We start from the raw sequence: 72,089 nt of genomic DNA on the forward strand, positions 1-72,089 counted from the left end.
CAACAATGTGGTTGGTCCATCATTCAGTCTGGGTGTAATTATGAATGGACAATAAATGACAGCAGAAATATTCTGTAAACAAATAAAAACAACCTGAATTTTGCAGTCATAAACTTGTGCAGCATGCAAACACTCTCTTCAGTCTAAATTGAGCATTCATTTGCAACAGTTTCATTTTATTCTTTCCACTTTCCTATTGACTGCTCTCCAGATCTGTGCTCACTTATGCACTGGGGACAACTTGCTCTGGGTAATTAACCTGCACGTTTGTGAGATGTGGAAGGAAACTGGATCACCTTGGGGAAACCAATGATGGACAGAAGGGGCAAACTGTATACAGACAGCATCAGGGGTCAGTATTGAACCGGGGTCTCCAGAACTGTGAGAAAACAATTCAACTAGATGCACTGCTGCAAGACCTCCACTGTCTGCAACAAATGATGTCATTAGCTGCTTATCGCAGGTGAACTTTCCAGTGGATGTTCCGCAGCCCTGTGTAATAATTGGAAAGCCAAAACAGTGCCGAATTCTTGAATGTAGGTGACCCCATGTTAGGACCTCTCATGTCATGGCAATTCTCCCTTACAGAATTGAAAAATTATTACCCAAAAAACTTGAGATGCAGAATAAAATTCACTTTCACAGAATTTATATGAAACAAGTAAACACTATATATTTTTTCTTTGTCCGGCTCGCACGTTTCTTGATGCATGTGTAGAAGGTACAACTTTGCATTATAGAAAATGGCAATATCTGGGAACGCAACCCCAATCACCTCACTGTAACATGGGGGCAAACTGCCCCAGGATAAACAACAACCAATGTTGTTTAACAATGCAAAGTGAGGTGCTCAGAATCAAGAAGTTGTAGAAGTATGGAGCCCTTATTTAAAAACTCTTGATATTAAAATTTAATCTCCCAATCGATTCCGGTGGATGTTTTGGTTTCCGCAGCTGTTCTTAGTGTTGATCTCCTTCTTTCTTTTTCTGCAGGAGGGTAAGGGAGGCGGGTGGGTGTTAGTGGGGTGGATGAGCGAGGCTGGGGGGAGGTTTACACAATTATTGATATATTATTACTAATTTCTTATAATTTAAAATTGTAAATAAAATATTAAAAAATGAAGTATTACAGAGAATACTTAATTTACTGCATTATCATGTACAGAAAGCAAAGGAAAGTTAAAAAAAAATAAAAGGGGAACATAAAATCATGTTTTAATTATACTTTTAAAGGAAGTGTTCATCTTTTAGCACCAGAGAGCAATTAAGATAATAAGAATTAACCTTCACTTGATCAGCACTAAGCGATTCGATTTTTCTCTGCAATGATTCTGTCTGACCTGCTGTATATCTCCTGTAGTTTCTGTTCTTTTTTTGTTTGATGAGCTCAGTACGCATTGGTCTTTTATCTGAAGTTGCTTCATGTTGCTCAGTGTACTTCTGGTCAATTCTCACGTCAGGTGTAGTACAGATTCTGAAGGACCACAGACAAAATCCTGCCTCAATTTTTATCACATTACTGTTGGGCTTCCTTTAGTCACGCCCTGATTTAATTCCTCGTGGCCTCACGCAGGCTGTGGGCTGCTGGAGACTGGCTCAAAGGAACCAGCCATCGGAACCGGTATTCTAGAGGGCGCTGAAGGCAAGAAGGGCTCACAAAGGGCTTTGGGAGGCTTCCTGATCATATTAGGGGCTTGGACCTGGTGTTCAGATGGCCAATGAATTGAACAGGAGTCTGTGAGGCTGCATGGGGCTGCAGGAGTACTGGAGGTGAACGCACGGACCCTCAGTGACTGAAGGGACTCTCTTTTGCTTCTCTTTCTCTTATCGTTCGGGGCACTGGGCACTCCTTAGTGTGACTCTTTGCCTACATTTACGGCAGACAAAAGCCGATGTTTATCATGTTTGTTACATTTTCATTTATTATTACGTCAATAAAAGGAAATTTGAACCTCGAATATAAACAATGTTATAAATAATCACCAGTTTAGGCTGCTTCTGTGGAGTGAGAACTCAAATTATTCTTCGGAATTGATAAGAAAGTTCTGATGCCAGTTCATTAACTTGAAATGTCAATCATTTCTTTCTCTGACTTTGTCTGCCCCTGCTGAATATTTACGGTTTCTCATATTTTTTACTGTGGATCTTAGTTTATTGGAAGTTGCACTTACAATGAAAATCAGGGTATCTGCTACCAGACTGTTGGTCTGTACTCCTCCCTCTCCAATTTTCCCCAGCCTTTAACACAGACACCTGTCTTTTATGCTCATATCTTGAGGAAGGGGGCAGGCCCCGTTATATATCTTTACCTCCTGTGGATGCTGCGAGACCTGCCAAGTTCCTCCAGCATTTCTGTGTTTTGACAACAATCACAGCTTCTGCAGATTTTCACATTTCACCTCATCGCAAAAATGCCACCACTCTCCAGCAACTTGTTCTATGTAAAAATTCACAGGAAAGCTGTCACTGGAACAGTCGTCCATCGAGTCACCCCAGAGGACTATACCACCCACCCTGGAAATCAGGACCCTGGGTACGCCCGCCTCACAAAATATCACCACCCTAGACTTGATGGCAGGACCTAATCCCATACAAGAAGATCCCCAGCCCACACGGCCGCATGGTCATCAAGTACTTCCCACTCCCACACCTCCACCAAGAAAGGCCGAAAGGCAGACCGCACATCCCGCCCCTATACCACTATCAAGAAGGACCAGAAGGCAATGGAAGCCACAAAAAATTTTGGACTTATGAACTTACAAACAAGGAAAGGAGGACAGCGGGGGGCAGGGGTGGGAGGATGGGTGGGAGGGGTGTAATAACAATTTTTTTAAAGGCGGGGTGAATGTGGTGATATGTAATTACACCACTAGGTCACCAGGGGCCATCCCAGTGACTTTGTACACAAAGCAGTCCAGATCTACAGTCTAGCCTTCTAAGTTCGTCTTGCAGAGAGACAAGACCTCTTAGTGTACATATTAATTTATTAAAGCTGTCTTATACTCTCACTGCTCATGTGGTTATTGTCAGTACACGATTAAACAAGAGATTTAGCTTGACCTAGCTGAAAGCAAATATTCTTGATTTATAACATTCTCATTGAGGTTCAATATCTCTTAATTATAACAATTTGCTTGATTTAAAAATAAACCTCATTAGTTAAGGTCAAGAGAGACTGGGAACAGGGTTCGAATCTTTCATTCCATTGAGGTTTGGGATTCCATTTGTAATTTGATTAATACAATCTCCCTTTGTGCACAACATGGTTTATTGCAATTTAAAGTGGTCCATAGAGTACCTATGTCTAAAGCTAAATGATCCCGTTTTTACTCTTATCTAAACCCTCTATGTGAAAAATTGCTGAGACTTCTTTGGTTTACGTGTTTTGGAAAATTTTGGAGAAATATTTTTCAAACTTTATCAGTGATTCTTAAGATTAAATTGGAACCTTGTCCTTTAATTGCTCTTTTCAGATCATATCAAGATGATGAAATCTTGCTAACTTCAACTCAAAACCAAATTTTATCCTTTACTTCATTGATGGTCAGACATGCAATTTTGATTAAATCGGAAGATAAGACTCCACCTACACACACACACACACACACACACACACACACACACACACACACACACACACACACACACACACACACACACACACACACACACACACACACACACACACAGACACACACAGGTCAAATTATATTATGTCTTGTTTACATTTACAAAAAAATTAGATATGCCATTAAAGATTCAAATACTAATTTTCTAAAGACCTTGTGCCCTTTTATGGACCATTATCCAATCTAAAGTTTTAGGTTTCTAATACGATGCTGTGCTGTCTGTTTCCAGGTTGTCATCACTTGATATCCACACATTAGTAATTTTTCTCCCAAACCTACATAGTGGTTGGGGCTTTGAATTTGTTTTTTTTTTATTTTTCTTGTAACTTGTATTTCATTATATAATTTTATTGATTAATTTTTGTATTATTGTAACCCTTAATAAAAAATCTTTAAAAAAAATACCTAGTTGAAAGCAGGGGAAAGAGGTGGTGTGTAGTGGAGTGGGGTGGAGTGGTGTGGAGTGGAGTGGAGTGGAGTGGTGTGTTGTGGAATGGTGTGGTGTGGGGTGGAGTGGTGTGGTGTGGAGTGGAGTGGAGTGGTGTGGAGTCGTTTCTTGTGGAATGGTGTGGTGTGGAGTGGAATGGGGTGGAGTGGTGTGGAGTGGAGTGGAGTGGTGTGGAGTGGTGTGTTGTGGAATGGTGTGGTGTGGGGTGGAGTGGTGTGGTGTGGAGTGGAGTGGAGTGGAGTGGTATGGAGTGGTGTGGTGTGGAGTGGTGTGGTGTGGAGTGGTGTGGAGTGGTGTGTTGTGGAATAGTGTGGTGTGGAATGGAGTGGGGTGGAGTGGTGTGGAGTAGTGTGTAGTGGAATGGTGTGGGGTGGGGTGGAGTGGTGTGGTGTGGAGTGGTGTGTTGTGGAATGGTGTAGAGTGGAGTGGGGTGGAGTGGTGTGGAGTAGTGTGTTGTGGAATGGTGTGGGATGGGGTGGAGTGGTGTGGTGTGGAGTGGAGTGGAGTGGTGTGAAGTGGTGTGTTGTGGAATGGTGTGGAGTGGAGTGGGGTGGAGTGGTGTGGAGTGGAGTGGAGTGGAGTGGAGTGGCGTGGAATGGTGTGGAGTGGTGTGATGTGATGTCGTGCAGTGTGGAGTGGTTTGGTGAGGTGTGGAGTGGTGTGGTATGGTGTGGTGAGGTGTGGAGTGGAGTTCTGAGATATGGAGTGGTCTGGAGTCAAGTGGAGTGGTGCAGAGTGGTGTGGTATGGAGTGGTGTGGATTGGTGCAGAGTGGTATGTGGTATGGAGTGGTGTAGCATGGAGTGCTGTGGTATGGTGTAGTATGGTTTAGTATGCAGTGGAGTGGAGTGGTGTGGTGTGGACTGTTGCAGTGTTGAGTGCCGTGGAAAAATGTGGTTTGGAGTGGAGTGGAGTGGTTGGAGTGGTGTGGTGTGGAGTGGTATGGGGTGGTGTGGAGTGGTGTGGTATGGAGTGGTATGAAGTGGTGCGGAGTGGTGTGGTATGGAGTGGTACAGAGTGGTGTGGTGTGGAGTGGTATGGACTGGTGCGGAGTGGTGTGGTATGGAGTGGTATGGAGTGGTGCGGAGTGGTGTGGTATGGAGTTGTACGGAGTGGTGTGGTGTGGAGTGGTATGGTATGGAATGGGGTGGCGTGGTGCAGAATGGCTAAATACTTGATGAGGACACTATTCAATTTAAGAAAAGAGGGGAAGAATGGATTAATTGGATGGTGCCAGCAAAGAGTCTGCACAACTATAATGGCTGAATGACCCTGGGAGCCTCTGATAAGATGAAACACACCAGAGACTACAGATGATGGAATTTGGAACAACAAAAATGGAAAAGAACAGAATTCTGTAGCCAGTGGAATAGCACCGCACATTCTATCGCCCAATAGTATGAACATCGCCTTTTAGAACTTCAGGTCATCTCTCTCTACTTATAAGCTACCTCCCAGCATTTCTTTCCTCTTCCTGCCCAATTTTATGCTCCTACCCCACTCACCCCTCCCAGCACCCACCTTGACTCATCCCGCTCTCTCTCTCTCTTCACTCCTCTTCTGCTCACATTCATTTCTTCCCCTCCCCTCCATTCTTTGTCCATCTGATCCCATCTATCCTACCATCACAACTCTCACTAAAACCACTATCAATTCCACATTGTTTCTTCGGTGCTTTCACCCACCTGAGTTTCTCTTTCCCTCTCCCTTTATCTCCTTTCCTCTAGCACCCCACTCCTTCTCTTCCTTCTTCATTCAGAGTTACTGCCTCTCTCTTTCACCTCAGCTTTATCCTCTTCTACCCTCCCACCTATATCCTCTCACCAGTTAACCTCTCCCTTTCTCCTTTTCCCTTCCTCCCTCCACTTGTCCCTCCTCTCCCAAATTTGTTATTTCAGGGGCCAGCCTGCTTTTGGCTCATACCTTGACAAATACCCTTTATTTCTCAGGAATGCTGCATCACCTGCTGTGTTTCTGCAGTAACTTTTGTGCATTGCTTAAAACCAACTATAGTCAATTAGGGGTAATTGGGCAGCACTGTTTTGTGGGCCAAAAGAACCTGTTGCCATGCTCTATGTCTAGAATATCATATTCTAGCAGTGGTAGATTTTTGTCCACCCTGTCTGATTCATCTTCTACCCTTTTTTTTCTCTTGCCTCTCCTTCTCTTTGTCCAACACTTCCCAATCAATGCTCATGGTCCTTTGTCCTCCCTAGTTCACCAATCCCTACTGTGCTCTGTCCAACATTACCCATCCTGTCCACATTTTATCAGCTCTCTTTCCTCTACACCAGGAGTGGGCAACCCTTTTTTTAAAAAATTCACATACCACTTTAAGTATTTCCAATGCCATCGGTGCTCTGTAAGGGATTGCTTAAGGTAGTACATGAACGTAAAGAAAAAGGTTTGAAAATTTCTGTTTTAATCGTACCTCATTGACTCGTTATGTGCACGGTTTCATAGCTCCAAAAGAAATGGGTCAATGACAATTTTCTCAAGCAAAATATTTAATAACAATTGGGTATAGACCAGTGATTCTCAACCTTCCTTTCCCACTCACATCCCACCTTAAACACTCCCTTATTAATCACAGAGCACTTATGGCATTGAGATCACTTAAGGTCAAATGTGAAATTTTTTGAAAGGTTACCCACCCCTGCTCTATACCCTCAGTCCTGATGAAGGGTTCTGACCCAAAACGAGGGCAATCCTTTTTCTCCCACTGATACTTTTCAAGCCACCAAGTTCTTCCATCAAATTGTTTTCTTGTTCTAGAATTTTTATGAGCTGTGTTTCTCCCACACGCTTTCATTAACTGTTCCTTGGTTTAGTTTTCCTTTCTACACTGTTTGCTTTGGAGCTTTGCCTGTCTCGATGTGGTCGACAGTTTTTAATGCAGATTTGCTCTGTACCTCAATGGTGTTTCAACTAGAGGATTCAAGGGAAGTGAAGCCATCAAATCAACCACAAAAACACATTGATCCACAGTGCACACAGGTTGGTCAAAGCGCAGAAGAAACGATGGGACCTGACTGACCTGGAATTGATAGAAAAGGTTCAATCTTCTCAAGCAGTTATAGGAGCTCAAGGGTCATCAGTGCTGAAATTGAAACAGGTTTTGTTTTATCTTTAACAATCCAAATCCCTGAGAATTATTTAAGAGACGGATATGTTCTGGAAGGAGGCACGAAGCAGCAACAACTCAGGTTCAGACAGAAAGGAAATGAAAATATAATCAGGTGGTTTGAGATAGATAAACATCTCCATTGTTGGTCACAGAGTGCCTCAGTTCTGCAATTAATAATAGGCCGCTGATAAACAAAATGATGGAATATACTGTTGGTTTTATGCTCTACTTAAATTCATATAAAATCTGTATTGATTTTACATTTTAAAAATCCTATAGTTCATAAAAAAAAATCAATATATATTAGTGTTGACAATTTATAAAGTTCTTCTCCAACTAAAATGATTAATAGTTACGTCATGAACAGAAAGTAAATTGGGGTTTCAGCATTGCATTGTCTTTACATATCTATCTGCACTGACACACTCAGAGATTGCTGCAAAGTTTTTCTTAATCCAATGTGAATGGATACCAACAATGTTAAAATGTCTATACTGTGCACCAACTCGTTGAGTCTGGGTGCTGTTATCCTGCTGGAAGTCTTTACTGAGTGATACAAGTACCCTCCAGTTTCCAGTGCTAGACCTGCTGATGCTATTTTTGTGCCACACAACAATAGCATACCACCTCGGGCTTTTGCACCTTACAGACCATAATGATCTTAATCAGCCAACGAACCACTGCCCACTGAACTGATGACAGTTTCAGAGTCCCCAGTTACTGAACCAATCCAAATCCACAGATCAGCATTCAAATATGTTCTGGAAGACATCATGCTTATGAAGGGACACTGAGGAGCCTGGGCTCCCTTAGCTTAGTGGTAAATGAAGGGCTCGTGAGTTTTTTCCTTGCTGGGGCCTCATTTCTGTGAGGGGCGCTGGACAAAGTGTCTTCCTGACTGTAATTTCATGTATTTTCTAAAAGAAGTATTTGTGGTGGTACTGCAGGGGGCATCCTCTGTACCTGCAGGAGTGTACCGCCGGCCTACTGCAGGGGGCAACCTCTGAACCTGCAGGAGTGTACCGCCGGCCTACTGCAGGGGGCATCCTCTGTACCTGCAGGAGTGTACCGCCGGCCTACTGCAGGGGGCAACCTCTGAACCTGCAGGAGTGTACCGCCGGCCTACTGCAGGGGGCATCCTCTGTACCTGCAGGAGTGTACCGCCGGCCTACTGCAGGGGGCAACCTCTGAACCTGCAGGAGTGTACCGCCGGCCTACTGCAGGGGGCAACCTCTGTACCTGCAGGAGTGTACCGCCGGCCTACTGCAGGGGCCATCCTCTGTACCTGCAGGAGAGTACCGCTGACCTACTGCAGGGGGCATCCTCTGTACCTGCAGGAGTGTACCGCCGGCCTACTGCAGGGAGCAACCTCTGAACCTGCAGGAGTGTACCGCCGGCCTAGTGCAGGGGGCATCCTCTGTACCTGCAGGAGTGTAAGGGGACAGGAAAACACCTGGCCGGCTGTCAATCAGTCGGCCTGAATGGATCAAGCCCCACCCGGTCGGGTGTCAATCACTCTCCGGGATATAAGCCTGTGCCGGCCTCCTGAGGCCTCACTCAGAGTTGCTGCAGCCACAGCCAGCCTGGCTCTGTGGAAGTCTTTGTGGATTAAAGCGTGTTGTACAGTCTTTACCTTTTGTGTGTATGAATCTGGCTAACAGCGCACCACAATTTAATCAACAAAATTTTCCCATGGTGGCTATGGAAAATTTACTGTGTGTAGGGAGCCTTCAGGTCAACCCATGCCACCCGGAAGCCCAGACATGCTTCGAGATCTGGCAGCACATGTTTGAGGCAATCATCGAGGCACTCAAGGGTGACATCCTGGACTCCGATCGGAAGGGGTTGGTCCTACTCCGGTCAAAGCTGGGTCCCCGCACCTTCCAGGTAACCATGTAGAAGAGCACAATGGACACACTCGAGAACTTGCACAAGCCCCCCATGAATGTGGTCTGTGCAAGGTACCTCCTCAACACCCAAGCCCAGCAACCTGGGGAGGTGGCTGAGTCTTACCTGGGACACTTGCGAGAGTTGACCCGACTGGCTGAACCCAGGGTAGGTGTAGAGGATGACGAGAGGCTGATCCAGGATGCCTTCATCCGAGGGCTATGCTCGAGAGCCATCCGGCAGAAGCTACTGGAAGACAAGATCTATACCCTAACTAAGACTGTGGAAGTGGTCCAAACCATGGAAGTAGCAGCCCTGCACGTCAAAGCCTTCGATTCCAGGTTCCCCTAGACTTCTCATGGCCCTCCCACACTGCAGCTGCAGCCCCAGGCTGAGCTGTGGAGGAGAACATCACTGTGGCAAGCGCCCGGTGCCCCTGTAAGTACTGTGGGTCCTGATGTGGGTCAGATCGATGATTGCACCAAAACTGCCCAGCTAGGAACCAGTATTGTTCCCAATGCGGCAAGAAAGGCTACTTTGCAAAGGTGTGCCTCTCTAAACCTGCCGTCAGCATAGCAGCCCTCTATGACCTCCCCACCTCCCCCGTGTGCTGGGCGGTGCCATTGTCCCCATGATGACTTCCCCTTTCCCCGACTTCAACTGCGCAAAATCCGGCCCTGCCAGCAAACGTCACAGCGTGTGCTCTGAGCATCTGCATCAGCCTTGCTGATGCCTCTCACTGAGAACTACAGTGATGTCAGTTCCGGCTCACGGCATGACGTCACTTCCGGCTGACGTAACGACATCTCTGCCGCTGGCCGTGATGATGTCACTTCCCCTGGTGCAGCAGACATGGCTGGGGAAAGAGTCCAGCCATGTAGTGTCTCCCCACATGTCACTGCCATCTTGGGCCAGGCAGCGCATGGCACGGAGGGCCCCCGACGATGTTGAGAACGACATGGTCAACACGGGTGATAACCAGGCTGCCCTACCAATGCTCCCCACAACTCCGGGTGCCATTAGCTGCTGCACACCACACCCAGTGACCAACGGCAACATGGTCAACACGGGTGATGACCAGGCCACCCTACTGACACTCACCACATCCCCAGAGGCCATCGGGTACTGCACACTGCACCTCACGACTGATGTCAACGTGGTCAACGTGGGCAAAGAGCAGGCTGCCCTATCGACACTCCCCATCCCTCCAGATAGCGACGAGTCTGACTCCGAGTCAGTTCTGGCCGCCACCACACTGACCAGGGACAACCCCCACAATCTCGGTCACTCGATGATGGACGTGCGAGTCAACGGGCAGGTAACAAAGTGCCTGTTGGACAGTGGCAGCACAGAGAGCTTCATTCACTCGAGCATAGCCCACTCCCTAAGGTTAAAGGTCCAACCCACCACCTGCTCGATCGCCCTCGCTGCCAAGGATAAGACTGTTGGTACCCTAGCGCGCTGCTCAGTCGATATAACAGTGGGAGGGGAGACTTACATAGGATTCAGGCTCTTGGTCATGCCCAAACTCTGCACACCACTCCTCCTGGGCCTGGATTTCCAGTGCCATCTGCAGAGTGTCACCCTTGCCTTCGGGGGGCCGCACCCTCCACTCACATTGCACAGCACACCAACCTACCAGGCCTGGCCAACCTGCGGCCTCACCACACTGCGCATCACCCCACCAGCGCTCTTTCCACATCTTGCGCTAGGCTGCAAGCCAATCTCCGCCATAATTAGGCACTATTGGACTTCATCAAGGCGGAGGTACGGCGACTCCTGGCGGAAGGCTTTATAGAGCCCATTAACAGCCCTTGGAGAGCACGTGCTAGTGGTCAAAGGGGGAAGTAAGCCGAGGATAGTCATGGATTACAGCAAGACCATTAATCGGTACACTCAGCTGGATGCCTACCCCCTGCCAAGGATCACCGACATGGTCAATGAGATAGTTCATTACCGGGTTTTCTCCACGATTGACCTGAAGTCGGCGTATCACCAAATCCCTATCCACCGGAAGGACAAGCTCTACACCACCTTTGAGACAGATGGGTGCCTGTACCAGTTCTGCCGGGTTCCTTTTGGGGTCACGAACAGGGTCTCCGTTTTCCAGTGGGAGATGGATCGCATGGTAGACCGGCACAAGCTGAAGCCGACATTCCCATATCTGGTTAACGTCGCTATCAGTGGGCGTGACCAGCAGGACCACGATGCTAACCTGGAAAAATTCTTCCAGACGGCCGCAGAGCTGAACCTCACTTACAAGGAGAAGTGTGTGACCCTCTGCAGGTGCCTGGGCCTGTTCTCTTATTACGCAGTGGGTACCTCGCTTCTCGGACAAGGTCCGCCCTCTGGCTCAAGCCACAACTTTTCCCCTCCCACCTGAGGCACAGGCAGCCTTCACCCACATCAGGCAAGATATCGCAGATGCCACGATGCAGGCTGTGGATGAGGTTTCCCTATTGCAGGTGGAGAGCGATGCCTCTGAGGTGGCCCTCACTGCTACTCTCAACCAAGAAGGGCGCCCCATCGCCTTCTTCTCCAGGACCCTCCATGGCTCCGAACTAGGGCACTCTGCCATTGAAAAGGAGGCCCAGGCGATTGTGGAAGTGGTCCGCCTCTGGCGCCACTACCTAGCCGGCAGGAGACTCACGCTCCTCACAGACCAGTGGCCATGGCATTCATGTTTAACACTACCCACAAGATCAAGATAAAGAGCGTCAAGATCCTGTGCTGGAGATTCGAGCTGACAACCTACAGCTACGACATCCAATACCACCCCGGGAAGTTTAATGACTCCCCCGATGCTCTCTCTCGCACCTGTGCGTCTATGCATGATGACAGGTTGCAGGCATTGCATGAGTCCCTCTGCCATCCGGGTGTCACACAGTCGTATCATTTTGTTAAGTCCCGAAATCTGCCGTACACCATTAGGGATATCAGGGACATGACCGAAGCCTATCGGGTCTGTGCAGAGTGTAAACCCCACTTCTTCCGCCCCCCCCCAAGGCCCACGTTGTAAAGGCTACTTGGCCTTTTGAGCGTCTCGGCATGGACTTCAAAGAGCTCTTGCCTTCCATGAACCGAAACGTTTACTTCCTCACGGTAGTGGATGAGTACTCACGCTTCCCTTTCGCCATCCCTTGTCCGGACACCTCCAAGGTCACCGTCATCAGGGCCTTGGGGCAGATTTTCACCATGTTTGGCTACCCCACCTTCATCCACAGCGACCGGGGGTCTAGTTTCATGAGCGACAAGCTGTGCCAGTACCTGACGGCGAGGGGCATCGCAACCAGTTGCACAACAAGATATAACCCGAGGGCAACGGGCAAGTGGAACACGAGAATATGGTGGTCTGGAAGGCAGTCTTCCTGGCTCTCAGGTCAAAAGGGTGGGCCATTGAGTACTGGCAGGATGGCCTGCCCGAGGCGCTCCATGCCATTTGGTTACTGCTGTGCAAGGCTACCAACGAGAGCCCTCTCGAATGTCTGTTCTCATTCCCCAGGAGGTCAGCACCTGGAAAGTCACTCCCAGCATGGCTCACATCCCCGGGACCGGTGCTTCTGCCGAAGCCCTGGTAGAGCAGGTTTTCCTCCTTCATGAAAATTATAACTACACTTACATTAGGTTCGGCAGTCAGGGTGGACACCATCTCAATCAGGGACCTGGCACCAGCAGGAGCACCCACCACACCAAGCCACCCTCCAAACGAGGATGATGCTGACCAGGCATACATCCCCATCCCCAGGCAGTTATGGGGCGTGCTGGGTCTCCTTGACAACCAGGGGCCTGCTTCAGCCTTAGGATATGAACCCGCCCTCCCCCACCCACCCATCCAATACGACCCGCATTCATCAACCCCAGCCCCGCTGGCCACCCCTCCGCACGGCACCACACCAGCCACACACACCCCTGTTATCAGCCCACCTACTTCCCCTCTGACCAGTGACAAGGAGCCAGTCCTACGACGGTCACAGAGACCCCGGCTGTTGCCGAATCGTAAATATTGTATGTATATAGCTGGTGCAATTCCTTGTTACTGCCCCCCCTCCGGGGCAATTTTAAAGAAGTGGGTGAATGTGGTGGTACACTACCGGCCTACTGCAGGGGGCAACCTCTGTACCTGCAGGAGTGTAAGGGGACAGGACAACACCTGGCCGGTTGTCAATCAGTCGGCCTGAATGGATCAAGCCCCACCCGATGGGTGTCAATCACCCTCTGGGATATAAGCCTGCGCCAGCCTCTCGAGGCCTCTCTCAGACTTGATGCAGCCACAGCCAGCCTGGCTCTGTGGAAGTCTTTGTGGATTAAAGCCTGTTATACAGTCTTTACCTTGTGTGTGTCTGAATCTGGCTAACAGCACACCACAGTATTACATTACAAAAATAGAACCTTTACCTTTACCCTTTATAAGTGGAGTTTAGAAGGAGGTGGGGGAATCATATAGATATAATAAATTATGAAAGGAATAGATAAGATAGAAGCAGGGAGATTTGTTTCTTCTGGAAGGACTAAGCGACAGAGCCTCAGGATTCCGGCGAGTAGGTTTAAGATAGAAGTGAGGAGGAACTGCTTGGAGAGTAATGAATCTATGAAGTTCCCTACCAAAGGAAGCAGTAGAGGCTCCCTCACTGAACATGTACAGGTTTAAGGTCCAGATAGACTTTTGAAGAATAGGGAATTAAGGATTATGGGGAACAATGGATCTGAGTCTGTGGCCACATCAGCAATGATCTTATTGAATGGCAGAGCAGTCTCAATAGCCCAGATGGCGGAATCCACAACGGGTCCGTATCTCAAATTTCCTTTTGCATTTGATTCTCACACGGTGTTTCTTCCACCCCATGTTGTGACGTGCACAAGTAAACAATCCCCATGTTGCCTTGATTCATATGTTAGAGGTTAGGGTTTACTCCTCTCTCACCGCATTATCTTTTTTTTTGTGGAGGGAGGAATGCAGATTTGCTTAATCAGGACAAGACATACGTGGTGAATGGTGAATGAAAGGAGAGGGCATCATTAGAGATTCCAAGGCATACAACTACCTAAGAGCAACACAGGTCAAGAATACATTTGGCAAGCCTACCCTCAAAGATCAGGGGACTGAGTACAGGAGCAGGAACTGTGCAAAATATCAGTGAGACCACACATCAGATGATTATGTGCAAATCTGGTCATCCACTGGCAGGAAAGATTAATTTAGTCAGAAAGAGTGTCAAAAAAAATTATGTGATTGTTACTGTGACTGGTGGGCTTGAGTTACAAGGAGAAACTAGGACTTTGCTCCCTGGAAATAAGGACCTTTTCAAGGTTTATAATGTATTTGTGACCACCGCCAGTGGGCTGATATCGCCTCCAACCGTGCATCTTGGCGCCTCACAGTTCGGCGGGCAGCAACCTCCTTTGAAGAAGACCGCAGAGCCTACCTCACTGACAAAAGGCAAAGGAGGAAAAACCCAACACCCAACCCCAACCAACCAATTTTCTCCTGCAACCTCTGCAACCGTGTTTGCCTGTCCCGCATCGAACTTGTCAGCCACAAACGAGCCTGCAGCTGACGTGGACATTTACCCCCCTCCATAAATCTTCGTCCGTGAAGCCAAGCCAAAGAGAAGAGAGATAAGGTAACTAGTCATAGGGTAATCCCAGGCTAACCTGGAAAGCATAGATTTAAGGTGAGAGGGGAATGACTTAAAAAGGATTTGAGGGGAAAATATTTCATGCCAAGGTGAAACAAATTGATAGAGGAAGTCGTAGAGGTATTTACAAATTGAGTGGATTGGAGAGGCTTAGTGAGATATAGGGCAAGTAGAGGGAAATGATGGGACTTGCTTAGCTTGATCAGTATGGACAAGTCGGACAGAAACATCTGTAACCATGCTGTAAAACTTTATGACTCTAAATTAAGGTGTTCAAAAAACACCTTTGTTGATTTTAAAATCTGCACTGCCGCCAAGAGTGAATGATGCACGAATAGAACTTTCTAAAATGAAAGTTTTAACCAATTTGGCCAGAGGACTCTGGTTAACATATTAAGATTGCCTAAAACTTATTAGTCGGATTTTACAATTTTCTTACGACACCAAGCTTTGGCCCAGTTTCGCCTGAAAAAATGCAATCAGTCCCACAATGCAATTTCCCACGGCAAGCATCCAAAACCGGACTTTCTTGCCCCAAACTATGCCCTATTGGGCAGAAAGAGATATTTCCAACTGCGCTCTGCTCCTGAGACACTCACGGAGCAAATTTCCTTCAGGATTGGCTGGTTATCCAATTTCCCTTGTGATTTTTGGTGGTGTGGCCCCCTCCATAAAGAGAGAACTGTCCAGGAAGAGGAGTTTGGAAGGTGCATAGAATGTGATATGCTAAGGGGAAGTTCAGACCCAATAGTATGTAAGTGAAGAACACATGCACCTTTCCATTCTGGGTCAATACATTGCATAAGAAATGATTTGCAATACATCAAAAGGAATTAATGAATCAAATAAATTTTCCCTATGGTATATTTCAGTTTCCAGTTTCTAAAGCTGATATAATCAAGTAAAATATTCCATCTTGTCGATATCAGTTCCCTGTAGGATACTTCATGCTGAAGAAATTGAATGACGACATGTCTTGAAGGAAATTTATGGACCAGCTTCAGTCTGGACAAATCTGTTTATTGGACAATTTTTCAGCTTCTTGAAGACTAACTATTGTTCAACTCTGCTTGAGGTTTCATACGATATCGTGGGTCATGGACTGTCAGATAATTGATTTTACTGCATGGCTTCTCAAATTGAAATTTAACAATAATACACTTCAACAATGAATTTAGCACACAGTGAATATTGTTTATTTATTATTCATCATCATTTCTTAAAATATAACGTGATATTCAGACCAAACTAAAAATAATTTGGGATTTAAATCAAAGGCCTGATCCAAATTCAATTTGATGTTTTTATTCGGACTGGGCAAGAATGAAATGTTATCCTTCAAAACTTGAAATGCGACCCTTCTTGAAATTGAAGCATACTAATGTGTAAGCCACATGTCAAATCCATCCATCAAAATAATATGGTCCTTCAGAAGTCGAAAGATTTTTGTGTCAGCTTTGAGACAGTACAGATTTACATAAAAGCCAAACCCGTCAAGACAAACTTCATTGCTGTTGACGAATGGACCACCCAAACAGTAGAAATTGTCATTGACGCTAATATGTGAGTGTGAACTTAACTTCACTTTCCCATCCAATCCCTATAGTTTTGGTTGCATGTTGATCTCAAGTTCATATACAAACGATTCAGCATTCACAGCTTTCGAGCATTCAAACAGGAAATCTTCAAACGAATGAACAATACTTGGTGAAGCAATTCCTTTTGACTTCACCCCTTAGCCTAAGATATACCACCTTCTCTGAGGCTATGCAGTAAGAGGAAATGATCTCAGCATCAACCTTCCAGGATGAAGTTACCAAAATATGCTCTCTGTTCCATATGAAATTGTTTAATTCTAGACCAAAAGCAAAATTAAGTATAAACAAAGGGATAAGAGGACTAGTACAAGATCAATCAGGCTTCCAGCTCGGCTCTGCTATTTAATTAGATTGTGGCTTAGTTTTGTCTCACCTCAACTTTGAACCACTTTCCTTCAAAGTCTTGGCAAAATCTTTTGAGTGCCATTTTTAAAGCTTCAGCTTAAGCGCGAAATAGATTTCACAGAAGGAATTTTCAGATTATTTCTTAGCCTTTGAATTAAAAAGGAGTCACTAAATATTGGAAATAATCTACAAGCCATCTGTCATTAAAATTTCAGTCCAGGCCCTGAGGCCTCGTGTGTTGAACCTGGACCATCATTCAACAAAAGTTGAATGAAGTATCTGAGAGATCAGGAATATCTGGAAATAATTAAGGAAGCAGGCCAATACTATAAGCCATAAATGTTTGAAGTCCAGCTTTTAATTCTATGAGATCTTTCCAAATGTATGACAATAGCTTAAAAATAAATTCTTAAAATTTTTTAAGTAACATTGAATGATCATTAAATGTAGTTAAATTAATATTCATCATCTGCCTAGTGTGATCAGCAATATCCATCATCATAACTTTTCTCCATTCGTGAATCTGTAAAATTTCTATTATGCTATCTAGACAAGAATATTGGCCAAAAATAAATTAAAAAAATAGAAAATGCAGAAAATACTCAGTGTCCCTTCAAACATCTCAGAAGAAAGACAGAGAATTACCAGGTTCAGGTTTCAGTTCTGACGAGAGGGCATTGAATTTGCCTGAAACATTCATTCAGTTTCTCCCTCCACTGATGCTGCCTGGTTTGCTGAGTGTTGTCATCTTTTTTTTTAATTGTTTCAGATTTCTGATATTTACAAAACTGCAGCAAGGATAACTTGATACCACAAGTTGACCAGCAATAACTCAAAAAAAAAGATCTTTTATACCACAATGTACATTGAATCTTGAAATCAAGAAGGAGTATTCTGGCTGTGTTAGCTCTGTGAAATGACTGTCAATTTTACCTCATCCCCTCTGCTTCTAATTATCAATCCAACTTCCATCCAAAAGATAATGTTGCCTCAGACAAGATTTCAGACAATGCATTGAAAATTGAAAATGGAAAAATGTGACAAGTGAAGTTGCCAAACTAAAAGAAAAAGAGAGGGCAGACAATCAAAAGTAAGTGGAAAATAGAGGATTGGGAAATGTTTACACACTTAGAGTAGACAACTAACAAGGTGATAAGGAAGGGAAAGATGAATGATGAAAGGAGAGTAGTAAGTAATATCAAAGAGGATACTAAAAGCTTTTTTTTAAATATAAAGAGTAAAAGAGTGACCAAAGTAGTCATTGGATAGATGACTGGAGAAATTGTAATGGGAGACAAGGAGATGGCTGAGGAAATGAATGAATATTTTGGATCAGTCCTCACTATGGAAGATATTAGTAGCATACTAGACTTTCATGACTCATGACTCTCTTGGAGAGAGAAGGTATTTGGGAAGATAAATGGTCTAAAATGTCGATAAGTCTACCAGACCAGATAGAATGTGTCTTTGGGTTCTGAAGGAGGCAGCTGTAGAGCAGTGATTCCCAACCTTTTTCTTTCTACTCGCATACCACCTTAAATAATCCGTATACCATAAGTGCTCTGTAATTCATAAGGGATCGCTTAAGGTGGTATGTGAATGGGAAGGGAAGGCTGAGAACTACTTCTCTAGACACAATTGTTACTGAAATATTTTTCTTGAGAAAAATTGTCATGGGCTCATTTCCTTTGGAGTAATGATACCGTGCACATAACGAGTCAATGAGGTATGATTAAAACAGTGCCTTTAATCCTGATGGGGACATTCAAACTCTGCACTCTCAAAATATTTTTTATATGTATTATTATCCATGAAACATTTTAGTGTTGCAGGTTTTTATTTAAAATAGAGGAACATGGCAGTCCACAATATTGTTAAGCAATTCATTTGCAAGGGAAGTAATTTATCTCTCCTCTTGTTGACAATGAAGAGAACATAGCAGAATCTTTTCATTGAATCAGCCCATGTGTTGAGTTTTTTTAAAATTTATGGTTGGATCAAGATTTGTTTTCCAAATTGCAACACTTGTATAATTCTGCAAAAGAAGGCGTGTAAATGACTGTTTTAAATTTCAAAAGATTTTCATGTCAAGTTACAAAATCTTTGATTCATATATAACCTAACAAAAAAAAAACTCCCCAGGCAGTAGGAAAAGATTAATTTAAACTCACAGGTAAATAGTTACTGAATCTCAGCTTGTATTGAAATTGAATCCTTAATAAAAGTTACTTGTTCCGTCCTGAACAACTCCATGAGAAGTGAGACAAAATAGATGAGTCCTAATTGTCTTATTAATAGCAGATTGAACTTTATCTTTCACTCCTTCGTAAGGATGAATGAATGAATTTTGTGCCAGATAAAATTATAACAATAATAAAACATCTAGAATTGTCAGAGATTAATATATAAATGCCTGCTGTACAACTTCTCTGTTTCACATTTGTTGCTCAACATATATTCAAAAAATGACATTCAAATCCGAGTAAAATTCCAGAGGTGATTTAGCATATGCTGAGGCTTAAACAATAAAAGAGCAAAACGAGCTTATTGGACCAATGGCCACTCCTTTCTCCTGTTTTGCAGTGCACGTTCATTAAACAAATGTTATAACTTCATTTACTAATCACAGTCTGTTGGATGAGTAGCATTAGAGAGAAAAAAAAGAATGGTCGAGTTTTCGGGCCAGAACCTTTCATCAAGACAATCTTGATAAAGGGCCTTGCTCCATAATATCAACCATTATTTTTCTCCCACTGAAGCTGCTCCACCCATCGTGTTTTCTCAGCAGACTGCATGTAGCTTCAGCTTCCAGCATCCACAGTCTTCCATGTCTCCAGTTTATAACTTCAGTTGTTTTATAAGCTCACTCTGAAAAAAAGGGAATTGATTTGTCTTCAAAGAGCTATAGAATTTCTATATCAAAACTATATTCCTCTGGCACAACATCAGTATTGGCTGAATTTGGAAGAAGTTAAAATAATTATTCTGATGCAGAATAAAGAACGCCCCTGACTAGCTTTTGTCGGATGTGGTGCAAGTTGTTATGTAATGCAGCCTGAAGAAGAAACCATGGTGCATTTACATACAGCACCTGGCGGCTGAAATTAATCACTTGCTCTGCATCCTTAGCCTTTTGAGGTAAGACAGAGCACATATGCACATATTTCAATATTTGCCAGACTCAATCTGACATGACCTACTTTATGATAAGGCAATAGGAATGGGAACTCTGGTTTGAGGGCATAGAGCATGTGCCTTGATAACAATGTAGGGGAAAGTCCCAAAACACAAATGATTTTTCACCACCAGCTTTAATTAATTGAGAATAATACCTAATGGAACTTGTTCACTGTGTGGAACCTGCAGTTTTTGCTTTGATAGTACTGTATATGAATTCAGTTTGAAAACCATTTCACAAATAAAATGAATTCTCAGGGTCATCTAAAATAGAAACCACAGACCAAATTTTAACAGTCAATACAGCCACAAAGAAATTGTGATTTTCTTTAAAAACAACAGTGAATAATTTTAAACAGCAACTGTAATTAGTTTCATATGGCTCAATTTAATGCAGAGAACAGGCGGTGTAATATTGGCTGATCTCATGGGTTTGTCACAGATGTTGATTAAATTTATGAAGTTAAGCTCCTAATTGATAATGGGTTGCCAACTTGCCAAAGGAAAGGTGGATGAAAAGGAACCACAGGGGACTACGGTATCACATAGTGGGTACACATTCAATGTAAAGGGCACTAAAAATCCACAGGACTTTTGCCAGTCTTCTTGTGAAAACTGAACAGAAAACTGGTGGAAATACAAAATACATGCTGTGACAGTCTTTCCATCGCCATTGCCTGAAATTCTTCAACAAACATTTCTTAATGGTACTCACCAAACACTGAGACCCTGATAACAAATGAGATAATAAGAAACAGGAGCAGGAGTAGACAATTTGGACTCTTGTGGCTACTTTGGTATTCACAACTGATATGCTACTTTCCTGCTGCTTTCCTGTGCAAACCCGTTACCTTTTTTTTCTTAATATAGTGAATTTTCTTTCTATTTCTGTCTTAAATATATACACTTTCAAGGTGCCTGAGATTCCACAACCCTTTTGGGCACTGAATTTCAAAGCACCTCTTCGCATCTCAGTTCTGAATGGCCTCTGGCCTATTTTGAGATTGCGATATCTGCTTCATTGACACTTCATTCAGTGAAATATCAGCTTTAATTCGCATTGTCAAACTCCATGAGCTTTGAATGCTTAAATAATCATAATTCTTTCATCAAATCTACATAATCTCTGCACAAATGACAGACCTGTCATCCCAGGGATCAATCTGATAAAAAGTGGCCACCCTCACTCCGTGCAGATACAACTTCATCAGACACTATTCTAAAATCTTAACTTTTGCTCAAATTCACTCGCAATGTAACCTTTCTAGATCCAAAAAAAAGTTGTCATCCGCTGGAGGAACGCAATTGGTTGAGCAGCATCAGTGGGAGAAAAAGAACGGTCAACATTTTTATTTGGAAACCTTCACCAAGACTAACCTCAAGTGAGGTTCCAGAGGACTGAAAAGTACTTGTTCCTCTGTTTAAGAAAGGCAATACAATACATACCAGTAGGCCTTACATTAGTGGTAGGGAAGCTATTAGAGAGGATTCTTAGGGATAGGATATACTGTAAGAAACCCCAGTTATCCAGAATTCAAGAAACTAGCAAAAGAAATCTCAGAAAATAAATAGGGAAAAAAATGAGAAAGTTTAACATTGGCACCGTTAGTTTGCCAATCATGCAACGTGGAATCTCAAGCAACCATAAAATTCACTTATCCGGCATCTACCAATCCCCATAGGTACCAAGGTTTTTTTTTAAATTACTGTACTCGCATTTGTGAAAGCATGGGTTTAAAATAAACAGTCAGCTTGGCTTTGTGCATGGCAGGCTGTGTCTTACAAACCTGATTTTGTTTTCTGAGGAGGACATGGAAATGCATTTTATCCATATGCAATTTTATGTCTCTTCTGGTTAGCTGATCCAAGACATGAAGACTTATAGGATCTGCTGTGACTTGGTTAACTGAACTCAATATTTTCTTGGCTGTAAAAGAAGGGACAGGGGTGGCAATGGTGGTGAAGTGTTTCTCAGACCGCAGGTCTGTGACCAACAGTATTTCAAAGAGATCAGTGCAGGGAACTCCCTTTTATGTAATACAGGTACACGATTCTTTATCCGGACAACTAAAATCCAGAAAGCTCCAAAATCTGGCAAGTGGAGAGAGAGGCGGCAGCACGAGTCAGGCGGCCGGGAGACCGGTAGCACGATTTGGGCGGGTGGGACACTGGCAGCGTGAGTCAAGCGGCTGGAAGACCAGCAGCGCGAGTCAGGCAGGCGAGGGCGGGGGGAGACCGGATGTGTGAGTCGGGCGGCCGAGAGACTGGCAGCGCGAGTCAGGCAGGCGAGGGGGAAGAGACAGGCAGCACGAGTCGGGCAGGCGAGGGACCAGCATCACGAGTCAGGCAGGCAAAGGGGGGGTGGGGGGCGATGGCAGAGTGACTGAAAGAGAGTGGGGGTGGATATGGCAGCACAATTTGGGTGGACTTAAATTATCTGGCTTTCCGAAATCCAGTGTGTGTGTGTGTGTGTGTGTGTGTGTGTGTGTGTGTGTTTGCATGAAAATTTGGACATTAAAATTGACCTTGTGGATGGTGACAAGTGTTGTCAAAGGTTGCTGCAGGATATAGATCATTTGGAGACAAAAATGCAGTGATGGCAGATACAAGTTAATCCAGTGAGTTATTGTACATTGGAAAAGACAAATTAAGGAGAAAGTATGTGGTAAATGGTTTGGTTCCTTTCATTGATCAGGGGGTTGAGTCTCAAATTCTTTACAGCTGTAAAAAAATAGTTTGGGCCACATTTTGAGTATTGTGTGCAGTTCTGATTGCTACATTACAAAGTAAAAGATACAAGATACAAGATTCATTTATTGCCTTGAAATAGTAACATTACACAAAATGGCCTTCTACCTGCTGTAAGGCAGAGTCGCCCTTAGTGTCACCCAGCTCCCTTCAGAGTACAAGAGAGAGAGAGAAACACCGAGTGTCTGTGGGTTTCCCTCCAGCATTCCCGCAGCCTCTGGTGCCACACATACTCCAGTTAGATTCATCGGCCACCTGAGCTCCAGATACAAACCTCTGACATGACCAGGAAGCCTTCAGTGCCGGAGGCCCTTTGGGAGCCCTTCTTGCCCTCAGAAATCCATCAAATTCCAGCTCCGAGACCTGGTTCCCACGAGCCAGTTGCCAACAGTTCGCAGCCTGTGTGGGGGTCTTAGCTGCTGAGACACTAGCACAGGCACCGCCATCTTGGGCACAGACCCCCATGGTTGCACAATTTTACTTTCCATTCACTGGCCGTTTAAAGCCTGTACTGTGCAGCCTGCATGAAAACCGGGTGGTTGAACCCTTCAGAGTGGTGGCTGTGTCTCCACTCTCTACTCTCCCTGGTCTGCACCAGCAGGATCTCTGCCATTACAGCAGCTCTGGCATCACCGTTATTTTGTTCCATCGGTTATGGTGAAGAATGTTGAGTTGCTCGGTATTCGGTAAACTCGATTAATAGTAGATGTTTGCCTGACTAGCTGGAGGCTAGTCCACTGATCCACTAGTTAATCAGTGCTGGGTTGATTGTTGTCATCTATATCAATGATCTGGATGATAATGTAGTAAATTAGTTCATGATCCTCCCCTTGGCACACTGATCATAGACTGGTCAGACATCATAAAAGGACCCTTTACAGCATTGCAAGTCAAGTTCTTAATGCACTAGGATGATAATGAATATTTACATCTTTAAAAAAAAAATTAGACAGGCCATTTTGGCCTGCGAGTCCATGCCGCCCAATTTACATCCAATTAACCTATACACCCAGTGCTTTTCAAACAATGGGAGGAAACTTGAGCCCCTGGGGAAAACCCGTGCAGACACAGAGAGAACGGACAAACTCCTTACAGCCATTATGGGATTCGAACACCAGTCCCGATCGCTGGCGCTGTGAAGGCATTGTAGACCAACTGTGTTGCCCTAATCTTATGTATTTATTGCCTTTTAATTGAATTCAAAAAAGTTTTTCTTGGCAAGTACCTTCAGCTGGAGGAAGAAAGATCTTGGGCTCATATGTGATTTATACAACGTGTTGAGAAATAAAGTCAACCTCGTGACCATTGTATCCTATATTGGTTTGGAAACTCAAGTTTCCAGGAACATAGAAGGCTGGAGGTAGTGGTGAACATAGCCAAAGCTTTCAAGAGCACCCACTGGCTCCATCATCGAAATAACCAAGTGAGGAACTATCGTCATAAAGGGTCCTCACACCATGGGCGTGCTCTTTCTTGCTGTTACCTTCAGGCAGAAGGTAGTGATGCTTGACATTTGGCCTCTCTAAGTTTTCAAGAACAGATTTTTTGGTCCAGACTCTTGTCCTCTTCATTCAATCTACTCACGAACAATCGAATATCTGTCTGCACTTTGCAAAAGCAAAATGTTTATAACATTAAGTGCAAGGTTTATCATTTTTTTTTTCCTCCTGGTACAATGACTGAATTACTTATAAGTGCATTTTTGGGATCCGTGCAGTGGTACATTGTACTGAAGTATCTAGCAATATAATCTTTTTTCTCCAAAAAAAAGATCGGGATTTCTCTCACCGTAACTTCCATTGGGATCTGTATAAAGATCATGCTTCGTTTTGAGAAACAATTATTTCAAATGGCCACAATACGTCAAGACGTTGTGCAGTTGTCACTGAAGCTGATGGTGGCCTTTGATGTCACAGTTGTGTCCTTGTAATTTCAGGTGCTGATCATTGTGTGCTATATCAAAAGAAGATGGGGGCTTAATCAAGAGAGCAAAAATAAATTACGAAAGTAAGCTTGCGGCAAATATAAAAACCGACTGCAAAAGCTTTTATAAATATGTCAAGAGGAAAAGATTGGTGAAATCCAGAGTAGGTCCTTTGCAGTCAGAATCAGGGGAATATATAATGGGGAATAAGAAAATGGCAGACCAATTAAATTCTTACTTTAGTTCTGTTTTTACAAGAGAGGATACAAATAACCTCCCAAGGATGTTGGGAAACATAGAGACTAATGCAAGGGTGGAACTGAAAGAAATCAGTATCTCTAAGGACAAGGTCTTGGGGAAATTGATGGGATTGAAGGCAGATAAATCCCAAGGGCCTGATAATCTACATCCTCGGGTATTTAAAGAAGTGGCCATTCAGATAGCAGATGTTTTAAGAATTATTTTACAGAACTCGATAGACTCAGGATCAGTACCCATGGATTGGAGGGTAGCTAATGTTACCCCACTATTTAAAAAGGGGGGTAGAGAAAAAGCGGGGAATTATCGGCCGGTGAGCCTTACATCAGTAGTGGGCAAAATGATGGAATCCATTATTAAGGATGTAATAGCGGAGCATATGACTAGCAGAGAAGGGATCGGATGGAGTCAACATGGATTTAAAAAAGGTAAATCGTGCTTGACAAATCTATTGGAATTCTTTGAGATGGTGACAGGTAAAATAGATGGGGGAGAGCCAGTGGATGTGGTGTACCTGGACTTCCAAAAGGCCTTCAATAAGGTCCCGCATAAACGACTGGCTTCCAAAATCAAGGCTCATGGGATTGGGGGCAAAGTATTGATGTGGATTGAGAACTGGCTGGCAGGTAGAAGACAAAGAGTTGGGATAAATGGCTCATTTTCTGAGTGGCAGGCGGTGACCAGTGGGGTGCCACAGGGATCTGTACTGGGACCCCAGCTGTTCACAATTTACATTAATGATCTGGATGAGGGGATTGGATGTAATATCTCCAAATTTGCAGATGACACTAAGCTAGGAGGGGTTGTGTGCATGGAAGAGGGGGTCAGGAAGCTCCAGCGTGATTTGGATAAATTGAGGGACTGGGCAGATACATGGCAAATGCACTACAATGTGGATAAATGTGAGGTTATCCACTTTGGTAATACAAACCGGAGGGCAGATTACTATTTGAATGACAATAGATTAAGAGATGGGGAAGTGCAGAGAGACCTAGGGGTACTTGTACATCAGTCTCTGAAGGCGAGCATGCAGGTACAGCAGCCGGTAAAAAGGCAAATGGTATGTTGGCCTTCATATCAAGAGGGTTTGAGTATAGGAACAAGGATACCTTACTACAGCTGTACAGGGCCTTGGTGAGACCCCACCTGGAGTATTGTGTGCAGTTTTGGTCACCTTATCTAAGGAAGGATGTTCTTGCAATGGAGGGAGTGTAGAGGCGATTCACCAGGCTGATACCTGGAATGGCAGGAATGACTTATGAGGAAAGATTGCGCAAATTGGGATTGTACTCGCTGGAGTTTAGAAGATTGAGAGGGGATCTCATAGAGACATATAAAATTCTGGCAGGACTGGACAGAATGGATGCAGATGGGATGTTTCCAATAATGGGAAAATCCAGAACCCGGGGCCATGGTTTGAGGATAATAGGCAAACCATTTAGGACCGAGATGAGGAGGAATTTCTTGACCCAGAGGGTCACAGAGGGCAGTAGAGGCAGGTTCATTAAATCTATTTAAGAGGGAATTAGATCTATTTCTTCAGTATAAGGGTATTAAAGGTTACGGAGAGAAGGCGGGGACGGGGTACTGAACTTTAAGATCAGCCATGATCTCGTTGAATGGCGGAGCAGGCTCGAAGGGTCGAATGACCTACTCCTGCTCCTATCTTCTATATTTCTATGTTTCTATATCTGAGTTGGATACAATTGAATTTGAAGGTCTGGGATTGTTTACTATTAATGGTTCTTAACCCTCTGACCCGTTGCCATAGGTCACTGTATCTGAACAGTTTGTAAAATTACTGAATTGTTGTAAAAATAAAAACCATACTGCTTATTCAGATGCTTCAGAAAGAAGAAAAGCCAATATTTTTATGCGATTCCAGTCTGCCTGTGACACTATTTAAACAATCCGTGGCATTGCTCTCAAATTCTGAGATGATTAGAGTTCCCCATTAAATGCTGAACTGGTCAGCGGCACCCACATCCTGTAAAAAGAAATTAAATGGGCAAGGAGGCAGATAGGTAAACCCTAATTTTGTTTTACTCTTTGATGGGGCAATTGAGCGGAGATCAGCAAGGATAGCGCTTTGTGAGAAGTTGATCATTTCTAAACTGTGATGCACGGCTGCAGCAGTGAGCAGACACAAAACTCCAGAAAGACTGTACAACAGGCTTTATTCAGTTAAAAGTCTCTGCTACAGTGGTAACTGTAATGGTGACTCCTGAGTGACTGGCTCAGGAGGAGCCACCTCAGGATTATATCCCGGGCAGTTGATTGACAACCGGCCGGGTGTAGTTAGGTCTATTCAAGTTGGCTGATTGACAGCTGGCCAGGCGTGGCCTGCCCTCCAGTTATCTTCCTGCAGGTACAGAGGGTAGTAGGATAGTGAAGTATCACCACATAAACAAATTGAAATTGGACAAAGGGTTGTGAGATGAGTCTCCTATGCTATTTAGGAAAGATTTGTCTGATGAAAGTTGTAGAATTTTATTGTGCTTTCCAGTTTCAACATATTTAATTACAGTACTTTATTTTGCAGGCTATTGATTTATTACAAAATAGATAGTTAAAATAGCACAGTGTTGAAGATATGCTGCAGATGAGTGGTTATAGTAATCAGGAAATGGTGCAGACACCGCAGCTCTTTCGAAAAGGACATAGATCACCTTTGAAAAGCCTACAAGATTGTAAAGAAAATAATAGATGAGCCATAGAGAAGATGGCCTGAAAGTTTGTAAGTCTTTGGCAAACTCTTCTGCAAAAGATTGTGGTGGATTCTGAGAATTTTAAAGGCAGAAGTAAATCCTTGTTCAGTGAATGAAAGTTATTGGAGAGGCAGGAATGCAAGGTTAAGATTGCATCAACCTTGATATTATTGAATGTCACAGCAAGGGCCCAAGTAGCTGGTTCTTGCTCGCACATCCTAAATTCTTAAGCAATTGGAAAGGCCCATTAAACAAACAAGGGAGAGTAAATCGACAAAAAACCATTTTCAGGGATTTGCCGGTGCAGAATTGCGTAGAGCTCTTTGACCAAAGTCCATTACACAATTGAACTCAGTTTGTGACATTGATAAGCTCAAGAATTTTTGCTATTGCAGATGATTCAGTGGAAATTAGGACATGAATATTAGATGCTCGTGGAATGTTAAGGATTCTTTTAAAATATTGTTGTAAATTTTAAAAAAAACATGCATATACAAAACATTTATGGAATACATGATATTAATAACATATGACAAATTTGATAACACATCAAGCTATAATGCTCATTGTGGTGCGCTGTTAGCCAGAATCAGACACACACACAAGGCAAAGACTGTACAACAGGCTTTAATCCACAAAGACTTTCACAGAGCCAGGCTGGCCGTAGCTGCAGCAACTCTGAGTGAGACTTTGGGAGGCCGGTGCAGGCTTATATCCCGGAGGGTGATTGACACCTGACCGAGTGGGGCTTGATCCATTCAGGCTGACTGATTGACAGTCGGCTAAGTGTTGTCCTGTCCCCTTAGACTCCTGCAGGTACAGATGTTGCCCCCTGCAGTAGGCCGGTGGTGTACCACCACATTCATATAACCATAATTCAAAATTACAACAAAAAGAGAAAAGAGGAAAATAATTCCTCATACAGTGTGATTCTAAACCCAAGGTATATGACTAAAGAAAATATGTACTTTGTGGCGGCCCATCGCAGCTCCCCCATGGGTCCTCACAAAATGAAGGATGAATGCGACGATCCAGCAGGCTGCACGAGGCCCGCAGCGCTGCCCTCTAATTGGCCATAACCAAAAGAGTTTAACTGGCCTATTAGGGAAAGCGGATCACAAGTGCTGAGAGGGTTTTGACCACACCCCTCATCTTGAGAATAAAAGCAGGGCTGTGAGCCCAATAAAGCTGAGCGTGTTAACTACACCCAACTGGGGTTTGTGTCATTCTTTCTGGGAACAGCGTGTTCTTTCTAAGCTAACCTGCATGCAGCTATAGCCATAGTTTGTATCAGCTAGCTATAACTTCGTTCATGGAATAAAATAGCAAATATAAACATTTAAAAATAATATTATATATACAGATTATGAAAGTAGTTCAAGAATGGTCCCCACAACATTTGAAACCTTTCTTTTCTAAATTTAAACAGGACATAATGTCCCTGAGCCATTGAGCACGAGTGGGTGGGGCAACATCCTTCCATCTAAACAATATTGCATGTCCAGCCAGGAGAGATGCAAAAGGTAGAATATGACATTTAATTGGAGTTAAAGGAATATCATCTTCTCCAATTGTACCAAAAAAGTGCAACCAGAGGAGTAGGCTTAATTTTTAAATTTACCTTTTAAAATTTACATTTAGCATTCGAGTTTGAAATATCTCCCTCCAGTATTTTTCAAGTCAAGAACATGTCAAAAATATATGAATTAAAGAAGCCTCTTCTCTCTTACATTTATCACAATAAGGATTACATCTGAATAGATATGAGATAATTTAACTTTACACATATAAGCCTATGTATAACTTTAAATTGTAATAATCAATGATGGGCAATTTAGATGTAGAATTAACCAGATTAAAAATTGGATCCCAAACTTCATCTAATAGTGTAAGATTTAAATCCTGTTCCCAGGCATTTTTAATTTTAACTAGAGGGGCATGACTCAAACCCACCAGCTTCTCATAAATAATTCATGTGCAAAACTGTTCTAACCTAAATATCATATCAACAGAGTTGAAAATCCAGTATCTGAGATTTAAGAAATGTCTAATTTGCAAGTGTCTGTAAAAAAATGAATATTTGGTAAGTTGAACTTTTTAGAAAATTTTTCAAATGACCCAAAACTATTGTCAATGAAAAAGAACTTTGAAATGATGAATTAAACCAACCATGAAAAACAAAATCTTGTAAAGAAGGTTGAAAAAGATGATTGGATAAAATAGGGTTTAAAAGAGAAAAACCATAAAGTCCAAAATGTTTTCTAAACTGCACACAAATTCTAACACCATGCCTGACAATAGGATTATCGATTGATTTATTTAAAGAGAAGGGAAGTGAGGATCCAAGAAGAGCTGGAATGGAAGGTTTTTTTTTCAGCGGAATTCAACTCCATTGCTATCCACTCGATAATGAAAATGTAACCAGAACATAAAATTAAGATGTTGACTGCCCAGTAGTGAACAGAACCTATTCCTTTTAGTTTTTAAAGATGAACCTTGTTTAGACGAAAGGGCTTACCCCTCCATATATAAGACAATATAATGCGATCAAGTGAATCAAAAAACATTTATGAATAAAGATTGATATAGACTACAAAAGGTATAGAAAGTTATGTAAGATATTCCTTTCAACAGAATTATATGACTGACCAAGGAGTGACCATTTTGTTAAAGATTGTTTCACTTGTTTTAAAAATGTAAGAAAACATTCTTTAAAAAGTTATTGATGATACTTCATAACTATAATACCAAGATATTTAAACTGATTTTCCATAATTTTAAGGGGGAAATTGGTACACACGGATGCAGGTTTGTTCAAAGGGAAAGTTCACTTTAATCTATTTCCTGAAAACTTACTAAATTGGGAAACTATTGACAACATGAACAGTAACGAAAAGAGAAGGTTTGATAGGTAGAGCAAAAGATCATCTGCAGAAAGGGAAACTTCCTACAGATCCCTGAAATGTCACCACACTCTCGAAATGCAATTACTAATGGCTTTAAGACCAAATCAAACAATAATGGACTTAGAGGAGACCATTAATGGATTCCTCATTGAAGATTGAAAGGCTATGATTGTTGAAAATTAATAAGAATTGAAGCCATTGAGATGTATACAATAATTTAATCCATGAAATAAAACCTGATCCAAAATTTGAAATTTTCTAAAATCGTGAATAAATGTTTCCATTCAACTTGATTGAAGCTTTCTCTGCATCAAGAGAAAGAACACATTTGGGAACTAGACTTGAAGGTTGATGCAAAGTATCTTATAAGTGACATATATTAAAATGAGAATAATGGTTTTTCATAACACTAGTCTGGTCTTCAAGGATGATAGATGGTGAAATATTCTCCAATCTACTGGCCTAAATTTTAGCCAGAATTTTTACATCAACATTTAATAAAGAAATTGTCCTGTAAGTGGAGCAGTTTGTTGAGTCTTTACCTTTCTTGCAATAAGCAATATACATGCTTCAATAAATGTTGCCAGATTACCCTTCCTAACTGAGTCCGACAACACTAAATTTAACTGAGATTAAAACGGATGAGAAAAAGAATCTTAAGGATTAAGTGCAGAAATCATGAGGTGGGGAGGATTCGAAGCAAGGTCAGTGAGCATGTGGTACAAATCAGAACAAAAAGGTTTAGAAATTGTTCTATTTGACAGAAGATAGATTTAGGGCAAGTCATCCTTGACAAATTTACTGGAATTTTTTAAGAATATAATGAGTCTAAAGGATAAAAGGGAATAGGTGGATGCTGTGCACTTCGATTTCGAAAAGGTATTCCATAAAGTGCTACATTAATGTATTGTCGTATTAGCTTGGATAGAAGACCAAGAGGATAGGATGGAGATTAGAGGATAGAGAGTTGTCCCTCTGGAATCAGCAGAGAGTGGAGTGGTGCGATGGTCACTGCAGACCCAAAACTGTTTGCAATACACATTATTTGGAAGAGGGGACAGAGTGTAGTATATCACAGTTTGCTGATAACACTAAATTGAGTTAGAAAGCAAATTGTGCAGAGGTTTGGGAGAGTCTGCAGAGAGTTATAGATGGGTTGAGTTTGTGGGCAAGAGTTTGTCCAATGGAGAACAATGTTGATAAATACAATGGTTGGCTTTGCCATCCAGGAATGAAAGTCACAGAAGCGACGCCATAGTATGTGTGGCATAGTGTTAAATTCCATTGTTGGGATCCAACCACCTTCATGTACCAGTCACACTAAGGGTAAGAAATAAAATCCCTGAATATGGAGCCCTTGGTATGCCCAAGATAACCCTTTAGAAATCAAATTAAAACACGAAAATCTGTAGACACCGTGGTTGAAGTAAAAACACACAATCTGGAGAAATGTTTCTCCAGCTTTTACTTTAGAATTCAATGTTGTTAAATTTATAAAGCAGTAAATGAAGAACATACATAATTAACTTTGCCCAAATTATATGGGCTAATTTGGTGAACAATATCTGAAAGCTAACCAAATATAAATCAATTCATTCTTCCAAGCAGAACTGAAGAGTATCCACATTAATCTTGAACAAAACTAAAATATGGTACCCATTTATTATAACTGTGGGACTTTTAAATTTATTTAATGTTATCTTGGCTAATTAGAATGTACAGGTTTCAAGATGTATAACAGACTAGAGAATTTGTCAATGCAGATAAACACATTACTAGGGGCAGGATCTCTTCTCCCTTGATACACTTGTATTTCATAGTTGAGAGCTGTTTAAAACATGTCTCTATTTGGAGTAATTAATGAGAGAATTCCATAGCCATTTTGTTCATGCAATTTTAATTATTAACGAAGGGTTTGGTGCTTGGAGGATGCAAAGTTAGAGCCCAGGGATCATGGACACTGCAAGACCTGCTGCCTTCCTCCCTCATTTTTTATATTTTAGCCACAATCACAGCATTGCAGACTTTTGTCTTTCAAGATCATGAGATAGTCCATCAGTGGTTATCTGCCTCACTTTTAATCAGGAAATATAATCCACTGGGAAGAAATTATTCTGCCACAATCAAACCCTTCGTTGCCTATTGTTAAATTGAGGTCTGCATCAATATTTTAATTCTCCAAAATCGCCTCCTGTATTTTTCTGCTGATGGAGGATATGGGAGGAGGGTGCACAGAAAGGGACACAACCTTTTCTTCCGGTTTTTGAGTCAAGGATAACCAGCAAAATTATTGGCTGAACTGAAAGCAGTTATGGTGCAAGTCTCATCATTCAGGAATGCGACTGAGCCCCATGTTAAATTTGAACTCGGTGTTGAAGGCAGGTTTAATTTTAACATTTAAGAAGAATTTGTACAGGTACATGGATGGGAGAGGTAGGGAGGGCTTCGGGCTAGGTGCAGGCCAGTGGGACTAGGCAAAATAAAATGGTTTGGCACAGACTAGAAGGGCCAAAGGGGGCCTGTTTCTGTGCTGTCGTGTTCTATAAATCTATGATTCAAAGAACCAACCAAATTACAAACCATATGCAAAAAATCCTGATGAAAATATTTTGGGTGATAATTTGTGAGATACAGTGCTTGGCATGGTACAAGTTGTCCACTAACGTCAAAAACAATTACATTTCTGGACCAACTCGAGAATAAGATGTATCCAAATATTAGCTCCTTCCATTATCTCAAGATACAACTGACATATTGGCCAAAACTTTGATTCAAAGTCTGATGCAGGATATATCCAAAACTGTGCTGGATGTATATGCATACAGGTATTTGTTCAGGACTACCAACTTGACTGTGCAGTTGAGAACCCTTTATGTGCCCTGTGCCATAAAGTTTGCTACTCGTACCACTGGGACTAAAAGTTTGCCAATTCATAGCTCGATTTTACTTACAAGTGCATGAATACACCTCTATTCTGGTATATTGTTATAGCACTTAAGCTTTAAGTTGTATACATCACAAAGGCAATTCTTGTGATTGTTAGCCTGTTGCTTGGCATTTCGTCTTCAGAGACACTGATTATTTTCCTTTGTATCTTGTTGGTTGCAGGCTCTCCATGTTCCTGTTTACTTGTTTCCTCTGTAATTATTTTCTCTTTAATTCTCCTTGATAACTACCAATATTTACAATCATCTTATCCCTGTCCCTTTATGTTTCATTTATCATGAACCTCTGCTCTTCTCTCACACATTAAATCGTTCCTTCTGCTTTTTGTTTACTCTCTTGCACACTAGGATACTCCTTTAATGTTGCTATTAGACATAGAGCAGAATAGACTATTCAGCCCATCGAGTCAGCCCAAGCATTGATCATGAGCTGATCCATTTTCCTACTCGGCCCCATTGTCTGACCTTTCTCTTCATAACCTTTGATGCTCCGGCTAATCAAGATTAAACTCTGCCTTAAATGCATCAAATGGCTTTTCCTCCACAACTTCCCGTGGCAACAAATTCCACAGATTCACCACCCTCTGGGTGAAAGAAATTCCTCTGTATCTCTATTCTCAGTGGATGCCCATTGATACAGAAGTTGTGTTCTCTTGTCCAATACTCTCCCACCATGGGGAAAAAAAAAATTTCTACATCTACTCTGTCCATGCCTTTCAACCTTTGAAATGTTTCAATGAGATTCTCCCTTCATTCTCCTAAATTCCAAAGAGTATAGGTCAAAAGTCTTTCAAGCGATAATCTTTCATTCCTGGAATCATCCTTGTGAACCTCCTCTCCCCTCAAATTAATCACAGCAACTCTCCGGAAGCAAACGATGACTTTAACTGCTCTTCTTCCTATCTTTTAATCGGCATTCTCTCCCTGTTTTACTTTTAGGTACAATACTTTGTTAGTATATTCCTGGTAGATTTAATCTATTTGTTTACTTCAAGGTTATCTGTCCACTTCCAACGTGACTCAACCACTCAACCATCCTGAGTCTAAATTAGTACTTGCTTTTTGACACCCAGCAGGGTTTAAACTTAATTCAACTTCAGCAAATTGTTTATACTTTTTTTTTGGAAACTTTATTTAAAGATTTTATCACATGAATAAAACAAAGAAATTACATTTAAAGAAAAATAAAATTGTTTATACTTTGAATTACTTCTAACTTAACTCTCCCACCTTCTTTATTTCTTGACCTTATACCATTTTAATTGAGCTTATGCCTGTTGCATAATAATCTTTGCAATACAACAGCAGTAATAATAGCATTGAAGCCCAATTCAAAATCAACTTATTAATCCTAAACATTTCACTATTTGCTTAAGATTCATTTGCCAGAAGGGGTTTGTGAAAAGTAAGATTAGGTGCAAAGTTGAACTTCTCTCAGTATAGATCAAAAAGTTTAATGCTGACTGTGCAAGCCGCCTCTACTTGAGAAGATATCATACTTCCTCATTTCCACCATAGTAAACACAGATAAAAATACTTTTGCCACTTGAGCACACTCTTTAATTTGCCAATTATTTTATTGTACATGATGTTTAAAGCATTCCTGCAGAGCCAGAGTGAATAGAGCATCATTTAGTACAGCAGACAGAATGATTTTATCAAATGATAGAAGCCAGGTGGTGTGTCAGAATTCACAGCAGGTCAGGAGAGATGTCTACCAAGGGTTTATGCTAATTTAAAGAAAAAATATTGAATATCTGCCTACCACAAAATGTTCCCAAGGTCACCATTAAACAATATTTTGAAGGTTCATACAGTCTAGAAACAACCCCACCGTGATCAAAACAGGGTGATTTCATTAATAAGTGGAGCTGATGGTTCAACTTTCATCAACATTGAATTGTTATTGTTATGGCAACATGCCATTTTTATGATAATTGCATTCAATTCAATTAAGAAATAAGGGGGAAATGATTTAGAACGGTGATTTTCAAACCGGCCCTCCAAAATCACATTCCACCCTCAGCAATCCTTAGGCAATAATTGCTTTATGATTTGAAGGGGATTGTTTAAGGTGGTACATGAGTGGGGAAAAAAAAGGTTGAGCACCACTGCTCTAGACCCAATTGTTACTGAAATATTTTGCTTGAGAGGAGTTATGAAAACATGCACATAATGAGACAATTAGGTACGATTAAAACAGTGGTTTTCAAACTTTTTCTTTCCAAACATATACCACCTTAAGTAATCCCTTACTAATCACAGAGCACCTATGGCATAGGGATTGCTTAAGGTGGAATATGAGTTTAGGGGGGCCAGTTTGAAAATCATAGGTTTAGAGGAAGCACCAGTCTGTGGTCAACAAGAGATTAAATTAGTAGAGTTCACGGCTTCAATTCTGACCCTGGTTTAGTCCATGTGGAGGTTGCGTGATTTACTGTGAAATCTCTGGGTGCTCCAGTTCCCTCCCTTATCCCAAACAGGGTGCACATTTGCATGTAATTGGCCATGTTAAATCACTCCTCGCATGGAGTAAGTGTTGGAACCTGGGGATTGATGAAAATAAATTATGGGAATCATCGCTGTGGCTAACCCTTAAGATCGAGGATCTTGTTCCGCTGATCTATTTATGGGCTCTCAAGTAGCTTATGAGTCCAATCTTGAGTTTGAAAGATCTTCCACATTCAGAACTGGTCACTACAGATGGCAGAACGAGCTTTGGTTGTTGCTGTCTCTCTTTCCATTTACTTCTCTTTTCTTTTAGTTCTGCACATCTTTTGGCTTCAAAAGTAGCTGTTGCTTCTTGAATGATGGTTTGACAGAGTTTCCTGCCTTTGGCATTGGCTTCCCAAATATTGATGTTGACATTACAGGTCTTCATGTTGGATTTTAAGATGTCTTCGAAACTCTTCTGTTGTCCACCTCTTTTATGTTTGCCTTCTTTAAGGTGGAAATAGAAGATTTGTTTTAGCAGACGTTCATCTTCCATATGAACAATATAACCACTCCATCTTAGTTGGTTCCTAATGACATAAGCTTCAATGCTTGCTGATTTTGCTTCATTTAGCACGCTGACATTTTCCCAGCTGATATTTAAGATGTTTCGAAGACAACGTTGATGGAAGTTTTCAAGAGCCTTCAGATGTCATTGCTATGTTGTCCAGGTTTTCAATGCACACAGAAGCATTGGATTCACCATTGCTTTGTACACTAGCATTTTGGTGTCCATACAAATGTGAAAATCATAAAAGACCCTTATTCAGAGAAGTTACAGAAAGGGTTCCACATTTTCCAGGGTTGTTTCGCCAAGTTGAATTGATGGTTCTAATCAATTTGTCTCAATTGGTGATGGTTGGTAGATGATTTGAGTCTTCTTGGAATTGATGGTATTACATGAATAGTTAACAAGGGAATGGGAATCAGCTATGAGATAGAATTTAGACATTGGGCCTTGTGGTCTCCCTCTGAGTTAGGAAATATGGAAGTAGTTATATTCCTCAAAATTATGGACCATATACTGGTTCTGAGCAGAAAGTAAACAATATTATTGCAATTACATTGACCCAGAAAACTGTAACCAGATCCCTATAAGGAACTCAAACAAATTATTTAAATAAAAAAAAAGAATAGCTTTGTCTATAATGAAGGACCTCTGGCTAATTCCTTCCTGAGATTCTGAACGCAGATTAGCTTATACAACATTATTAAAATAAAAATGACCATCTGTATTCCTGTTAGATAGTTACTGGTGTTAAGCAACAAAAAGGCTGTGCAATATAATTAAGCTCAATGAAAGAGCTACAACAATAATGCCCTCATGTTCTTCACTGGCATAACAGTAGCAGGGAATCTGAAGAATTTATTTGAAAATTCAGTGTCCTGAAAAGGCTGTTAGAACCAGATTAATTTAAAAATGGAAATTGAATACAGTATGTGCTTAAAAAGTGGACTTTGCGAGGTAATAGGAAATGGTGAGAGAAGTGAGACCAATAGAGAAGCATTTTCTGTAAAATAATATACCTATGAATGTCTTCCTGCACTGTCTGAATTGTAAATCCTGGCTTACACATTGAATCACATAAAGCTATGTTTTGTGCGCTTGATATTCATTTTTTTTTAATAAAACATCTATAAAGTGTTTAACAAACTGCAACTTTCCTTGTGGGTCTTTGGTAAAAACCCAAGTTACGGCAGTCAAGGTGGGTAACGCTTGGTGGATTTCCATGATTTGACCCTTATGTAAATGGACAGTATGCACTGAAATCCCAGGTTTATCATTACTTAACTAGAACCTACCTGAGCTGATCAACTCCAGTAAGGCTACATGTGTCAGGCAGCTTATCAAAGAATCACATCGTAACTAATTGCCGTGTTGATCACTGTTCCCAGTAATCCTCTAACCTATCTCCCATTCCGTGCAAAACATCACCAGTTCAGCAGCTGGAAAACCAATCTCCTGTTTCACAAACATGTCCACTAGTATATTCAACACTGAGAACCTAGCTCAGGTCAGTCTTCTTGAAGTAAAATAGTCTTTGTTGGTGGATAACTCTTTTTTAGGCTACTTTGCAGAGGTCACAATTCCCCTGCCCTCGTTTGCTGAGTGATTGACCTGCTGTTAATGCTCTTCTACTAGAACAAGCCAAATCTGGCCAAAAATAATTATGGAATTATGGAGTTCAATTAATTTTCTTCATTTAAGCTGCTATTATTAAAGGTGAAGCGATGATTACATAAAAATTAAATACTTACTTCTCATACGATAAGACCCAAGATCCTCGTCATGTGTTAGGCAAGAGAAATGCTTCAATGAAATAATCTCTGATATTCTAAACTCATTGTTGGTCCAGTTGATTTAATTTCTCCTCACACTAAAAACACCAATAAGGGAATCAACCTAATGAATCTTCACTGAATTTCTTTGTTTGTATAACATCTTCCATTCCAAGAGGAGACCAAAACTCTACACAATATTCCAATTGTTTAAGTTTCCTCTGCCCTGTATAATCGACGTAAAATTTCTCTATGCTTTGTGTTCAAACAATAAAGGCCAAAATCTCATTTACCTTCCTGATTGCTGGTTATATTTGCAGGTTAGTTTGTAGTTTGTGAACAATAATACAGCCATTCCCCATCATACGTCCGAGTTCTGCTCTGTCTGAATGGGTCAGATCTTGAAATGGACACAAGTCAGACGTGTGTCGGCATGGCATGTAGTCCCCACGTTATCAGTCCCGCACACTGATCCCACTGCCCCGCGCTCTCCCAACAGGCCACTTTAAGTCCCCACACTAATCCCACTCCCTGGTATTCTCCTGAGAGCCTGCTTTCAGCCCTGCACTGATCCCACTGCCTGGTACTCCCGCGACAGCCCACTCAACTGATACAGCATTCCTTTATCCTGAGAAACATAGAAACATAGAAAATAGGTGTAGGAGGAGGCCATTTGGTCCTTCGCCTACACCACCATTCATTTTCATCATGCATGATCATCCACTCAGTACCCTGTTCCAGCTCTCTCTCTCTCCATACCCCCTGATTCCCCCTAGTCACAAGTATTAAATCTAACTCTCTCTTAAATATAGCTATGGAACCGGGCTCATTCACTTCCTGTGGCAGAGAATTCCATAGATTCACCACCCTCTGAGTGAAAAAAAATCTTCCTCATCTCAGTCCTAAAGGACTTCCCCTTTATCCTTAAACTGTGACCCCTGGTTCTAGACTTGCTCAACATTGGGAACAATCTTCCTGCATCTAGCCTGTAAAATCCCTTAAGAATTTTGAACGTTTCTATTAAATCTCCTATTAATCATCTAAACTCCAGCAAGTACAAGCCCAGTCGTTCTAGCCTTTCTTCATATGCAAGTCCCGCCATCCCTGGTATCAATCTGGTAAACCTTTTCTGCACTCTCTCCATGGCAGTGATGTCCTTCCTCAGATAAGGGGACCAAAACTGAACACAATGAACTGAGAGAGATACTGTGATGTACACCATGACAGGTTATTGTCTGATGGTCACTATTGTATACATGCATCCGTTAGCACTGGTGGACATACAACCAAGTGTAATTTTTATATTTACATATATTTTTGATTTATGCAGTATTACTTTTTGGTTGTATGTATGGATGGTCAGAAGTAGGGGAGAGGCTGTACCCAAAACCTCTTCACACCAACACTTCATTTGTCACCATTTTTTAAAAACAATCAACTTTTTTCTACCAAAGTGGATGACCTCACAATATTTTTTCACATTATATTTCACCTTGAACCACATTGACCATTCACTAATCATTTCCCCATGAAGTTTTCTGCATACCCCTTACAGTGTATACTCACCTGCACGATAATATTTTCTGTGAACTGATATATCGAATTTCATTCCCACCTTCAAATCACTCATCTGAACACCTTAGGGTCCAGCGTGATCCTCACAGCATTGCAAGAGACAATCATCCAACCTAACAACGATTCATTTATTTCTATTCTGTTTTCTAAATTCTACTAAATCCATCCAAAACAATGTCCTTTGATTTTCTTTAATAAGGTCAAGTGTGGCAAAATAAAATCCTTCTGATAGATGAAATATATCACCTCACTCTATTTTATTTTCACTCAGAAAGACTTGAGACATTGATTCATGCAGTTCCACAGTACTCCAGGCACTCACCCAAAATATATGCTGATCATCGTGCAATGTCCATAAGGTTTGTAGCACCATAATTTGTGTAGATGAACCCAACGGTACTGGGAAGAGGGCTGAAATGCAGAAACCTATTCCATACAACTGGAATACACAAATGTGCTGCAGAATCTCAGCCGGTCGCAAACCATCCAGAGGAAATAAAAGGCAACCAACGTCTCATCCTTCTGGATGCTGCATGGCATGCTGAGTTGTAGATTACACTCAACCCCAGCATCAACAGCTTTTTTTAAAAAACTCCATGCAACTTTATTTAAAGCAAACTTTGATTATTGACAGTGTTTTTGCCAGAGTGCTTGTCAGGCTGATCATTGCAGCTGCCATGACTGTATTTTTGGACTTCCATGAATGAAGTGAAAGCTGTTGTATTTTAGTGAAAACAACCTTGCTCTCTGCGCAGTTCCACTGATGTGCCAATGTGACAACTGGCGGGCTGTTGCCTTCTGTCAGCAATGGGTCAAACAAGCCAATTTCCTTCACATCTCATTCCTCCAGCATTATTCCACGGCTGATGCAGTATCGCAGGCTCTCCACTTCTGTGGTGATATGTAATGACACCACTAGGTCACCAGGGGTCATCCAGGTATATAAAGTAGTCCAGAGCTACAGTCTAGCCTTCCAGGTTCGTCTTGCAGAGAGACAAGGCCTCTTGGTGTACATACTAGTTTATTAAAGCTGTCTTATACTGTTGTGGTTATTGTCAGTACACTACTCAGCTCTAGATCACCTCAAAAACAGCCATTCATACATACGGCTGCTCTTCATCAACTACAGTTCGGCCTTCAAGAAGCTACAAACTCTAGGCCTCTCTACCCCACTCTGTAACTGGATCCTAGATTTTCTCATCGAAAGACCACAGTAAGAATGAATTGGAAATAATGTCTCCTACTCACTGATTATCAACATAGGCGACCCCAAGGATGCGTGCTTAGCCCACTGCTCTACTCATTTTATACTCATGGCACAATTCCAATGATATCTATAAGTTTTTTTTATGACACTACAGTTGTCAGCAGAATCACATATGGCAATAAGGAAATGTACAGGAGGGAGATTGAATGGTGTAATGACAACAACCTTGTGCTCAACATCAGCCAAAACCAAGGAGATGATGGTGGACTTCAGGAAGAAGTCAGGGGAACACCACACAGTCCTCATTGAGGGCTCAGTAGTGGAGAGGGTCAAGAACTTCAAATAAAGGCTCATCAGTAACTATATATTGTGAGGTATCTGAGGAAATTTGGTACGTCATCAAAGACTCTTGTAAACTTCTATAGGTGTACCATGGAGAGCATTCTGGCTGGTTGCTTCACTGCCTGGTAAGAAGGCGACAACTCTCAGGACAAGAATAAACTCCACCACAGGCCCCAGATCACTCCATCGAGGACATCTACATGAAGTAGCCTCTATCCTCAAAGACACCCCCCCCCCTCCCCCCACCACCACCCAGACCATGCCCTCTTCACTCTGCTGCCATCGGGTAAAAGGTACAGGAGCCTAAAGACGAGCACTCAGCGGCACAAAGGACAGGTTCTTCCCCGTTGCCATCAGATTCCAGAATAATCATTGAATCAAAGACACGGCCTTACCTTTCATACATTTGTGGTGACACAGATTATTATTTTGGTAAGATGTGGTAAGATGGTTGGTTATAATATGAATGTTTGCACTGTGACACTGTCACAAAACATCGAATTTCATGACTTGTTCATGGCAATAAATTCGGATTCTAATGCAGTTTTATTTGCCCTTTGGCAGTAAATAGGCAGGTTATTAACCAGAGTTGCTCAGAGTTAAAGAATTGGGTTAAAATGCCTTACCTCACATATATTTCCCTTTCTGCCCCCACTAAAAATTGCTAGCAGTCACAGTTCTTTTTCTCCCCGAATAATTAATTAATTCTTTCTACTCTTTGCTTTCCAACTGTTGGGCACCAGCTTTGTTCTGTCTGATGTGTTCCTCAAATACAATTCCAGACTAACATCAGCACGTTTCCTAATGCTGGACATTGTCTCTGGAGAATATAACGTGGTCTTTTATGTCATATAGCTCTATAAACTTAAGCCAGATCAAGTTGCAGGAGTACCATACCAATGGTAGCAATGACGTTAAGAAAGATTTTTTTTTAAATCTGCAGAAGCTAAAAATTTGAAATTAAGACAGAAAATGCTGAAAACACTCAGGCATCAGCTATGATAAGAGAAACAGATTTAACACTGCAGACCCAAGACCCTTCTTTCAGGATCAAATGTGTCTAACCTGCTGTGTGTTTGCAGGTTTAAAAAAGACACTCACTTTTGGCTCATGGATACCTCTACCAAACTCTAGGCTTTGTATATTTTAATCCACTGAGATAACAATGTTTGATGCACAGCTTCTAGATTATAATCAAGAACATTTTCCATGGTTGTGCACCAGTTAATGATGACTTGTTAAATTAGAAAATAGGGTACATAACAAACCATGGCTAAATAAATTCAATTCAACAGTGGGAGAGAGCTGCTGAAGGATTAGTCTGCGGAACCACAATAATTGTTTTGGTTGTCCACTTGCAGCATTAAAATTCAGCAGGACCCAGCCTAAGGAATCAGCTCCTGCTCACTTTAAGCATCAGGTATGGGACAATGGGTCAAGATTGAGAGATGAGAGGTAGTCAGATTGTTGATTCATGCTGCTTTTGGGGTGTGATTGGAGTCTCAGCTGGTGGTTGGAGTCAAGGTGGGGAGTTTAAGTTTACTTTCATGTGTAGAGAGAGGCTGAATGAAAAAAAAAAGTTGTTTTGCATGCTATCCAGCAAGTCAACGTAAAGGCAAGTACAGTAAATAAAGCAAAGTGCAGAATTGCAGAGAGAGTTCAGTTAGAATGGAGTGAGGGCGGCAATGTTATTATAATGAAGTGAGATTCTTTCAGGTGCCTGACAGGAGCAGAAGAGAAACTGTCCTTGAATTCGGTGGTACGTGATTTCTCACTCGTGAATCTTCTTTCTGACTGAAGGAGGGCAAAGAGTGTCCAGCCAGGGTGGGTGGGGAAAATCCTTTAATATGTTTGCTGCTCTTCCAAAGCAGGGAGATACGTAGATGGGGGTCAATGTAAGAAAGGAAGGCTTGTGTGAATGTCTGAGGTGCATATACTACTCTCTGGAAGTTATTGTGGTCCTGGACAAAGCACTTCTGGAACAAAGCAGTGATGCATTCCGACAAGACATAAGTAAAAGTTGTTGAAGGATACAGAGGCATTTCAAATTTTATCAGGCTTTCAAGGAATATTAGTATTCTTTCAAGGCCATCATATTGCTGTGATCAGGCAATTGTTGTGAAGGTGGGAGATTTGAGTCATATCTAAGGTTTTGATTGGAGTCTTGTTTGACAATTTGGGAAAGGAAATTAAAGGCCTTTAATGTTCATAGCGGTGCCCAATCAAACTTCTGGAGTGACATGATTCAACCTGGAAGCTGGCAAAACTGCATTCCATTCACTTGCCATGTGGTTGAAGGCTGAAAGCTCCTTGAAGATATTCAGAGGTTATGGTGAACTCAAGTGACACATTCCTGAAAGGGTCCTGTAGCTTTAGACAGCAGCCTCCAACAATCTTCATTTACATATAAAATAAACAAAATAAAAAAATGTTGGAATTACAGAGGTCAGGCTGCATTTATGCGAAGAGAAACAGAGTTAATATTTGAATTTTGACAAAGGGTCTCCAACCTGAAATGATAATTCTGTTTCTATTTCTATAAATGCTGCCTGAGTAGTCCAGCGTTTGTTATTTTTAGTTCAGGTTTCCAGTATCTGCAATCTCTTTTTGATGATTTTCTTCTTCTTTACAACTCTGAAATACCATGGTTATTGCAATAACCTCTCGATTGGAACTTTGATAATAAGGGGGCTCATTTAAGCTGCTTTATTAAAAGTTACTAACATAACTTATTCATAAGTGCAACTCATTAAGCCAACAAAAACACTTCCCTTATCAAATAAATCATAAATATTTTAAAACTTTCACTTTGTATCTTATAATATTAGTCTCTGAACAGTCACTCTCAATGGGCTGAATTGGATTGGCAGTCTGAGCCACGACAAAGCCATAAAATATTGAAAAGATTTGGATCTTCAGCCTGGAAGTAATGGCACTGAAAACTAACTATCAGCTTAAGGGAGAAGTAACATTAGTTTACTGCTCTTGAATTTCCTTTTTAAAATTGATTTAATGGGATTTTACAGCTTATAATGCTCTTCTTCCTGTTCTGTCCTTTATCGAAGGTTTCCTTTTGGGCCTGTACAGGACATCTAGTATGGTGTCAATTGACTGTCTAAGAAACTCTGATCTACCATTTCCTCAAAGGTTACTCAAAATTCTTGTTGAGACTTGCCCCATGAGAAACCAGATCTTTAAGAAGATCAATCAATTTGAAATCAATGCAAGGAACTGAAATGCCATTAATTTTATGTGGTCAAGCAATATCCACAAGCCAAGATGTTTTAAATGAGCAGAGGCGTGTTCAGCATTGTGGCTTGTGCGGAACTCGCTGAGGTGTGTGTAAAGGTAAAGCTCCCCCTTGAGGACAGAGCATTGTGTCTAAGAGAGGGGAAGGTCAGAGGGGGTAATAATGAGGGGTTAGAGTAGGTGTTGTGGAGTGGAGGGTGGGGTTTGGTTGGTGGGAAGTGGAGGGTTGGAGAGATCAGAGGAGGAGGTGGAGCATTGGGGGGGTCATCAAAGGCAGGAAGTGGAGGGTTGTGGGGGTGTCAGAGGGGGGGAGGTGAATGGTTGGGGAATCATATAACTGATGAAGGGCTAAGCCCACAGATTTTTAAAATCTTCTTATGGATGCTGAAAGATTTGCTGAAGTTCTTCAGCCCATTTGGGCATTAAGTTCACAGCAAGTCAAGTTTACAAAGCTCCACGGTGGACCATCAACATGGTCAATGCTGTCAGACCAGATTAATTAATGTTGTATTTAATTCAGGCTTTAAAGAAGTTTTATTTTTTCAAAATTCAGCATTTTTGAAATAGACACAGCACTGATAGATAATGTTTAAATATTCCAAAAAATATTTAGCAAGAAATATCTTGCAATACTTCAAAACTATTAAATGATGTTCAATCATGATTATTCATGGATGGCAGACCAGACACATTATAAAAGCTTATTGCTGGTGATAAAACCCATTTTCAGCTGTATTAATAAAACACTGCCAGTTTACCACTCTTAAATATGTCAACGTGTGCTTTAATTGAAGAAATCAGTACAATTTCATTTTAAAATGCTACCAAATTGTACTGTTCCACTATTAGGATTTATGCTCTGATTATGGAAATTCTTTAGAGCTGTAACCTGAGCCATTTCAGAAAGAAAACTGCTAATTTTTGCCTAAATGTTGTTGGCATTTAAAAGCAGAATGCATTGAGTTCATCTGAAAGCAAGATTTCCATGCCTTCTCTTCCTTGTCCAGTATTTAGTCTTTTGTGTTTGTTAATTTTGTGCTTTGTGTATTTTTTGATTAACTGATGTAAAGCACTTTCGAGCAACAGCTTGTTGTATATAAATATTCAATTCAATTCATTCCAATACCTACATTATTTCCATGCCTACTTTATGAGAATAACATATTGGAATGGATGGGAGATTGGCTGACTAACAGGAAACAGAGTCAAAAATGTCTTTTTTTCTCTAACTGGCAAGATGTAGTGAGTGGCACAGACATCAGTGCTGGGCCTCCACAGAGAGAAACACCGCAGATGGTGGAATCTTGAACAAACAATGTAATGCTGGAGAAACTCCAGGGGTCAGCAGCATCCATGGCCAGTCAATGTTGTGGTTCAGAGCCCTTTATTGACATTGAAGTTAAAAGAGGTAGCATTTCATCCATGAAGAAGAAAAGAAAAACCTGGTGATGGATCAAGTGTGATAAGGCACAAAAGAGAATGTGGTAGGGCATGTGACAGAAGGCCGATCAGGGCATAAGACAGATGATGGAATAAGTGATAGAGGCGGAGATACAAGCAAAGGGAGTACTGGGAGTAGTTCAAGCGAAAAGAACAAATGTCAATTAAGGGATAAAACGATGAAATAAGATGAATATGGGTGGGAGCTGGGTTGGTTACCACTCACGCTGTAGTAAACCATCATTATGCTATGATTGGATGCTGCCAGCTGGACATGCCTCCTGAGATCGATCCCACCCATGGCTCTTTGCGTACACCCCATTCCAAGCTGCTTTGAACAGTCAATGAGGTTGATGGCTGCTCCAGTCTATAATTAATAAAAGTCTATCAGTTTCACAAGTTCAGTCTTTTGTGATTATTGATGGTGCATCAAATGCTCTTCAACTTTTTGAAGACTTCTAATTCTTCGGTCCTTCCTGACTTATATGCAATCCTTTCCCCATCACTAAGTGTTCAGAGACCTATTCTACTGCCTTAAAGGCAGAGCTGATCAGTCCCCATCTACTAACACTCTCCTGGCACTGGAACTTGTCCTCACTTTTAATTTATTCTTTGACTCCTCCTAATTCCCCCAGATCCAGGGTGTAGTCACAAGCACTCACATAGTCCCCAGCTATGCCTGCCTTTTTGTCAGGGTATGTGGAACTATCCTGAGTCCAATCCTACTCCAGTACCACTCCTCAACTCTTCCTCCACTACACTGGCAACTACATCAGTGCTCTTTTACCCAGTGAGGAATGTGACAATTTCATTAATTTCACTGTCAACTTCCACTTTGCTCATAAATCTTCCTGGGCTGTTTCTGACACCTCTCTCCTCTTCCTTGACCTGTCTTCATATCAGGTGACAAAACTATCCACAGACATTTGTTACCAACTCACAGACTCCCACAGTACCTGGATTACATCTCTCCCCATCGTGTTCCTCACAAGGATATGTGACGGATTGGTGTCGATCCTCGACCTAGGTTCTGGGGTGAATTCCCAATCAGCAGTTAACTCTGCTGAGGGATGAAGGACTCGGACATTTCTTCAGCTTTGATTATTGCACAGGCCTGTGAGAGCTCTGTCACCTCTGCAAACTTTGCCACAATCTGATATTAGCTTATCACAATACAGGCTTTACCCATGTGACAAGCATTGCCCAATCAATATTAAACCACACACAATTCATCTATAAACTACCTCATTTTGTGGATTAATCACAGAAATGGGCTCCCCTTTCCTCAGGCATTGTTCTTGCAGGTCACATGATCTGGGGAAACTCTATGCGAGTGAAAGTTTGTTGCGGTCGCCTAGCAACATAGGTCATGGGGTCCAGGGGTGCAGTGCTAACTTTTTTAGGTGACATAGCCCACCAAAAACAGTGACAAAGAGGTGTCGGAGTCAATCTATACTAGGTAGCTCCTTACTTTCACAGATGCAATCCCTTTCTCCCAATTGCTCTACCTCAACTCTTCCCACAATAAGGTCTTCCATTCAAAGACATCAGAAATGTCTTCTTTCCTTAAAAAACGTGCATTTCCCTTTCCTGTCCCTAATAAAATTTATACCTGAATCTTTTCCATTTCTCATACCTCTGTCCTCACCTCCCCTCCCCACCTCTGGTACCTCTGGTCCTCACTAGCCACCTCACCAGCCTCCACACCTGACACATTATCCTCTGACACTTCCACTAACTTCAGCGCGATCCCTCTACCAGCCACATATTCTCCTCCTTGCAGAAAAGTCTCTATAAAACTCCATGATTTGCTCTTCCAAGCATCACTCCTCTCCCGCCCCCCCCCCCCCATCCCACTTCGGTGACCCTTAGGCACTTCCCACTGCAATCGCAAAGCTTGTCCACACAGCGGCACCATTCGCCGAACACCTGCGCTCTACTTGTGGTCCTAACTTGAGCTTCTGGTAGCCAACCATTTAAACTTCCCCGACCATTCCCACAGAGATATGTCTGTCCTCGGTCTCATTCATTGTCAGGGTAAGGACAAATGTAAACTTTAAGATCAAGTGTCATGTTCTACCTGAATTTTAGATAACCCCATCTCTATCTGTTCTCCTTTATTTACCTATACTTCTGTTCTTGCTTCCCCGTCCTCATTCCCTCTACCTGTCTCTCCACCTCACAATTTTGTCCAGTGCCTGATCATCTCACCTACATGATTTCTACCCATAGATGCTGCCTGACCCATTGAATTTCTCCAGAAGCTCATTGTCTAATTGGCCTCAACATGAAGTCATGAAAAGGACAGCTCACAAAGGAATATCGATGGGTTAAATGAGTGGGCAACTCAAGCAGCATATTCAGCACATTGCCTTCTGTCTGTGGTGATACACCACTAGCCTACTGCAGGGGGAGATCTCTGTACCTGCAGGAAGATCACCGGAGGACAGTCAATCTACCGCCAGGGATATAATCTTGAGCCGGCCCTTCCCGAGGCAGACACTGCTACAGCTACCACTGTAGCAGAGACATTTAACTGAATAAAGCCGTTCTTGAGTTTTGTGTCTGCTTACTCCTGCAGCAACGCATCACACTATCACATCCAGTAAGGGCAAAATACTTATTTCTCTTTCCCCCCTCCCCCTCTCCCTCCTCCCCCTCTCTCTCATATCTGAGTCTTTCAGAATATCTTCCTCAAAGAGCAGAGGAAGCTTAGTCTGAGTACTTTAAGGCAGATAGTTGAGAAACAAACTTAAAGAGGGTATGCGGGAATGAAATTGCAATCAAAGCCTCAAAAGTGGAAGAGCAATTTTGTCTCACAGAATGTGTTTGTTTATAAGCATGTCAATGACTTCTTAAACAACGGTGTTCTTATATTACTGTTCACCGTTTAAAGAAGTTGATAAAATGAAATCTGATTAGACTGATTTCCAATCACATTGAGATGCATGAGCTTAGGTCTCCTTTGACAAATTAATTTCCCGTGGAGTTTGCAGATCGATGTCAATTAAAATTCTCAAGTTACCACTTCGAACTGATTCTAAAACTGTAAAACTGAATGCGAAGACATGGCAATAAAGCAACGTGGAGCACTCAAAGAGATAGTACATGAGGGTTGCATGGTTACCATAGCGGTTAGCACAAAGCTATTACAGCACCAGCGACGCAGGTTCGAATCCAGTGGTGACTGTAAGGAGATTGTACATTCTCCCTGTGTCTTTAAGGGTTGCCCCTGGGTGCTCCAATTTGTTTCCACCCTTAAAAAAAATGACTTACAGGTGGGGGGTGGGGAGGGGGTCAGTGTAGGTTAATTGAGGTACTTGGACATCATGAGCTCATGGGCTGAAGGGCCTGTTACCATGCTGTACGTCTGAATTTTTTAAAAAATATAAAATGATTTGCCTGTTATCAGTTTGTCATCTTTGTTGCCAGGTTGTCTGAAGGATTGAAGTCTTTAAGTAGATTTCCCTCCAAGGAATGAAGTCGGCACCCAGTAGGAGACCGCATGGCCTACACTTGATTGCACCTCTTCCTACCATTATCTTCGGTAATTGCCCTTCTGCCAATTTCTCTGCATCCACTCTCAAGATGAGGACCCCCATTTCAAGATGCCTGAGATGTCCCCCCTTTTTCCAAGCAACATGACCTCTATCTACTACAGACATTAGAACCATCTCCCAAGCTGCCTCTGTTTCTTGGTGTTCCACTTTTACCTCCTCTCCCCCCAAAAATCCAGAATGGGATAGGGTTCTTCAGCCTCACTATTCACCCAGCACATCATCCTCCAGCTGAAAAATACACCCCACTATCTGATACCCCTACCCACCACTTCCTGGAGTAATCACGCCATCTGTAACTCTTCATTTTCTCCTACTACTCAATGACCCCTGGTGCTTTCCTCTACAGTAAGTGTAACACTTGCACTTAGCCCTCCTTCCTCACCATCATCCAAGGACAGAAATAGCCCTTCCCAATGAATCACATGCACCTCATCTACTGGGTATAGTTTTCCCAATGTAGTTTCCTCCACATTGGTGAAACCCTACATGGACTTGGGATCCATTTCACCGAGCATTTGCGCTGTCCACAATGGTCAACCTGAGCTCCCAGTTGCATACCATTTCAATTCTCCTTCTCATTCCCATCCCGCCATGTCTATCCTGGACCTTGTGAACAATCAGTGGCAGGCCCAATGTTATTAGAGAAACAACACCTCATATTCCACTTGGACAGTCCACTGCCCAATGGCATGAACATAGAATTTTATACTTTTAAGTCATCATTTCCCTGTCTTCATTCCCTTCACCTTTTTTTGCACCTTTCCGACCCTCCCGCATCCCCTCTTTTCTTTTCTTCTCCCTCTTGTATTCTTTCTGTTCCCTCCATCCACACCTCCATTATCACATTTCCATCACCCCCACTGTCACGTCTTTCTATCAGATTCCAGGAATAGCAGCCTTTGCTTTCTCATCACCCACTTCACACTGTATGACACCTCTTCTTCCACCTGGCCCTTTTGTTTTACTTTCTTCCAATCTGCCAAGCTACTGCCTCTGTCCATAATGCTTCACCTCTCCTCGTTTACCAATCATGCATGGGTACCTGTCCTGCTCCTCCCACCCTGCCCTGTTTACATCGGAGACACTGGCAGCAGACTGGGAGATTGCTTCTTTGAGAACCTCAGCTCTATCCGCTGCAAGAGCATGGATCTCCCAGTGGCCACCCATTTCAATTTCATGTCCGTCCGTGATCTCAAGCATTGCCAGGCTGAGACCGCCCGCAAGTTGGAGGAACAACACCTCATTTTCGGCTTTCTGTTCACATACCATTCATTATGCCATCAGTGCTCTGTGATTAGTAAGGGATTGTTGAAGGTGGTATGTGGATGGAAAGAAAATGTTTGAAAACCACTGTTTTAATTGTACCTAATTGATTCGTTATGTGTATGGTTTCAGAACTCCAAAGGAAATGGCCCAATGAGAATTTTTATCAAACAAAATATTTCAGTAACAATTGGGTCTAGAGCAGTGATTCTCAGCTTTCCTGTCCCACTCACATGCCACCTTAAGCAATCCCTTACTAATCACAGAGCACCAATGGCATCGAGATTACTGAAAGTGGTATGTGAGTGGAAACAAAAAGGTTGAGACCATTGCTCCAACCAGATGGGATTAACATTAACCTCTAGTTTTCCATTAAATCTTTCCCCTCCACATCCCCTTTGCCTGTCTTCTTTCCTCTAGTTCTCTCTCTCTCTCTCCCTCCCCCCATATCTTCCACTTTCCCTCTGTCTCCTTTCACAGAGCCAATAACAATTCTCATCCTTCCTCTTACCATATTCAATTGACAGCATTTGTCTGTTGGTCTGTACACCTCCCTCTCCCAGTGTTTAATTCAGTCACCTGCCTGCTTTTTGCTTATGCCTTAAAGAAGGGCTCAGCCCTAAAATGTTGGTAATACATCTTTGCCTCCTATGGATGCAGCAAGACCGCCTGAGTTTCTACAGCATTCACTGTGAGTTTTACTACAATCACAGCATCTGAAGACTTTCATGGTGAATTAGTGAACTGGATTCAACATTGGCTGGACAGGAAAAGCCAGAGAGTAGTGGTGGATGATTTCTTCTCCAACTGGAGGCCTATGACTAGTGGTGTGCCTCAGGGATTGGTACTGGGATCATTGTTGTTTGTCTTCTATATCAATGATTTGGAGGATAATGTGGTAAGTTAAATCAGCAAGTTTGCAGATGACACTAAGATTGGAGGTGTGGACAGTGAAGAAGATTTTTAAAGCTTGCAGAGGGATCTGGATCAGCTGGAAAAGTGGGATGAAAAATGGCAGATGGAATTTAATGCAGAAAAGTGTGAGGTTTTGCTTTTTGGAAGGACAAACCAAGAAAGGACATACATGGTAAATGATAAGGCACTGAGGAGTGGAGTAGAACTGAGGGATCTGGAAATACAAATACATAATTCCCTGAAAGTGGATAAGGTTGTAAAGACAGCTTTTACAATATTGACCTTCATAAATCAAAGTACAGGAGTTGGGATGTTATGTTAAAGTTGTATAAGACATTGGTGAGGCTATACTTGGAGTATTGTGTGCAGTTTTGGTCACCTAACTACAGGAAAGATAGAAGGAGCACACAGATTTACCAGAATGTTGCCCATACTTCAGAAACAGAGTTACGGGGAAAGGTTAAACAGGCTAGGACTTCATTTCTGGGAGCGTAGAAGAATGAAGGGAAATTTGATAGAGTTATTTAAAATTATGAGGGGGTTAGACAGAGTAAATGTAGATAGGCTTTTTTCCACTGAGGGTAGGTGAGATACAAATCAGAGGACATGGGTTAAGAGTGAAATGGGATAAGTTTAGGGGGAACTTCTTCACGCAGAGAGTGAAGTGGTGAATGCAGACTCAATTTTAACATTTAAGATAAATTTGGACACGTTCATGGATGGGAGATGTATGGATGCCTAATGACTGGGTGCAGGTCAGTGGGACTGGGCAAAAATAAATGGTTCAGCACAGACTAGAAGGATCAAAAAGGCTGCAATGTCTGTGCTGCAATGTTCTATGCTTCTAGGGTTCTACGTCTCTGTTCAAGAACACTTATTTTTTCAATAGCTATGAGGCTCTTGAACTTCTCCTTGGTAGGTGAGCTGTAACTACTCCAGCACCATGACAAGATCTGTCAGAACTATTGAAACACTAGTTTTTTCTTGCATTAACTGAAACTGATTATTTATTATCTATCTTTATATTTGTTAAACCTTTTTGTACAACCTTGGGGCCTTTTTACATAAAAGCATTGGCTTGGCTGCAGCAGGTGAGAATATTGGTACATATGTACATTGCACTTGGACAATGATCCATTGAAAAACAGGATTACCATTGAACCCATGGTGCCTGCTTTTAGAGCAATACCATCAATCACATTTCCTCCCCAATTCCCCTGATTGTCCTGTCACTCACCTTCACCAGGAGTAAGTTATAGCGGGCCACACTAATGAGATGTGGGAGAAAACCAAAGCAGCCAGTGGAGACCCGTCAGTGTCAGTGAGAAGGTGTACAATCCACATGGATGTCATTCAAGGTCAGAACTGAAGCTGAGGAGTTTGAGCAGATTATTGTGCCTCCATAGTTTAACTTGACAAAACCTCAACCGCTTCGCCAAATTGCTGACTGAATGCAAGTCCCTACCTTTGGGAAAACCTAGGGCAGCCCCGTTGGTGCATGTGGGTGGACATGTGACTAATCTCCGTGCAGGCTGATGGCAACAGTGCAGATAAACGTAACCTTCAACAGCTGGTGTAGCAACATCACCATCATCAACACCTAATAGCTGACTTTTTTTTCATGCATTGGGGAATGGAAAAAGAGAATGAATTATCTTGGATGAAGTACCCTCTTGTGGAAAATTAATTCACCTAAAATCATTAACTTCTGGTCACAGGCCCTTGGGATAAGTACAGATAAATTTAAGTGTAGAGAAAATGTTTCGTTTTATTCATAAGGCTGTGCACGAATGCAAAAAAAAAAATCAGAAACAATCGAGCAGTAAACAAGCCAGATAATATTTGAATAATGCTAAAAGATTAATCATGCTTAAAAGGTTAAAGAAAAAAGCAATCTTGTTTCAAATTAGTCTTGGTTGACAGAGGTCAGCACATTATCATGGCTGAAGGTTCCTGCACCACTCATAGGAACATAGGAACATAGGCAGTAGGAACAGGAGTAGGCCAAAAATGGCCCATCGAGCCTGCTCCGCCATTCAATACGATCATGGCTGATCTAATTTATGACCTAACTCCACCTACCTGCCTTCTCCCCATATCCCCTAATTCCTCTATCATGTAAAAATTTATCTAACCAAATTTTAAATATGTTTAATGAGGCAACCTCAACCACTTCCCTGGTTAGAGAATTCCAAACATTCACTACTCTCTGGGAAAAACTATTTTTCCTCATCTCTGTCCTAATTCTACTCCCCCAAATCTTGAGACTGTGTCCTCTCGTTTTAGTTTCCCCGGCCAGCTCAAAAAACCTTCCTACATCTATCCTATCCATACCCTTCATAATCCTATATGTTTCTATAAGATCTCCTCTCATTCTTCTGAACTCGAGCGAATACAATCCTAGACGATTTAATCTTTCATCATAAGTCAACCCCTTCATCCCAGGGATCAACCTAGTAAACCTCCTCTGGACCGTCTCCAAAGCCAGTATATCCTTCCTCAAATATGGAGACCAGAACTGGACACAGTACTCCAGGTGCAGTCTCACCAGTACCTTATACAGTTGCATCATTACCTCCCTACTCCTGAATTCAATTCCTCTAGCGATGAAGGCCAACATTCCATTTGCCTTCTTAATAACCTGCTGCACCTGCAACCTAACTTTTTGCGATTCATGCACAAGCCCTCCCAAGTCCCTCTGCACAACAGCATGCTGTAGTTTTTCACCCTTTAATGTTCTGTAATGTCATTATGTTCTATGTTTAAAGAATATCATCCAATTTTGAAGAAGCCTTTTCTTTTTTAGACAAAATATTCAAATAAACAGTTCACAAATACTACAGTCCATATTATAGAAAAGTTGAAATATTTAAGTCAGTGCTTCATTCTCAGCCGAAACACACGCCCATGGCAATATTTGGAAGACATTTTCTATTTTAAAGTTAGATGCAATTCACTGCAAAATGGTTATTGCTGAAGAAATGAAGACTTCTGTCTCTGCAAGAATCAATTGAAAATAACAATTCCTTTAAAGAGCAAACTCTAGAAATGTAAGCCAATCCATATGCTTTTTATGTAATAATATAATTAAAGTTAACATAGCTAAAATGTTGATGGGTGCCTTATTGAATTTGGAAGCCCAAAACAATGAGGAGTCTTCACAATAGAGGATATTGCAAACAGCATCACTTCTATTGGTCTCTCCAGCCCTTGTATTGCTTCAGCAGATGGCAGGTCACAGTGTTACAATGACATTGTAACAGTGAGTTTTAGTATGTGACCACTAGGAAGTTGCACAAAGTTAATAAAATTCAGAATGTTAACACTTCTGATTTAATAAGGAACAATAAGCTGTGAAGAGAAAACCACAGTAATTTTGATGAAATGTCATTAAGATGAAGAGCTTTGGAATATTATTAACTTTGCCCTGAAAGGCTTCTAACATTTCATCTTCCCACCTCCCTTCAGGGAAATGAACAGAGTCTCCGCCACACGTTGCAGGAACAGACCATCTACTCCAACTCCTTCTGGGGTCTTAATCCCGGGAACGCAGAACATTTTAGCAGAGCCTGGATTAGCATGAAAACAGGCTACAGCTTGGGTGGCACAGTTGATGTATTGGAGAGTGCAACATTATTACAGTGCCAGTGAACTGAGTTCAAATCTGATGCTGTCTGGAAGGACTTTGTCCATTCTCCCTGAGTCTGTGTGGGTCTCCTTTAGGTGCTATTTTTGGGTTAACGAAAACCTTAAAGGTGTACAGTTTCCTCCCAACCTTCAAAAAACGTATGGGGGTTGTAGGTTAATAGGTGTATCTGGGGCGGCATGGGCTCATGGGCCGGAAGGGCCTGTTACTGCATCGTATGTCTAAAATGTCTGTTGATTGTTGCATTATACATGGTATCGTGAGAGGGTACATTTCATGTGCAGTCCAGTCTGTCACTCTATCATGAATAAACAAGTACCTGTAGATGATCAGGAGCATGTTACAGTGTGTAATATTACATTGAATAGATCAAGGGAAGTATGAGATCACTACTGCAAAGGCAATTTTTCACCTAAAAAAAAGTTCATTTGCAATAAAGTACTTACAAAAGGAAGATCGTTCAGTCTGTTCCCATCCTTATTTTCTTTTTCATCCATTCCTATCACCATACATTGTAACATTCAATTCTACACTGTCACTACTGTAAAGTTCATGATGGCTGTGGATAAGAATCTATCTGTCTTTGAGCAGCACGATTAAAGTAGTTGTTAGTGCAAAGCTATTATAAAGTCCGCGACTCAGAATCAAATCTTTTGCTGTCTGTATGGAGTTATACATTCGCCCTGTGACCTGCGAGGATTTTCTGTGTTCCTCAGTATCCTTGCACCTTCCAAAAATGTACAGTGTTTGTAGATTTATTGGTGCATATAGGCGGAAGAGCTGAGCAACTCCAATACCACACTGTGATGTATAAAGCCTAGGATGCTTTGAACAGTGCATCTGCAGTGGTTATCAAGTGATGTGGAAGACATGCCCGAATTTTCCAAGCCTTTGAAGGAGGTAAAGGCATTGGTGTGCTGTAATGACTATCGTGTCATCATGTTTGACTTAGGTCAGGTCATTGGAAAGCTTTAATCCCAAGGATTTGAATTGTTCGCTGTTTGTGTCAATTGTCTGTCAACACAAAATGCTGACAGATTCAACTCCCATTACGGGACCAGCTACACTGGCAAGAAGGTAATGGAAAAGGTCTGTGGTTTATTGATCCGTGACCAAATAGTACAGGTCAGATCCTTTAGCCGTTAAATACATATTTTATCGGCCCAACTTATCCAGATAAAGCAAAAGCAACATTTATAGATAAATTTCAAAAGCAGATTAAAAAAAGAGTCACAATTATGGAAAGAGAGGGATTCCTCTGTAGAACCAATAACACAGGAGCGAGTCTGTGTGATGCGTTCAAGAGGGCAGAAAAGAGTGAACGTTATTAAGACAGGTGTCACATATTGGAAAAACACGTTTATTTGATGCATGGAAGTGACTCAGATAGGTTTTCACGACCATCTGATAGATGCACAGTCGGCTGTACTGATACTGGCCTTCTATTTGATTGATTATATTAACACTTCCCAATTATAGTGTTTGAACTTGAACTCATATCTCCAGTTTTGGGGCACTCAGAACATTGCATGAATCTCTAATCACTATTCTCAAAGATGAATACAGTTGCTGGTGAGAATACTGAGGAAATCCACCAGGATGTTCTGGGATTGGAGGACCAAATGTTCTGGGGAGCGTTTGGATAGGCTGGGCTTGGATTCCTAAGATTGACAAACCCTGAGGGACAACTTTATTCAAGCATATAGGATTATTTTCAGATTTCAGGTTTCGAATTTCAGATTATTTTACGGGCAAAAAATATCTGTCGACAATGTACACCTGTAAGCAAATAAACTGACTGTGCAATACAGAGAGGGGGGAAAAAACCAATAAAGTGCAAAATTAAGAGTCTTTAAATGAGTTCCTGATTGAGTATGTTGTTGAGGAGTCTGATAGCGGACAGGTAGCAGCTGTTCCTGAACCTGGTGGTGTGAGTTATGTGGCACCTATACCTCTTACCTGATGGCAGCAGCAAGCACTGGGGTGGTGTGGATCCTTCATGATCGCTGCTAATCCCCGATGGCAGTGTTTCCAAATTCACAGAGGGCCAAAATTAAAAACTTGGACTAAGTCGAGGGCCGAACTAAATATTTATTGAAAATTTTCAACATCTGCATGTTTTCTCTTCTTTCAACATATGTAATGTTAAACTTTTTCTTATTAAAATAAATGTTTAATAATAGTTTTGGATAAACTCTTTCCAGAAGCATTAACAAATGAGAAATAAAATATTCAATAAATAATATTTCTCTATAGAGGATTTGTCAAATGTTGCTAGTGTGCTGTCGAATAGTAAAATCTGGGGGCTATTGAGAATGTGGGAGAATAACATGATTCCTGAAACAATCAAATGGGTGACTGATTGTGGGCATGAACTCTAGCAGGGTTATTTGCCATGCCCTTTTTCCGTTGGTACAGATATCCTTTGATTTACACACTTTTCAATTTTTATGCCTAATGAGCTTGTATCCAGGTGCAGGACCATTTTTAACCAGGAATGTATTTATCACTGTGACATGAAACTATTGGAAGGTCATTTTATCCTGAGATTAAAGTTCATAATACTTACTCAGGCCTGTGTGCGGGAGGGCGGGGTTTGCGGGCGATCGGGTTGGACAACGACAGTGCGGGGGCATCGGCTCTCGCTGCAGGGCCGCATCTCGGCAGATCAGCGGCCCCGTCACCGTGAGTCACGGGTCGGCCTGTGGCAGGGAGGGGGAGTGGACAACGGTCCTGGCGAGGTCAGGCCCGAGGCCTCCGGTTCCAGGTGCTGGGAAGCGGCCTTGGCTTCCCCTGACACCGACCAGGCCCCAAAACCAGAGTCCACGGTGAGACCCTGCAACGTAAACAGAGGAGGTGGGGGCGATTAGCGGGCTGACGCCAATGCATTCTGGGATTTGTTGTATTACTCTGCATGCGCTATACTGGCGCAGCGGCCAGCGGGCCACCTCTAATACATTTTTGAAATGATCTTGCAGGCCAAATGTAATTATATCGCGGGCCAAATTTGGCCCGCGGGCCAGAGTTTGACATGTGTGCTCTAGATGTTCTCGAGAATGGGGAGGGTTTTGCCCGTGATGACCTGGGGCGTGTCCACTACCTTTTGCAGGGCATTACACTCAGGTCTATTGGTGTTCCCTGTAGATGTATTAGGGACGGTTTTGCCTGTGATATACACTACATTTTGCAAGGCTTTATGCTCGGGGGTTACTGGTGTTCCTATACCAGACTGTGGTATGAGCGGCAGAGGTCGGGCAGACAGTCAAATCATTCCATCGGGAAATCAAGCAACAGGCAGCCTCAAACATCCAGCAAAAAAAAAATCAGGGGAAATAAATATTTTAAAAAATAAAATAAGTTCAAGAGGGAGCTAGATAAGGTTCTTGTTGACAGGGGAATTAAGGGTTATGGGGAGAAGGGTACTGATAGTGGAAGGTCAGCCATGATCTAAAGGAATGGGGGTGCTGGCTCGATGGGCCGAATAGCCTATTCCATCACCTATTGTCTATTATCTATTGTCTTTTGGCTTGGCTTCGCGGATGAAGATTTATGGAGGGGTAATGTCCACGTCAGTTGCAGGCTTGTTTGTGGCTGACGAGTCTGATGCGGGACAGGCAGACACGGTTGCAGCGGTTGCAGGGGAAAATTGGTTGGTTGGGGTTGGGTGTTGGGTTTTTCCTCCTTTGTCTTTTGTCAGTGATGTGCACTCTGTGGTTTTCTTCAAAGGAGGTTGCTGCCCGCCGAACTGTGAGACGCCAAGATGCACGGTTTGAGGCGATATCAGCCCACTGGTGGTAGTCAATGTGGCAGGCACCAAGAGATTTCTTTAGGCAGTCCTTGTACCTCTTCGTTGGTCCACCTCTGAAATGGTGGTCAGTGGAGAGCTCGCCATATTACTCCAAGATCATGTTATATGGCGAGCCCAAGATCTATTGTCTATAATAGGTAAAAATCACCTAAGTTTAAATTTGCAAAAGTAAATGTTCTCTAAAGGAGCACAGAAAATTTTGGTGAAGATGGGAACAAATATTCAGCCAGTAGAGTGCCTTGGTCATGCTTTGCTCACAGCAGTTGTTTGAATAAAGTTGTGTGAAACAGCAATGGAGTTGCTGTTGATGCCGCTCATCTTTGGGGTGACTTTGAAAGTATCTCCTTATCCCTTCTTAGTAAGAGTTGCTTTGGTCAGAGGCTTTCCATGTAAACTTGGGGGAGGGGGGGTGTTAATTGTTTATAATGTTATTGTTCGTGTTTCGGGTGGCTCTGTGGGTGGGAGGGAACCTACAGATGCAGCAACAGAAAAATGTTTGCAAAGTTTGTGACTGAAAATAAAGTAAAATAATTTAAGGTTTATATATTCTTGCAGATATATTAGTTAGAGCAAGTCTCAAGCAACTGGAAAATACACTTATCCAGCATCTACCAATCCATGTAGGTTCTGGATACCAGGGGTTTTACTCTATGTACATTTTCTTGTATAATAATTTCTATGAGCAATCAGGAACCCATTGATAACAAGTCAATAGAGGAGCAGAAACAAAGTAAATTTGGACCAGAAAACACAGGTCTTGAACATTGGAAGCCTCATTTTGTCCTCCGATCCTTATTTTGTCATTATCTTGTTCCTAAAATTTGGATGTCCCAACAAAAGAGAGTGATATCACTGGGGTGGCTGATTTTGGATGCTCTCTGTGTGAAATGTACACAATGGTGGGGGTTTCCTCAACATCTCAAGATATAAGAATTGAATGGTAAACTGTCTAATGGATATTTCCCGTGGTGTGTAGGTGAGTGGTAGAATCTGGGGTGAGTTGATGAGAATTATATAACATTGGGTTAATGCTAAATTAATATAAATGTGTGGTTGAAAAGATCTTTCAGGAAGCCAAAGGACATTTTTCTCAGCTTTGACAGTCTATATTTTTCCCTCAAGAACTCAGAAGGTGGCAGCGCTATTATTGCATTGGCCCTTCTTCACTCTTCTGATGGTAAAGTCTAAACCATTTTTACACTAGCGTCTGAAATGTAGGTCTGGACAAAGTGGAATGTAAATTTCGAGGGCAAAGTGGGCTACAAATTTAACCTAGGTAGATTCTTCAGTCAACCTTTTATTGTCGAATGATTTATGGCTGCAGATAAATGCATATTTTTCCAATAAAATATTTCTCGGTTTAAATGCATTGTAAATTGCAATGTTTATCATGAACTAAATCATATCACTGTCGAGCTCATCTCCAGATCAATGCTGGCAATTTTTTAAAAATTGGCAAAGATGTCTATTAGTAGGATAATGCATACTTCATGCAAGAGGATCAGATTCTGTTCAAAGGTTAATGGATAATTTGGAAACAAAATATCTAACTGTGATTATGATGAGTTTATTGTCATAGACATAAGTACAGTGTACATATGTACAGAATTTCTTACTTGCTTTAGCCATAGATACTTCAAAAATACAATAATATACATGAATATAAAGGATTGATGAAACATTTAGCAGCAGTGGTGCAAGAATAAAAAAAAAACATCATTTCAGTATTATAGATGAACCTTTTTGTGGTCCCAGAGCAGCTTTATGATTAGGGTTGCAATGTTCAAGAAGCAGTTGGGAATTTGTAAGTCTTGAGTTGCTGGATTTCAGACTTATTCCCAACCAGAAAGTGTTGGGTGATCAGGACTATGGGGAATCCTTTATGATGTTTGCTGATTTCTTGAGGCAATGCCTCATATCAATGTCTTCAACGGATGAGACGTTAGCTCCTCTGATGGACTTGGCAATGATATCTCTTGTTATGCAAGATTATCAAAGAGATGCGATGGAGTGTATCCTTAAACTTAATGCTGTCCTGCAAAATCAAGTTTTTGTCTAAATTAACATCACTGTTTCATGTATTAGAAGGAGTTGACAACATATTCAATACAAGGTAATATCAATCAAATAAACTATTTCACTCCACTAAGTGAATGCCTGTGGCCAGTTCAGATTTGTCTATGGGCTATGATAAAGTGGAGATAACTTGAGAGACTCTTTCAATTCCATTCTATTGATCACTTAATCCTGTTGCTTTCAGTATGTCAATTATGAATTAAACAAACCTAGGGCTGCTTGCTGTATCCAAGGTGGCCTGAAATACAAAACATATTTGACATTTGACCTCCATGCACTTTCCAATGCTTTACTGTATTTTACCCACTAATGAATGCCATTATATTACTGTGGGTTTTTTTTTAGGCAGTGGTGTGAAATTAGTCAGTAGCTCAGAGGTTATTAAGAGATAACATACACGTGCTATAAAGATTTGAGTAAAAGCTTATAAAATGAGGACTCTGAACAATGCAGCCTTTCTCCATGTATTACTTGAGGCCACCCTGGCAATGTGGACACTGGCAAGAGATTAAATGTTTTTATCACTTCAAAAGAAGAGGTTGTATCCGTGCAGACTGTTGTGAGGCATTATCCGGCAGGCATTTGCTCCTATACTCATTTATAATTTAACAGGAAAGCTACCTCATGATACGAGCAGATTTATCATGTGCCCAAAACTTTAGTCAAGATTACAAAAAACAATCACCCTTTATCTTCTATCTACCTTATTAAATGCAAATGGTAGATACTCAAAAACTAAGGAGCTGTCCCATTCGGAAGAAAAAAATCTCCTTGAAGTCTTGGTGAGAATGCAAGGTGGACATTTATTATACAAGTAATCAGGTCAGAAGTTTTAAAGTAAAGGTTCTATTATTCTCTACGTTTAGAATGCTACAAAAAATGATTTTTTTTAACCATAAAGAAAGACAGAGAGTCACCACTTTGTCCAGCGCTCCTCACAGAAATGAGGCCCCAACAAGGAATGAACTTGCAATCCCTGGTTTATAAGATCAGTGCTCTAACAACTGAGCTATTGGAATCAATACAATTCTGAGAGATCTTCTCCCTTACGATTTATCCAGTAACCTTTGACAAAGGTATTTGCTTTTCTTGCTTAAGTTCTTGCTTGGGTTGATCTGGCCTGCTACCACTTCTCCTTGAATAACTGCTGTTAGAACAGATTGAGCTACTCCTCTTTCGATGATGGTGCAGTCACATTAAAGAGCATCAAGGATCTTCACCTAGTTAGAATAAAGGAATTGAAATACATGTTGTTGGGGGAAAATGCTGCTTGATTTCAGTGATTTCACACCACACATCCTTCACCACACTCCTCCCACAAATTAATTACTTGAATTTAAATTCCCCAGCTCCCAAACCTATGTTTCTGCTAGCTTGGACCTTCCAAACTGTAAAATTCAGAGGTTTGAGAAGTTTTTTTTAATATTGCGACGAGGTATATTATACTTTATATTATATATAAATATGTTTTTAAAGAAGGAAGGTTGTGGAGGTTTAGTGTAGGTCACTTAAAAAAAGCAAACACTTCACAAGCAGATCTCATTTAAAATGCAAAACTTTACTGGAAGTGAGACATTGAGGCAACGAGAGCCTTTGCAAAGACAATAAAAAGCTATTTTGGAAATGCTTTGCTAAAGAACTTCAAAACAAGTGTAAATCAAGTAGTCCACACTCAGAGGCTGATAAGATCTTTTAGAAACTGGGTCTGGAGCCCTGCAAGAAGGTCATGTGGTTTTGCAAGGAGAGAGACAGAGAGAAAGAACTGGTTTCTGCGGTGGCTTTTGGAGGCTGCAACAACAAGCCGGCAGTTTGTTTAAATTCCATTTTGAAGACAGATTGTGAGTTCTGAGTTCAGCCTGCTGGAAAACCCTTGTGGTCCTTAAAAAGGGAAATGGCTGGCTAGAGTATTTATGCTGAAATAAAGGAAACAAGAGGAACTCTGTGGTGATCTGCAGAAGAAAAGGTTATCATTTGGAAAACCCTGATGGGACAAGTTTCTTCAGCAAAATACTGAAGTTACTGATGGAATTAAATAAGTGTGTGTGTGTGTGTGTGTGTGTGTGTGTGTGTGTGTGTGTGTGTGTGTGTGTGTGTGTGTGTCCAATGAGCAAAAAGTCTCTCTCTGAAACCAACAAGAACCTTCTTGCGTGGGAACCAATTACCTTGAAGCACCAGAGCCTGGTGAAATTTCATAAATGTTAAATTCTGTGCACAGTATAAGAATTGTCTGATATCTGTGAACTTGAAGGAGTGAGAAGTGAGATTGGACTGTGAATTAAAGAACTTTCCTGAACTGAGATACACATTACATACATGTGTGCTTAGAATTAGAAGGAGGTTAAGTTAATAGCAATAAATTAAAGTTTGTTCCTGTTTTTATTTTTAAAGAAAATTAAAAACAACTTTTGTTTAAGTAGCCATTTGTCTTGGTGAATTTCTTTTTATGCTGGGTTTTGGGGTCTTCTGGGGCTGTATTATTTGTGCTAATCAACTTACATTATTTACGAAAAAGTATGGATAATTCTACATATTTCCTTAGTTGGGACGTAAAAGGTTTAAATCATCTGGTTAAGAGAAGCAAAAGTGTTTTCATATATTAAACAACTTAAAGCCACTATTGTATTTTTCCATTGACGTGATCTACTGGGACCATTGCCTGAAGAGGGCGCACAAAATCAGTGAACCGATGTAGATTCGAAAGGCCAACATGGCCTGTTTCTGCTCCGTAAATGGCTATATGGTTATACGGTTATATGGTATCTATTATATAGGCCATTCCAGTCCATGAGCCTATGCTCCCCAAATATGCCAATTAACTTACAAACCCCATACATTTTTGAAGGGTGGGTGGAAACCAGAACACCCAGAGGAAACACACATGGTCATGGAGAGAATGTACAAACTCCTTACTGACAGTGCCGGATTCTAACACTCTTGTGCTAACCATGCCACCTTCTATTTTTTTCTCCAGCGAATGTGGATGCCAGTGATCAGCTCCCAAAAGTATGTAGACATAACTGTCAATCATGTAGATAGGTCCAGAGTGGCATAGGGGCAGGTAAGTGCAACAGATATTCTTTCTTTTTAATGAACCATATCACGCAAGGTTAAGTTCAAGTTTGCATCGCTCTCTCTCAGTACATGAGAAAGTTCATTTTGCACATGGTCCAGCAAGAAAACCCACACATATTATAGCAGATATAAACACAGTGAATTTCAGTGTTATGGAGCAAGTGCAGTTAGGAGAGAGCAAAGATGGCATCATTTTAATTGCATGAGACTTGTTCAGGAGCTTTATAACAGCAGTGAAGAAACTTTCCTTGAATCTGGTAAGACAATTGTGAGCCTTCTTATGGATAAGAGGAGGGTGAAGAATACAAGGCCAGGGTGGGATATAGAATTTAATAACCAGTAAAACAAGTAGTTTTATGATTCTTATTAAGAACTGTTTTTTTTTTGAAAATTTGAGATTTAATTACTTGAATTTAAATTCCCCAGTTCCCAAACCTATGTTTCTAGATCAATAGTTCATGCCTCAGGATACTAAACCAATTGATTACTGTTACTACGGTCTCAAGGAAACATTACAAAAATTAAATCATTGCTGAGGTGTATTATGTAGATGCTATACAGAAATGGTGCCCTGATGATGGAGGTTTGATCGATGATACAATGTACTGGCTGCCAATAAACTCCTGGCTAACTTGTGTGTTAGTGCAGGCAAGTACAGGGTATCCACTGGTCTTCTAAACCATGCTTCATGATGAGGCTTAAGGGAGTCACTGCTCCAAAACTTGGTCCAATCTTTGTGGAATTTCCACAAAATGCCCCGTTAAGAATCAATTGATTTATGACAATATTGGGATATTGACAGAGAAATAAAGAGTGCAGATGCTGGAATTCTGAGCAAACCAATAATTGTTGGAGTAACTCAGAATCAGAATCAGAATTTGTTGTCATGAACAAGTCACAAAATGTGTTGTTTTGCGACATCGTCACAGTGAAAACATTCATATAAACCACCTTACAAAAAATAAATAAATATAGTTCCTGAAAACGTCAAAGTAAGGCAGTGTCTGGTTCAGGGATCATTCACGAATCTGATGGCAGAGGGGAAGAAGCTGTCCTTGTGCTGGTAGCAGAGGAAAGAAGGTGTGGCCTGGGTGGTGGGGTTCTTTGAAGATAGAGGCTGCTTTTTTTAAGACATCACCTCTTGTAAATGACCTCGATGGAATGAAGTCTGGTGCCCATGATGTCATAGGCCGAGTTTTCTTGGCCCTGAGCATTGGCACTTTTGTACCAGGCAGTGATGCAACCAGCCAAGATACTCTCCAATGTAGTTTTTTGAGAATCTTGGTGACCTACCAAATCTCCTTAAAGACCACACAATGTATAACCACTGGAGAGCCTTCTTTATGATTGCATTGACATGGAAGCTCCAGGACAGATTATCTGAGATGTTGAGGCCCAGCAATTTGAAGCTTTTGACCCTCTCCACTACTGAGCTCTTGATGAGGACTTGTTCTCCTGACTTCTTCCTGAAGACCACAGTCATCTCCTTGGATTTGCTAATATTGAGTGCAAGGTTGCTGGTGTGCCACCAATCAATGAGCTGATCCATCTCCCTCCTATATGCTTCCTTATTGTCATTTGTGATTCTGCCGACAACCATGGTGTCATCAGGAAATTTGTAGGTAGCATGGGTGTATCATGAGTAGACCAGTGGGCTAAGTGCGCATCCTTGAAGTGCACCTGCTTTCATAGTCAGTGAGGAGGAGACATTGATGCCAATTCATAATGTCTGTGGTCTTCCGATAAGGATCCAATGGCAGACGGGGTTGCAGACACCCAGGGTTTGGAAACTCTTGACCAGAATTGAGGGATTAATGGTGTTGAAAGATGAGCTGTGGTCTGTGAAGACCAGCCATCTGTATGAGTGGCTGATTTTGAGGTGATCCAGAGCTGAGTGGAGAGCCAGTGATATTGCATCTGTTGTGGAGCGATTAAGACCTTAAGTGAATTGCAGTGGGTCCAGATCTTTGCTTTGGTACATGTTAATTCTGGCCATGACCAACCTCTCAAAGCATTTTGTCACTGTAAATGTCAGTACTAATGGGTGATAGTCATTGAGACAGCTCCCTCTGTTCTTTTTTGGCACTGGGGTGATTGATGCCCTTTTGAACTTGGTGGAAACCTCTAACTGCAGCAATGAGAGGCTGAAAATACCTGTGAATACTGCAGTTAGTTTGCTGGCACAGATTTTCACTATGCTGCCAGGCACGCCGTCAGGGCATGATGCCTTGTGAGGGTTTACCTTCTTATAACATATAACCATATAACAATTACAGAATGGAAACAGGCCATCTCGACCCCTCTAGTCCATTCAGATTTAAGTGATCTCCTCTATTCCCACTTACCTGCTCCCTGTCTATAACCTTCCAATCCCCTCACATCCATGCACTTATCCAACCTTTTCTTATATGACAAAATTGACCTTGCTGCAACCACCTCTTCCGGAAGGTCATTCCACTTAGCCACCACTCTCTGAGTGAAGAACCTCCCTCTCATGTTACTTCTAAACTTTTGCCCCCTAACCCTTAACTTATGACCCCTCGTTCTAATCTCCTACCCTCAAGGGGAAAGCCTCTTGAATGATGTTCTGACATCAGCCTCAGAGATAGATATCACAGGGTCCTCAGCCTTTGTAGGGATTCTCGTAGGCACTGTTGGGTTCTCTAAGTGAGCATAGAAGGTGTTCAGCTCATCGGGAAGTGACATGTCACAGCCATCTATGGTGTTTGCTCTCGCTTTGTTTACTGTAATGGACTGCACTCCACGCCATAGCTGTGCCTGTCTCTGTCTCTGTCTCTAGCAATTTCTGTGATTCCCACTTTGCTTCAGTAATAGCCTTATGCAGATCTTACCTGGATTTCTTGTAGAGATCTGGATCCCGAACGTTAAATGCTCTTGATTTCATCCAAGACTTCTGGTTGGGGAACACCCAGTATGTGCATGTGGGCATACACTTGTCCACACAGGTTTTAATGAAGTCGGTGACATCTGTTGCATATTCATTCAAGTCTAAAGATGACTTCTTGATTATGGTCCAGTCCACCGATTCAAAGCAGTCCTGCTGAGGCTCCTCCACCCCCCTCAATCATAAATTCCCCATCTTCTCCACTGGTGCTGTCCTCAGTCTCTGCTTGTACGCTGGGAGTAGAAGCACAGCCAGGTGATCTGATTTGCTGAAATGCAGTTGTACTATGGCTCAATAGACGTTCTTCATGTGAGTGTAACAGTGCGTTGGCTCCTCTGGTCCCGCATATGACATGTTATAGTCTTCTTCAGGTTGGACTGATTGAAGTCCTCTACAATGATCAGGAAGGCATCAGGATGCGCTGTCTCGTGGCTGCTAATATCAGTGCTCAGACCGTCCAGGGCTAGCCTGATGTTAGCCTGGGGCGGAATGTACACTGAGACCAGCATGACGGTGGTGAACTCCCTCAGCCGATAGAAGACCAGCACGTCAGATTCCATGAATCATCCCCGCAGTGAAATAATTGTCCTCTACATAACCCTTTGAGGTAAATTTTAAATTGAGAAAGCATACCTTTCTCCTGCATGCCAAAAACCTGAATATTGAATTTTCTATCTTAAGGTAACTCCATCCTTGTCTCAAGGTTTCCATCTCTTCTTCACCTACTCCTCTATTTTTAATTTTTTTCTCTAACCTTTCTTACTCGTGTATGATCTCTCCCTCTACCCATCTCTCCACCTCTTATACCTTCTGGCCTATCACCTCTTCCCCCCCCCCCCCCAATCCATGTTCTTTCCCAGTTTCTAGACATTATAGAATTACTATGGGCTGCACAGTTAAAGTAGCGGTTAGTACAATGCTTTACAGCACAAGGGACTCGGGTTCGAATCTGGAGCTGTCTGTAAGGAGTTTGTATGTTCTTCCCTTACCTCTGTGCTCTGGTTTCCTCCCACCCTTCAAAAATGCACAGGGCTTGTTGGTCAATTGGGTGTGATTAGACTTCACGGGATCATAGGCCAGAATGTTGGATGCTCCGTGACGTGCTGAATTCCTCCCGCAATTTGCTTTTTGCACAGGGATGTCATTGGCTGATGTTCTTATACTTTGAGAATTTGATAATAGATTCTTTGTGGAGTTGATCATTACCTGGTATTTACAGTAAAATTCCCAAAATCTGGCACCCACAGGGAGCAAATTTTCTGGTTAACTGATACTCACTCTTCCAGTGCCTAACTAATACATCTGCATTAAGAATACACCATTTGAAAGGCAAAAAACAACTGTGCAAAATGTGAAGTAATTTTGAAAAAAAAAACAGTATTGTAGTCTTTAATTATATAAATTTCACTTGAATTAAGTAATTCCCATAACTTACAAAATTGAAATTTAAATTTGAACCCTGGTCGCTGGCGCTGTAACAGCACTGAGCAAGCCGCTATGCTAATCATGTTGCCGTCATAATTAACCCACTCCACCAAATTTACAGATAAAGGTCACTAATATAATTAATGCAAATAAAAAAAAGACTCTTACAAGCAAGGATAGGGAGACACTTTGGGAGGCTCACACCAACAGTGAGGGACTTCATTCTGGGCAATACCATTTCATTTCAATGCAACTTTATAGGGGGGGGTGGCAAGATGGCGTAAGGAACAGACGTGCCTTCCAGTCCTCTCCTGACTCTAACTTATTGTTTTGTCTTTAAGTGCCCGTTAAAACTTTTTTAAAAAGTTTATAAATAGTATGAGATGTTGAATTAATACCTAATGGTACATTTGTTAAAAAAAAGTAAAAGGAAACATCAACAGATTGTTAAAAAATTATATTTTCCGAAATTATCTGAGCCTGCTTGTTTACAAAAAGCCACGACTCAGCGTGAAATGGATCCAGGGAAACAAGCGAAGAATTCGGCCTTGGAGCTCCGTTCTGATTCCGTAAGTCTTTCTGAAGGTCGTTTTCAGCTGCCTTTAGAACAAAGGGCTGGCCGGGTGCCAGTATTTCAAACAACGTTTACTGAGACTTTGACTGTTGAATTAGCTGGGGCGCCACCAGTTGGAGAGTTAAAGAGTTGTTATTTGACTGCTATACCATCAGTTACAACAGCTCTTCCAGATACTGATGTAACGAAGCTTTTAAAGGAGGTTTGGATCAAAGATAACCCTGATCATCAGCCTCATGACACTTCTGGGGGGTCTGTGGCAGGGGCTCTTACACGGAGTCAAACTGCAAGAAAAGCTACTAAATTAAAAGAAGGGATAGAAGGTCCTCTGATTCCACAAGAACAGCAGAATCCCACCATGTCTGGATCTACTGATGTTGATATACTTTTCAAGAGTCTTGAACATAAGATATTTTCTTCAATGATGCATTTAGGTGATTCTATGAATAATCTTACTTCTAAGATTAATGCATTGGTGGATGTCAATACTCAACAGATGGCTGATTATGGAGCTTTTAAAGTTGAAACTATTGAAAGACTTGAGATGTGTGATCAAAGATTATCTGATGAACAAGATCAATTGCAAGATGTGAATAAAACAATTGAAACGTTAAAGATTCAGAATAAAAATTTAGCAAAAAAGGTTGATTATTTGGAGAACCAATCCAGACGGAATAATGTGAAAATTGTCGGCTTGCCAGAAGGCATAGAAGGGCCAGATCCAAGAAAATTTTTCACTGAATGGATTCCACAAGTGTTGGGACAAGATAAGTTTTCTGAAGGTTTAATATTGGAACGGGCTCATAGAGTTTTGAGGAGGAGACCTTTTTCAGGACAGAATCCAAGACCTGTTCTGGTTCGCTGTTTAAATTACTCTGATAGAGAGACTATTTTATGTATGGCTATTAGAAATGCACAGCAAAACAAATCTCCTTTGATGGTTCAGAGTAATCGTGTTTTCTTCCATCCGGATTTGAGTCAGGAAATTATGTTTCAACGACGTGAATTTAATTCTGTGAAACAATTATTGTGGAAAAAATGATATAAGGCAACATTTAGATACCCTGCGGTACTGAAGATTTTTCTGGATGGATATCAACCAAAGTTCTTTGATAATCCTAAAGAAGTTATGGATTTTGCTCAGTCTTTACCAATTACGCAATTCCAGGAACGACGTAGTCCTCCACGGTCTCCAAAGAGGGCAGAGCTGCAGGAACGACGTAGTCCTCCACGGTCTCCAAAGAGGGCAGAGCTGCAAGAAGTGAATTTGATTTCTGGAAGAAATGGAAGAAACGGTGGTCGCAATGGCAAAGGAAACTCATTTAATAGATAAGGAACATTTGAAACTCAAACATGAATGGGTTGGGCACGTTTTTTATTCTTCGTTTAATTCTAAGGCAAAAGGTGTGGCAATTTTGGTACATAAGAATCTACCATTTTAGTTACAGAGTGAAGAGAAAAATGGTGGAAGATTATTAAAATTAAATTGTACAATCTTTAATGAGGCATGGACTTTGCTTGATGTTTATGCTCCTAATGTTGAGGATACAGCTTTTGTTGTGGATATGTCTTTATTACTTGGACAATCGAACTCTAATGTGATGTTGGGGGAGATTTGAATGTGGTGTTGGAGCCTTTATTGGATAAGTACTCAAGAGTAATTAAGAAGTCTAAGATGGCAATCCAAGTGATTAATATGATGGCAGATTTGAATTTAATTGATATTTGGCGAAGAGTTAATCCTACAGAGGAAGATTTTTCTTTTTATTCCTCGCGACATAATTATTTTTCTAGAATTGATTATTTTTTAATATCAGCACATTTGCAGGATAGGTTTACATCTGTGGAGTAAAAGGCTAGATTGGTTTCGGATCATTCATTATTATTATTAGAATATTTGAGTTCACAAGATGTTCAGAAAGCTTCAAGATGGAGATTTAATACTATGCTATTACGACGCGAATTTAATTCTGTGAAAGAACGGTTGTGGAAAAAAAACACATAGGGCAACATTCAGGTATTCTGCGGTACTGAAGATTTTTTAGGATGGAAATTAGCCAAAATTCTTTGACAATCTTAAAGAGGTTATGGACTTTGCTCAGTCTCTACCAATCATGCAGTTTCAGGAACGATGTAGTCCTTCAAGGTCTCCAAAAAGAGTAGAGATGTAAGGTGGGATCCAGATTTTTAAAAGAAATGGAAACAATGGTGACCGAAGTGGTAACGTTGATTTTAAAAAAATAAATCTTTTATTTTTTTTTGAAAAGAGTTTAAATAGTTTAAATAATGATGATAGTTTAATGAAATGGGAGTTGGGAGAGGGAACTGGGTGGGCACTAGTTTCCAGAAGTCATCAGCTACCTGTGAGTTATCTCACACCCAATATTTTGGGGGAGTTACCACTTTGGGCGGTTTAAACAGGGGGAGGTAGTTGTGACCTCCGACCTGTTTTTTTTTTCTTTTTAATTTTTGGGTTAAGAAGTTAAGGTTTTTTTTTATTATTTTTTTAAAATAAATAATTTTTTTAAAACTCTTTTTGTTTTGATTGTAATTGAGAGGGAATTAGGAGGTTTTTTTTCTCTCCTTTTTTTCTCTTTTTTGGGTTTTTTTTTCTCTTTTTTCTTTCTTTTTTAAGAGGATGATGTCACAGAAGATAATAAGTCAAAAATTGAGGATGTTGAATTAGATGAAGAGGAAGATGAGGGGAAAGGTGATAAGAAGAAGAAAATTAAGTACAAATACATTGAGGGAGAAGAGTTTAATAAAATTAAGTTAATTTTGATAGAAAATTTTGAAGATGTTATAAATGAAGAATTTTATAAGAGTTTGAACTTTTTTTTCTTTTTTTTCTTTTTTTATATAAGGGGAGGGGAAGGGAATAAAAAGTTTATCTGATTGTTTTTCTAAGGGATGTTTTTGTTCTCT

General features: G+C 41.5%; 2 long non-coding RNA genes across 3 annotated transcripts; both read right to left on the bottom strand.

Moving 5' to 3' along the window:
• Window positions 1–1,337: 1,337 nt before the first annotated feature.
• LOC138752282 (uncharacterized) lies at window positions 1,338–7,178 on the bottom strand. Its single transcript, XR_011350479.1, has 3 exons — window positions 7,113–7,178; window positions 2,309–2,436; window positions 1,338–1,473 (listed from the first exon to the last, which is right to left on the bottom strand). It is a non-coding gene; the product is annotated as an uncharacterized lncRNA (long non-coding RNA).
• An 11,308-nt stretch (window positions 7,179–18,486) lies between these two features.
• Window positions 18,487–47,248, bottom strand: LOC138752283 (uncharacterized). Of its 2 annotated transcripts, XR_011350481.1 has the most exons (4): window positions 47,165–47,238; window positions 24,382–24,546; window positions 21,633–21,772; window positions 18,487–18,703 (listed from the first exon to the last, which is right to left on the bottom strand). It is a non-coding gene; the product is annotated as an uncharacterized lncRNA (long non-coding RNA). The 2 variants fall into 2 exon arrangements; XR_011350480.1 differs by lacking the exons at window positions 18,487–18,703; window positions 21,633–21,772; window positions 24,382–24,546 and adding exons at window positions 42,378–42,737; window positions 43,266–43,625 and having other exon boundaries at window positions 47,165–47,248.
• Between the last annotated feature and the right edge of the window lie 24,841 nt (window positions 47,249–72,089).

Source organism: Narcine bancroftii, chromosome 2 (genome assembly GCF_036971445.1).
Source record: "Narcine bancroftii isolate sNarBan1 chromosome 2, sNarBan1.hap1, whole genome shotgun sequence".
NCBI classification, from domain to species: Eukaryota; Metazoa; Chordata; class Chondrichthyes; order Torpediniformes; family Narcinidae; genus Narcine; species Narcine bancroftii.